This window comes from Camellia sinensis, chromosome 2, assembly GCF_055761805.1.
Source record: "Camellia sinensis isolate YWXY chromosome 2, ASM5576180v1, whole genome shotgun sequence".
Classification (NCBI taxonomy): domain Eukaryota; kingdom Viridiplantae; phylum Streptophyta; class Magnoliopsida; order Ericales; family Theaceae; genus Camellia; species Camellia sinensis.
Window position 1 is genome coordinate 141,224,656 of NC_138962.1, and position 72,089 is coordinate 141,296,744.

Below are 72,089 nucleotides of genomic sequence, written 5' to 3' on the forward strand. Positions count from 1 at the left end.
CTCTCTTGTTTTGAGCTGGCTACTATATTGTAAGTATTTTATAATGTTTTATATCTGCAAATACTTCATCTGACTTGCATGCATTATTAGATTGGCATAAAGAATGATTAGCTACTTTGTTAACTTTGCAACATATACTCACTGTACAATCTTGGATTGAAGAACTTCATAAATTAACAGCTTTAACAGCTCAATCTCTACAAGAGGAGATTATTTGTTTGGCTTTTGATCAACGACTCCTTCCATAGTAATTACACAAACATGAGATCATCTATGTATTAATTTGTAATTATTATATTGTTCGTATGAACTGTAATATTCCTGACTTTGTGTTAATTAGGGATATGAATCATATATCTATAAGTGGGACATCACCCAAGTCGAGTTTAGGGTTTTGCAATTGTTGAATTAAAATCCTGTACGGCATGTATCTCCTATAAGTCATTGACAGATGTGCTTATAAATATATGGTCGGCACACCTATTGGTATTAGAGCCAAGCTTATTACTATTTGTATTATTGAGATTATACCGAAACTTTTATGAAATTCTTTCTTTATATGAACTCTAATTGTACACGTTCATGGTTCATCAAAGTTTGCCTCCAAACTTACCAAGCTGTTATTCCCAACTAGTTTTTTGCTTTGTGGGATAAGTTTGGGCCTGATCCATCTATCTTACCCGAACCCATCCATATTTAATATAATTTATGGGTTACTACTTTTCAAGCTATGCCTGGTAATCAAAATCATTCTCTATCCAAATCCTTCGCTATATTTATGATTCAGTTCGGTCTCACTTGGATTTGGAGATGGGATCTTGCTTGTGATTTTTAGAATAAGCTTTCTCGTCTTAAAAAAATTTCTTTTTTAAATGCTGGAAACACCCTTGATGAATCTCAACTTGACCTGATTGAACAAATTAAACTTAATACTCAAGCTTGTACATATTTAATCCCCAAACCATCCATTCTGGAACATAGTGGTGGTAATCATTTTATCCGTATGCAATCTGAACTAAAGAAATAATTTCTAGGAATTTCTGATAAAGATTTGATGATCAAATGCATAGAATATTTGAAACACCAATTTCTCCAATCTACAAAATTCGAATTTCAGGATGATGTGTCTATGGTCTCAACAGCCAGTCAGGATAAAGGTAAGGATGAGCATGATAAAGCATATAACGTCATAGCAGGAGAGGCATAGGAGCTTGATGATAATGATGATGGTTGAAACCTCAGTGATTTTTGAGATTCTCTTACCAACATTATTGCAGATAAAGTCGAACGTGACAAAGCCCTCAAAGTAAAAAACAAAAGCTAAAGATGTATAGTCATTAGCTTTTTATCCCTTTTTATCCGCACTTACCAGAAAAAGAAGGATTCGTTGTTTCTTTATCCGAGCATGCCAGCACAACAGGACCTTAAGGCATTTGCATTATTAAAGTAATATCTCCATCTAGCAGAAGATAAGAACTGAAGATAAGGATGAACAACTCCAGCCATCAAGGACACGCCACCTGTCTTCAATTATTTTATAGAATAAGTCAAGAATGGTTATTTAAGGGCAAGTCTCACCATTGTTGAGACACAAGTTTTCTTTTACTCTTTCTTTCTCTTTCTCTTGTAATTTTTTTAGAAGTTTTATGATATATAAATTATGTGTGGAGCAACTCTCTTGTTTTAAGCTTGTTACTATATTGTAACTATTTTATAATGTTTTATGTCTGCAAATACTTTATCTGAATTGCATGCATTAATAGATTGGCATAAAGAAAGATTAGCTACTTTATTAACTCAGCAGCATATACTCACTATACAATCTTGGATTGAAGAACTCCATAAATTAATAGTTTTAACAGAACAATCTCTACAAGAGGAGATTATTCGTTTTGCTCTTGATCAGAGAACCCTTTCGTAGAAATTACACACACATGAGATCATAGATGTATTAATTTGTAATTATTATATTGTTCATATGAATAGTAACATTCCTGAATTTGTACTAATTAGGGATGGGAATCATATATCTGTCAATAGGACGTCACCCAAGTCGCGTTTGAGGTTTTGCCATTGTTGAATTAAATTCCTGTATGGCATGTATCTCCTATAAGTCATTAAAAGATGTGCCTATAAATATACGATTAACAAATCTATTGGTATCAGAGCCATGTTTATTACTATTTGTATTATTGGGATTAAACCGAAATTTTTATGAAATCCTTTCTTTATATGAACCTTAATCGTACTCATTCATGGTTCATCAAAGTTTGTCCCCAAACTTACCAAGCAAGTATTTCCAATTGGTTTTTTGCTTGGTGGGATAAGTTTTGGCCAGATCCATCTACTTACCTGAACCCGTCCATATTCAATTTAATCTAGGGGTTATTGCTTTTCAAGCTATGCTTGGTAATCAAAATCATTCTCTATCCAAATGCTTCGCTATATTTATGATTCATTTCAGTTTGCATGGGATTTGGACATGGGATCTTGCTTGTGATTTTCAGAATAAGCTTTCTCGTCATTAAAAAAAAAAAATCTTTTTTAAATGGTGAAAGACCCTTGATAAATCTTAACCTAACCTGATTGAACAAATTAAACGTAATAGTCAAACTTGTACGAATTTCATTCCCAAACCATCCATTCTGAAACATAATGGTGGTAATCCTTTTATACGTATCCAATCTGAATTGAAGAAACAATTTTTAAAATTTTTTGATAAAGATTTGGTGTATCAAATGCATGGAATATTTGAAACACCAATTTCTCCAATTCATTGAATTGAAATTCCAGGATGATGTTGCTATGGTCTCAACAGCTAGTCAGGATAAGGATAAGGATAAGGATGATAATGCTTATAATGTCCTTGTAGGAGAGGCACAGGAGCTTGATGATAATGATGATGGTGGAACCCTCACTGGTTTTTTAGATTCTCTTACCGACATTATTGCTGATAAAGTCGAATGCGACAAAGTTCACAAAGCAAAAGCAAAAGCTAAAGATGTATAATCATTAGCTTTTTATCCATATTTATCCGTACTCACCAGAAAAGGACTAGTTATTTTTTTATCCGAGCACGCCAGCACAACAGGACCCTAAGACACTTGCATTATTAAAATAATATCTCCACAGAGCAGAATATAAGAATCGATGATAAGGATGAATGTGTCACGATCCCAAACCGCCCCTAGTAGTTTGGTGCCGTGATGGCCAGTAATCCGAGATTACCGAAGGCCAACTGACAAGATTCACACACAATCATAGTACAATAATATGGGGCTAACAAGTACGGAAGTGATTTATACAAGCAGATTAGTCCATAAGAGCTGTGCATAAGTCAAATGGGATAGCAATCATCTGCAGATGGGTTACAACTCAATTACAAATGAAATAAAGTACAAATTACATCTCTCATACTAACAAAAGGGGTTCACGAGCCGAGATGAACAAAATACATGAAATACAACTAGAAGCAAAAATCTTTAGAATTGCCGACATCCTTACTGCCGACATAACAGGTATACAGACACGCATCTTGATCAAAAGGCTTCTCAAGCCGACGTATGCAACATGCAAGTATTACAAATCGAGAAGCATAATTTTCAAGACTGCCGACGTAATTACAGGTCAGGCCGACAAAATCAAAATCCAAAATAAGCTCCAGAATCACATTTAGGCGTCACCGCCTTCTTGCTCATCACCTACATATATATAGAGAGAGTGAGCTTGGATACTCAGTGAATGGTATAAATAATAAAGGGGTTTGCATGAATAATAGCCGAAATCCTTTCAAAATAATACAAGACAAACTCTATATATAACAAGGAATGGACCTCGTCCATCTAACAAATCTTCAAAGTTTCAAGGGATACTTACTAGCATCACATATTACAAACAATAACGTTCCGGCAAACATATCCACGCGGTAAACCGTCCGTGGCAAAGCAAGACAAAGCAAGATAAGCATCTCAAACGAGGGTGCTACAAAAGTTTAGAGTCCTCTAGCACAAGGGACTTTCAAGACAAGATGTGCCGCAAAAGTTTAGAGTCCTCCAGCACGAGGGACCTATGTTACAAAGGCCCGTAGCCCTCTAACACTGGAGTACAAATCAAGGGTGCTGCGAAAGTTTAGAGTCCTCCAGTACAAGGGACTTTCAAAACAAGATGTGCTGCGAAAGTTTAGAGTCCTCCAGCATGAGGGACTTTCAAACGAGATGTGCTGCGAAAGTTTAGAGTCCTCCAGCACAAGGGACTTTCCAAGAAGGTCATTCAAACAAATATGATATGAGATACGAAACTAAGGACAATCATTCATGCTTAACAAATATCTTTCAAGACAAGCAAAACAAAGGTCTCCAAAACATTGATAACATAACTTTATCAGAAATACCACTCACCTAGTTCTTCAAACGTCGGGGTCAAGGCAAGTCCAAGTCCTACAACACATGGGAAAGTCTATTGAATGCACTACTCAAAACAAGTCTAGCTTTCATGCAAATGACCTCGGCATTCTTCAAAACTAAGTCAATCAAATTGAAACACAGTTTCTTATCCTTGGAACAACACGCTGGGCAACTACCAGGTCTAGGCCGAGGTCCCACACCTCCTTGTTGAGGTGTAGCCTCAATGGCCATATTCAAAAGTGAAGTCGGGAAAAATCTGGGTTTCCCTCTTGATAACATGAAGAACAGGAGCACGAAAAACTTGAAGAACATGAACATGGGGAAGATGACTGCAAAGATCGAAACTTGCTATTACAACAGCTGAGACTTCATGCTATGAATTCGAAAACGTGGACCTGGGTACCCACACTCAAGGATCTTAGCAAAACAAACACAAAAACATGAGCTTTAATGCAAACTTTCGGATCAAACGAGGCTTTTCCTAAAAAATACATGAAAACTATTTTTCTCTTTCTAAAACCAACTTTAAATCGATGAATGGTGTTCGAACAGGTTTGATCGTGCAATGCAGCTAGATGATCAATAAGAACAACAAGAGTAAGTTAAGATTCTGACCTCAAAACTCAAATCCAACGGTTCAAGCTCCAACGATCAAGCTTGGAAGTCACCCTCTCTAGCTCAAACTTCTCCCCCTTCTAACTAGAGCTTCTCTCTCTAAAAAGGCAAGATTGATACCAATTGTATGCTTCACGTGACAAACACTGACTTAATCCCTCTGTCGGGACACGTGGCATCGGCTGATTCGCTCAACTCGAAAAGGTGACTGACTTGACAAGACAAGACTAAGACAAAGCGTACTCAACAAGCCAGGCGGCACAAACACACCGGCAAGTAAAGACATCGGCTAACAACAAGACTCTGGAAATCAAAAGGGCAAGGACATCGGCTTGGAAGGACAACACTTGACTAAACTGTGCCACACCTTGGCCATGATGTGCCACACCTCGGTCTAGGTCGTACCATTCCAGGAACAAAATCACTCACGCAAGGATCATGGATCTTGAACGCCTAGATATTAACATCTCGGCCCAGATGATGCACATCTCGGCCAATATGCCAAGGTGAAGATGGGGGTCGACCAAAGGGGTTCCAAGATAGTTCTAAGTGATAAAGGTTTCAAAGGTGCCAGGCTTAAGACGACCTCGGCAACACACCAGGCAAGAACAAAGTATGCAAACAATCATTCAAGCAAAACAAGACAAGATTTGCAAATGTTCATATTAAAACAAGATCATCCACAAATGTATGCAAGTATGACTAAGTCAAAATGAGGGTTGTTACAGAATGACTCCTGCCATTAAGGATATGCCATCTGTCTTCAATTATTTTTCAGGATAAGTTAAGAATGGCTATTTAAGGGCAAGCCTCACCCTTGTTGAGACACAAGTTTACTATTACCCTTTCTTTCTCTTTCTCTTGTAAAAATTTCTAAAGTTTTATGATATATCAATTATGTGTGCAGCAACTCTTTTGTTTTGACCTTGTTACTATATTGTAAGTATTTTATAATGTTTTATTTCTACAAATACTTTATCTAAATTCCTTACATTATTAGATTGGCATAGAAAAAAGATTAGCTACTTTATTGACTCTGCAGCATATACTCACTCTATAATCTTGGATTGAAGAACTCCATAAATTAATAGTTTTAATAGAGCAATCTCTGCAACATAAGATTATTCGCTTGACTTTTGATCAACGACCCCTTCCGTAGTAATTACACAAACATGCGATCATATGTGTATTAGGTTATAATTATTATATCGTTCATATAAACAATAAGATTCCTGAATTTGTGCTAATTAGGGATATGAATCATATATTTGAAAGTGAAACGTCACCCAAGTAGCATTTGGGGTTTTGCCATTGTTGAATTACATTCTTGTATGACATGTATCTCCTATAAGTCATTGACAGACGTACTTATAAATATATGGTTACCACACCTATTAGTATTAGAGCCATGTTTATTACTATTTGTATTATTGGGATTATATTGAAGTTTTTACAAAATCTTTTCTTTACATGAACCCTAATCATACTCATGGTTTATCAAAGTTTGCTCCAAAACGTACCAAGCCAGTAATCTCAACTGGTTTTTTGCTTGGTGGGATGAGTTTAGGCCTGATCCATCTATCTTACCCAAACTCTTCCATATTCAATTTAATCTATGGGTTACTGCTTTTCAACCTATGCCCGGTAATCAAAATCATTCTCTATCCAAATCCTTTGCTATATTTATGATTTATTTCAATCTCCCTTGGATTTGGAGGTGAGATCTTGCTGTGATTTTCATAATAAGCTTTCTCGACTTAAATTTTTTTTTCTTTTTTAACTGGTAAAAAGACCCTTGGTGAATCTTAACCCGACCTGATTGAACAAATTAAACTTAATACTAAAGCTTGTACATATTTAATCCCCAAACCATCCATGTCGGAACATAGTAGTGGTAATCTTTTTATCCGTATCCAATATGAATTGAAGAAATAATTTCTAGGAATTTATGATAAAGATTTGATGATCAATTGCATGGAATATTTGAAACACCAATTTCTTCAGTCCATGGAATCCGAATTTCAAGATGATGTTTTCGTGATAACCCAAAATATTTTTTTAAATAATCAGTGCATAAATTAATTGAGTAATAATTGGATTGGAGTGTTGTGAAAAGTTATGTGTGAAAATGATTCAATTTTGTAATAATTTTTTTTAAAAAAAATATAATTTTCAATCTCAAAAATTATGAAATTTTAATTATGTTTTTCTTATAAGAGTCTAGCATGTTGGATAAAAATTTTGGAATTTAATGTTGTGCATTTATTTTATGTGAATTTGTAGACTGATTGGTATTCAGTTTAATTTATAGCAGAATTTGAAATTTGAGTTTTGGGTGTTTGGACCATGATTTGAGATAAATTGTTGGGTCTATTTTGGTATATAATTGGACCATATTTGGCTTATGGGTGGGATCCATGACTTAGATTTAATTTAAATTGAGTTTGTTTAATGACTTATGTTTAACTGTTTGGTCCTTTTTAATTAGGTGATTGGTAGTAACCCCTTTGGGAGTTGTTATTATTTATTATATGGGTTATAACAAATATTTGATAGTTGATTTTATGGTATGTACCATATGGTGAAAAATTATATATTTTTGTAGTGAATAAAATGGGTGTATATTTCGTGGTGAACAAAATATTATATTTTGTGATGTACAAAAATATTATATTTTGTGGTGGGAAAAATTAAATCATTTTATAATTTATATTATAAAATTTTGAGGCATTATTACAAAAATTATTTTTTTTTGAAAAACTTATTCTTGGAAAAGCAAACCCACGTGGGGTTGCTTCCCCCTTTTTCTTCCTTGCCCATCATTTCCTCTTCTTTCATTTCATTTCTTTTTGGTTTTGGAGCAGAGAGCTCCTGCTCTCTCCCTCTCCGTCTCTCTCACTCTTTCTTTCTCTCTCTTTTTCCTCCATTGTTGGTTTAACCTTTAAGCTTAGAGTGGGAATCTTTAGAGTGAGATTTTGTGAAAGTGTTATAAATGAAAGTCAAAGAACTCGTTGTGATCTTCGCAATGGTGGTCTCGGATTCATGATCGGGTGATGTTTGCAGTTTCAGATTTGATTTTTTTTCATATTTGAGGTAGGGACTTTTTTCATATTATTACATTAAAGCTATGTTAGGGATATTTTGAGAAAACATATCATTATAGGAAGCCTTGTATATATGTATTTCTCATATTTTTTGTTTGGTTAATTTTTGGAAGAAAAATTATGTGAAATGTTAAAAATATTGGTATTTTGAACATGATTTGGGAGAAATCATCTTGTGTTGGTAATTTTGTAAAAAATTCCAAAAATAAAAATTAAAAGTTGTATGGGTTGTGTCTACATCATATTATGATTAAAAAATTAATTTTGGAAATATAAAGTTGAAATATTGTTTTTATGTTTGATTTGAATTTATTTTTGAAAAGAATAAGTTAATGTTGATGAATATTGAGTAAATGCTTAAGTTGGAATTATAGAGTTGTTTTGGGTTTAAAACTCTAAAAGTGTTATATTCATGATATTTTATGAAAGATGATATGTTGATGATTTAGTTGTTTTCATTTTTGTGAAAATAAAAAATGTGAAATATGGACTTTCGAACTCATAACCTTGAAAATGTTACTCTTGGGCATATTTCATAATTTTTGATGTAACTATCATGTTGGTTAGGTAATTTTAGAAAAAGTTGCGAAACTGTTATTGGTAGAGAATTTGGAAAAAATATTACCTCTTTAAGTTGGCATGAAAAATGGTTATGTTGAAATATGGTTATGTTTGAGGGATGAGGCATGTGAGGTTAAGTTCGTGTTATTAATTTGGAAGATGGTGAATATAATGAACTTACTAATTTGATGAATTAAATTAGTTTAGTTAATATTTTAAACCCTTTGTAAGTAAAAAGGGTTTTATTAGGTTTTAATTCATAACTTTAATATTATGAGATTAAAAGTGACGAAGTTGACCAAGTATGAGATTTGGAGAAATAAGCGAGATGGAGTTGATGTGGTATGGTGTTGGGTTCATAGTTTTACTAGTTGAGTAATGTTATAATAATAATTTCGTACTTTAAAATTTTTATGAGATATTTGAATGGTTTTGGCAGTCTTTAAAAAGAAAAGAGTGTGATTTTAGCTCGTTTGGAGCAAATGGATGAATTGGATTAAAACAAAAATGAGTTATTAAAACTTTTATTTATTTGTTTATTTTCCCTTGGTTTAATTTGATGGGGTTATTGTTGATAATTGGAAAGTGAACACTTGTGTTATATTTTATAATTATAGTCAAGCGGAGCTTTTGATATAATTGATTAAGTGTTGGAATATTCACTTATGCTTAGTGAGAATTATGATTGAACTTGAAGATCATGATATTTCACTTACATGAGAAAAATGAGAATTTGATTCTATTTAATATTTGAGATGGGAATGAGTTTTAGGAAGATTGTAATTGCATTTCATTGATAAAGTATGTGAGTTAGAAATTGATGAAAACTTGAACCCGCTTTGATGTCATATGTTATTGCTATTGATGAACCTATTATTTAGAAGTTTTGGTTTTGGTAACCGGTAAAGGATTCCCATGTTGGTATTTAAATGAGATTCTTGGAAAGATAAGAAAATGTTTGATTTTGGAAGTTTTGTTGTGTATAAAGAATGCTGTTGAATTGTCTTGAAAAGACTAAGTTAAAAGTTGTTGATTTACATGTGGTAAATACATGAACATTAACATTATTATATTATCTCTTGAGATTGTATCATGATATTACATTGATAAAGATATGGAAATTGATCACAATGGAGCATTGTGTGGTGGAATTGAATTGCAATTGAAAACTATTGTTTTGAGAAAGGAATTATTTTTTAGAAACAAGATCATTTGGATTTGTTTTGGGTAAATACGTTGGTATGTTCGGATATGGGGTGTAGTTTGATGTTGGTTTAAATTGGCTTGAATGTTCATGGCGAAAGACCGAAAACACGCGCGGAGGAGGTACCACTGCCCTTCCGGTGAGAGACAAGTAAAGTGGGGATTTGGTAGTGCTTGATATGCCTACTTGTAGACACCAGCCTAGGGATTACCTGAGTCGTATTTACCACCCTTGAAATTATATTGAAATTATTGGATTAATGTATTTTTAAATTGGCATTGTGCATAACATTTTCAAAAAGATGAGAAAAATATTTTGATTATGACATGGCATATGCATTCATCTCAAAGACTGTATAAAATGTATTTGATACTTTGTTAAATGTCATTATGAATTGTTTAATTATTTGATTCAATTGACAAATGGGTAATTAAATGAATTGAAAAGGATGCCATGTTGCATTTGAGGCATGTTTATTTATTTTAGTTACCTAGTTGTGGTTAATTAAATAAATTGGATTTAAGAGATTATGTAATAGAATTATATGGTTTTGACATGATATGATTTCACGTATATGTATGAGTACCTTTGTATTCGTATACCTTTGTATTCGCATATCTTCTAATGGTATAATATGAGATTGTTTGGTGAGCTAGTGGTTGCTCACCCCCTATCTGTACATGTGTACAGGGAATGCTTTTCGGATTTGAAGATCAAACAATGGGTTTTACCATTTCATATGTGTAATGTAGTAATGGATTGTACTACTTCATTTGTTTATTTGACTGAGTACTATCTTTTTTTGTAAAGAGTAGTGTCCTCTCTTTTATTGTAAGCCTCAGGGCATTTCTTTTATTCGTATGTAAAGGTCATTGTTGTATCACGAGAGGGAACTTATATATTTAATTATTCATCATTTCATCCAAAGATGAATTGTCTATTGTAAATGAACTTAATTAATGGATTTTGGTAATGTTATTCGAGTAATAAAATACAAGGCGTGACAGTTTTTATGGTCTTAGCAGCCAGTCAGGATAAGGATGAGGATAAGCATGATAAAACGTATAATGCCCTAGTAGGAGAGGCACAGGTACCTAATGATAATGATGAAGGTGGAACCCTCAGTGATTTTTGAGATTCTCTTACCGACATTATTGCTGATATAGTCAAATGCGAAAAAGCCCTCAAAGGAAAAAACAAAAACTAAAGATGTATAATCATTAGCTTTTTATACCTTTTTATCCGCACTCACCAGAAAAAAGAAGTGCTAGTCGTTTTTTTATCCGAGCATGCCAGCACAACAGGACCCTAAGGCATTTGCATTATTAAAGTAATATCTCCACTCAGCAAAAGATAAGAATTGAAGATAAGGACGAACGACTCCAGCCATCAAGTACACACCACCTATCTTCAATTATTTTATAGGATAAGTCAAGAATGATTATTTAAGGGCAAGTCTCACCCTTGTTGAGACACAAGTTTTCTTTTACTCTTTCTTTCTCTTTTTCTTGTAAATTTTTTGAAGTTTTATTATATATCAATTATGTGTGGACCAACTCTCTTGTTTTGAGCCTGCTACTATATTGTAACTATTTTATAATGTTTTATGTTTGCAAATACTTTATCTAAATTGCATGCATTATTAGATTGACATAAAAAAAGATTAGCTACTTTATTAACTCTGCAGCATACACTCACTGTAAAATCTTGGATTGAAGAACTCCGTAAATTAATAGTTTTAACAAAACAATCTCAGTAAAAGGAGGTTATTCATTTCACTCTTGATCAGCGAACCCTTCCATAGAAATTACACAAACATGAGATCATACATGTATTAATTTGTAATTATTATATTGTTCATATGAACAGTAATATTCCTAAATTTGTACTAATTAGGGATGTGAATCATATATCTGTAAGTGGGACGTCACCCAATTCGCGTTTGGGGTTTTGCCATTGTTGAATTAAATTCCTGTACAACATGTATCTCCTATAAGCCATTGACAAAAGTGCTTATAAATTTTCGGTTAGCACACCTATTGGTATCAGAGCCATGTTTATTACTATTTGTATTATTAGGATTATACCGAAGTTTTTACGAAATCCTTTCTTTATGTGAACCTTAATCGTACTCATTCATGATTCATCAAAGTTTTCCCCCAAACTTACCAAGCAAGTATTCCCAACTAGTTTTTGCTTGGTGGGGTAAGTTTTGGCCAGATCCATCTATCTTACCTGAACCCGTTCCTATTCAATTTAGTCAATGGGTTATTGCTTTTCAAACACTACAATAAAACTAACTTTTTACGGAATATAAATACTAAATAAAAATTATTTTGGATATAAAATAAATTATATTATATATGATAAAACAAATTATTTTTATTTTAGACATAAAAATTATAATATTTATAATATATTATATTATACAATATTTTTTTGAGTGAATATTATATAATATGAATACTATTATATATTATTATATTAATATCATTTATAAATAGAAAGCAGAGACAGAGAACAGAGAGGAAGAGAAGTCAAATTCAAAGAAGAAGAGAGAGAGAGAGAGAGAGAGAGAGAGAGAGAGAGAGAGAGAGAGAGAGAAGAGAAGATAGAAGAGACAGAGAAAGAGAGATCGAGACCAAAGAGGAATCGAAGCCCTAGGGTGGAATCGACTTTGAGATGTTGGTTTTTAGATCTCCCTCGATTCAGTCTAGTTCGCGACTAGGGTTTGCACTTCGATCTTGCTTCGCGACTCGACTTGCTTCGCAAATGTGAGTTTTAGCCCCTCTCTCTCTCTCTCTCTCAATAACCCTTCTTCTTTCTCCTCTCATGTCAGCCGTGTCCGAGAAAATCATGCTGAATCTGACGCATATCTCACACCTGCACCCGTGTCGTGTCGTGTTGTGTCGTGTCGACACAAGTACTCTGCCCTAAACTGGCGAGTCCATGTAACACAAGTTTTTGGACTTGTAATTCTTGTTTACTTCCATTGTTTAATTGCAGTTTGTAATTATATATATATATATATATATCTTGTTTTCTGAGGAAACTGAGGAGAGAAATTTGAAGAAATGTGCTCAAGTACTTAATTCAAGAGACATAGAATTCTCATGTTATCATGTAGGGTCTAAAAGCCATTGATTTGCATAGAAAAATGTTAACGAGATACTATTTATATGTTTGAATAGCTAAGGGTTGCCATTGAGAAGAGTACTGCCATTTTTGACAAAGAGAAAGCATAGAAGCGGTTGACAAAGCTATCTAGTGGAGTTACTGTTTTCAAGGTAAATATTTACTGAATTTCTGGTGTTGCATGTATTTTAATGACTTCATTGCAAGTCTTCTTCTTTCAAGTTAGAAGGGCTAGCAAGGCAGAAGTTGGAGAAAGGAAAGACTGGGATGTTTTAAATGCAACAAGAGCAGTTGTGGAAGAGGGAATTGTTCTAGGTAATGGACAAACTTGTAAATAATATAGACTCTAATTTGACTTGGACTCTTTATTTTGGAACTTACAATGGTAATGGATAAAACCTATACAAACCTAAACCTCATACATAGAGATCCTTTAATATAATTATGCAAGTCCTAAGTAGGTGCTGCATTGAAGTGGATTAATTCCACCTCTTCCTCTTTTTAAATTTAATTTTTCTCTTGAGCTTCTTATGGCCTAGATTTAGTAGCAAACTATATTTTCATGTACAAACTTAACGGTTTTTTTGAAGATTCCTACTTATTTCCCTCTAGAAACATTGCAACAAAAGAGGTAACTTCATATGAGGTATGAAAAAAAAGGTTTTGCTTTATGTGAATTTTATTTGCATATACGTTGAGACTATTGAGATCTTGAATTTTTGCTAATTTTTCATTATAACATTACTTTTATGGGGCCATTGAATTATCTTATTAATTTTGGAAATGTTTTGTTGATGTTTTAAAATTTCTTGATCATTTCTTTATACTTCAGGAAATATTTGTCCCTGAGTCGTTGGTTTTTGTACTTATGTGAAGTTTCCTTTGTCATGCAAACAAGAAATGCAACAGGGTTAGTTGCTCCAGCTATTGCCTCAGGTTTAGGTGCCTTAACACATACATTGGGTACCCTCGTCCTTGTGATAGGAGCAAGTGGATTTGCTATAGCTGCAGCTACAACTGCTATAGGAACTCTTGTCGGTAGTTTTAGATAATCTCTTGATGGTTGTTGATATGTTTAGAAAGTTAGATATGCTTAGTTTTGGATAGTTTAAACTTTTTGTATAGTTTAGAACTTAAGGATATAGTTTTCGAATGTTTGGAATGTATAGACAATTGTTGAATGTTTATAATTTATAAATATAGTTTCTTTTTGATGTTTCAAACAATATTTTGGTGGTTGATTGATGTTTTGTGATGCTTGTTTGTAATATTTGTTAGATTGTATAAAATTGGTCAAATAGAACCTGTTGAACTTAAAATAAAACAAAATAAAAAACTACATATTCTACGGCAGGCATAATTAGTCGTCATATTACATATTTTATAGCGCGCAATCAACGTCGTTATTTGTCTCACCAATTAACGATGCGCAAAAGTAGTTGTAGAAAAAGTAACAATGATGCACAAAATCTGCCGTTAAATAGTTTTTAACAGCGTACTATAGCGTGTCATAGAAAAAGTAACAATAACGCACAAAATCTGCCGTTAAATAGTTTTTAACAGCGTACAAAACATGTCGTTGAAAGTGAATGACTTTCAATGACTGGTCATAATATGACACGCACTGCACGTCATAGAAGGGTTTTTACGACATTGTGCGTCGTAAAAACCCTTTTTGTTGTAGTGAAGCTATGCCTGGTAATCAAAATCATTCTCTTTCTGAATCCTTTGCTGCATTTATGATTCATTTCAGTCTGCCTGGGATTTGGACGTTGGATCTTGCTTGTGATTTTTAGAATAAGTTTTCTCGTCATAAAAAAAAAATCAAAAATTCATTTTTAAATGATGGAAGACCCGTGATAAGTCTTTAACCCGACTTGATTGAACAAATTATACATAATACTCAAGCTTGTAGGGATTTAATCCCCAAACCATCCATTCCGGAACGTAGTGGTGGTAATCATTTATCTATATCCAATCTGAATTGAAGAAAATTTTTTTAAAATTTTTTGATAAAGATTTGATGATCAAATGCATGGAATATTTGAAACACCAATTTCTCCAATCTATGGAATCCAAATTCCAGGATGATGTTACTATGGTCTCAGCAGCTAGTCAAGATAAGGATAAGGATGAGCAAGATAATGCGTATAATGTCCTTGTAGGAGAGGCACAGAAGCTTGATGATAATGATGATGGTGGAACCCTCACTGATTTTTTAAATTCTCTTACAGACATTATTGCTGATAAAGTCAAACGCGACAAAGTTCGCAAAATAAATACATAAGCTGAAGATGTATAATCATTAGCTTTTTATCCCTTCTTATCCGTACTCACCAGAAAAAGAAGGACTAGTTGTTTTTTTATCCGAGCATGCCAGTACATCAGGACCCTAAGGCATTTGCATTATTAAAATAATATCGCCACACATTAGAAGATCAGAATTGAAGATAAGGATGAACGACTCCAACCATCAAGGACACGCCACCTGTCTTCAATTATTTTTCAGGATAACTCAAAAATGGTTATTTAAGGGAAAATCTTACTCTTGTTGAGACACAAGTTTACTTTTACCCTTTGTTTCTCTTTCTCTTGTAAAAATTTCTAAAGTTTTTTGATATATCAATTATGTATGGAGCTACCCTTTTGTTTTTGAGACTCCTACTATATTATAAGTATTTTATAATGTTTTATTTCTGCAAATACTTTATCTGAATTCCTTACATTATTAAATTGGCATAAAAAAAAATTAGCTACTTTATTAACTCTACAGCATATACTCACTATACAATCTTGGATTGAAGAACTCCATAAATTAATAGTTTTAATAGAGAAATCTCTGCAAGAGAAGATTATTCGCTTGGCTCTTGATCAACGACCCTTTCCGTAGTAATTACACAAACATGAGATCATATGTGTATTAATTTGTAATTATTATATTGTTCATATGAAAAGTAATATTCCTGAATTTGTGCTAATTAGGGATATGAATCATATATCTGACAGTGAGACGTCACCCAAGTCGCGTTTCAAGTTTTGCCATTGTTGAATTAAATTATTGTATGGCATGTATCTCCTACAAGTCATTGATAGACGTGCTTATAAATATACGGTTAGCACACCTATTGGTATCAGAGCCATATTTATTATTATTTGTATTATTGGGATTATACCGAAGTTTTTATGAAATCCTTTCTTTATATGAACCCTAATCATACTCATTCTTGGTTCATCAAAGTTTGCCCCGAAATGTAGCAAGCTAGTAATCTCAACTGGTTTTTGCTTGGTGGGATAAGTTTAGGCCTGATCCATCTATCTTACCTAAACTTCTCCATATTCAATTTAATCTATAGGTTACTACTTTTCAAGCTATGCCCGGTAATCCGAATCATTCTCTATCCAAATCCTTCGCTAAATTTATGATTCATTTCGGTCTTCCTTGGATTTGGAGGTGGGATCTTACTTGTGATTTTCAGAATAAGCTTTCCCGTCTTAAAAAAAAAATTTCTTTTTTTAAATGGTGGAAGACCCTTGATGAATCTTAACCTGACCTGATTCAAAAAATTAAACTTAATACTTAACCTTGTACGAATTTAATCTCCAAACCATCCATTCCGGAACATAGTGGCGGTAATCCTTTTATCTATATCCAATATGAATTGAAGAAACAATTTTCAATAATTTCTAATAAAGATTTGATGATCAAATGCATGGAATATATGAAACACCAATTTCTCCAATCCATGGAATCCGAATTTCAGGATGATGTTTCTATGGTCTCAGCAACCAGTCAAGATAAGGATAATGATAAGAATGAGCATGATAATGCGTATAATGTCCTTGCAGGAGAGACAAAAGAACCAAATGATAATGATGATGGTGGAACACTTAGTGATTTTTGAAATTCTCTTACCAACATTATTGCCGATAAAGTCGAACACGACAAAGTTCGCATCGCAAAGCAAAAGCAAAAGCAAAAGCTAAAGATGTATAATCATTAGCTTTTTATCCTCTTTTATGCACTCTCACCAGGAAAAAAAAAAAAAGGACTAGTTGTTTTTTTATCCGAGCATGCTAGCACATCAGGACCCTAAGGCATTTGCATTATTAAAATAATATCTCCACACAGCAGAAGAGAAGAATTGAAGATAAGAACGAACAACTCCAGCCATCAAGGACAGGTCACTTGGCTTCAATTATTTTTCAGAATAAGTCAAGAATGGCTATTTAAGGCCAAGTCTCACCCTTGTTGAGACACAAGTTTTCTTTTACTCTTTCTTTCTCTTGTAATTTTTTTTGAAATTTTATGATATATCAATTATGTGTGAAGCAACTCTCTTGTTTTGAGCTTGCTACTATATTGTAAGTATTTTATAATGTTTTATTTCTGCAAATACTTTATCTGAATTCCTTGCATTATTAGATTGGCATAAAGAAAGATTAGCTACTTTATTGACTCTGCAGGATATACTCACTGTACAATCTTGGATTGAAGAACTCCAAAAATTAATAGTTTTAACAGAACAATCTCTGCAAGAGAAGATTATTCGTTTGGCTCTTGATCAACGACCCCTTCCATAGTAATTACACAAACATGAGATCATATGTGTATTAATTTGTAATTATTATATCGTTCATATGAAAAGTAATATTCCTGAATTTGTGCTAATTTGGGATATAAATCATATATTTGAAAGTGAGATGTCACCCAAGTCGCGTTTTGGGTTTTGCCACTATTGAATTAAATTCCTGTACAGCATGTATCCCCTGTAAGTCATTGACAGACGTGCTTATAAATATACGGTTAGCACACCTATTGGTATTAGAGTCATGCTTATTACTATTTATATTATTAGGATTACACCAAAACTTTTACTAAATCCTTTTTTTTATATAAACCCTAATCGTACTCATTCATGGTTCATCAAAGTTTGCCCCCAAACTTACCAAGCTGGTATTCCCAACTTGTTTTTTGTTTGGTGGGATAAGTTCGGGCCTGATCCATCTATCTTACCCGAACCCATCCATATTCAATTTCATCTATGGGTTACTGCTTTTCAAGCTATGCCCGGTAATCAGAATCATTCTCTGTCCAAATCCTTTGCAATATTTATGATTTATGTCGGTCTCCCTTGGATTTGGAGATGAGATCTTACTTGTGATTTTCAGAATACGCTTTCCCGCCAAAAAAACAATTTCTTTTTTAAATGGTGAAAGACCCTTGATGAATCTCAACCCGACCTGATTGAACAAATTAAACTTAATACTCAAGCTTGTACATATTTAATCCCCAAACCATCCATTCTAGAACATAGTGGTGGTAATCCTTTTATCCGTATCCAATCTAAATTGGAGAAATAATTTTCAAGAATTTCTAATAAAGATTTAGGCATGATTTTCAAGATGGTGGCTTTTATGTAATTAATGGGACTAGCTGTCCAGTTGGGATCATCCAAAGTATGTTTGAACTCAACCGAAGCTGTCTCAACAAGAATTTGTTCAAAGATATATCTGTATAGATCAAAATACGGTGGAGAATGTTGAGTTGTAAGATACCGCCTTTTGATTTCCCATGGATCTGTCATCCATTGTTCATCTTCTGTATTAATATAGAGGACTGTTTCCTCAATTACTATATTCTATAAATATGGTTCTGGAGGTGTAAGGAGGACATCTTTAGCACTTTGGCTAGATTCCCATTTTTTACTGAAAAGGGCAGCTGAAAGCCCTGGAAATTCTGTATGAAATGGATTTTGTATATGGTAGGGATTAGATCCGCTTCCTCGACCCCTTCGACCAAGGCCGCGACATGTACTGGACATTGGGACCCTGCAAATATTCACAAGTTAGAAAATCCGGTAAAGAATTATGTTCACCTTTGATATATTCAATATCAAAGTCAAATGCTGAAAGTAAACTTTGTCAAGTTGCAAAAATTTGTTTTGAGCTAAATTCTGGACATCTTTTTTAAAGATTTGTTTTGCTGCAAAACAATCAACATGAATTAAAAAATGTTGATTTAATAAATTGCCCTGGAATTTTGAAACACATTTTACAATGGCTAAACATTCCTGTTTGATTGTCGGGTAATTTAAAGCTGCTTGCTTCCAAGTTCCTCAAGCAAACGTAAGAGTTCTTCTTTTTTACTGTTAGGATTGAATTGTTTGAGGATGCCACCATAACCTTGGTTAGAGGCATCTGTTTCAACAATCTTTTTCCATTCTAGATTTGGTAAGGCAAGACAAGGGAGTGTTTTGACTCTTGTCTTAATTTTCCAAACAGTTTCTGTATGTTCTGGACCCCAAGGTGGAGGGTTTTTGTGAAGTCTGGTATACAGAATTGCAGCATCTGTGGCTAAATTAGGGTAGTAATCATGAATATAATTTAAACTATCAAGAAATCTCTGTAATTGAGTTTTATCTTTAATTTCATCAATAAATTTTGATGTAAACTCCACACTTCTATTGATTGGAATTATAGTGCCATTATGAATGTTATGGCCTAAAAATCTGACTGTAGTTTGAAAAAGTTTCATTTTTGGTGCAGAAATCACCAAACCATTTCTGATAATAACATGCTTAAAAATATTAAGATGTTTGATACGCTGGTCTATTGATGATGAAAAAATGAGAACGTCATCAATATAACAAATTGCAAATTCTGTATAAGGATTGAAAATATCATTCATAATATGCTGGAATTCAGATGGAGCATTTTTTAATCCAAATGGCATAACATTCCATTCATAATGCCCAAAAGGTACTGTAAAAGCAGTTTTATACCTATCTTTTTTAGCAATTTGAACCTGCCAATATCCTGATTTCATATCAAATTTTGAAAAGATGATAGCATCCTGTAAATGATCTAAAAGATCTTTCTTGTTTGGAATAGGATACCTTATCCATTTCCAGGCATCATTTAGAGGTTTGTAATTAATGACCAATCTTGGTACACCTCTTTCAATTTTTACATTTTTATTAACATAAAAGGCTGTACAACTCCAGGGAGAGTAACTTGGTCGGATAAGCTTTTTCTGGAGAAGAATATTAATTTCTGTTTTGCAGAGTTCTAAATACTCTTTTTTCATTTGGCTTGGGCGTGATCTTGTAGGAATAGTGCGCTCATCAAATCCCGTATCATAGGGAAGAGAAACTATATGTTTCTTGCGTTCCCAAAAAGCATTAGGAACATCACTACAAATTTCTGTATGGAATTCTTGTTCAAGGGATTTAATTTTATTCTGTAAAGAAGATTGATGTAATCTTTGTTCTGTAGTTAGAAAATGCATTTCTTTTTGCAAGAAATTAATTTGTTTTTCTTTGAAATTGACTAGATCTTTAATTTAATCTAATTCTTTTGTATAAGGTTCTGTAATAAATTCAAAAATAATATGTTGAATATTTAAAGTTGTATGAATGCCAATAGAATCAATTTTGGTAATTGGCATTAATAAACACAGGAATGGTGTTCCAAAGATAATTGCTTGAGACATATTTTTAATCAAAGCAAATGAAGTTGGAAGACATAACCCTTGGTTACATATTAAAACTTCTGGAAGTTTGTACCTAATGCACAAAGAATTATCACTCGCACTGGTGAGTGATTGGGTAGTTTTCTGGAAATATTTAGTAGGAATTAATCCTTCCTGAATACAATTCATGTCAGCACCGCTGTCTACAAGAGTAACAACATCTTTTATTATAAAATCAGGCTTTATAATAAAAGTAATCCTGATATACCATTTTTGGAAAGTTACCTTGTTCATAAGGAGAAGACATTCAGGTTCATCTTTTTTAGTGTTGGATTCTGGTATTGTTATACCTTTATCTTTATTTTGCTGGTTAAGCTGAGTTCCGGCCTATATCCAAAGGCGCTTTAGATGTTCTGATCTTAAGTTCAGGAAGTGTTGCAGCCTTGCTTTTATCAAGGTTTATAATAGCAGATATGTCTTTCCTCTCAAGTTCATTTGAAAGCTTTGGCTTTGATTCTAATTCAGCAGGTCGTGACTTCACTGGAGCAACATAAGGGCTGCTAACTATTTTACGCTCAGATAGTCTTTAGATTCATGGGAACCTTTGGATCTGGAGTGACATCACTGTTCTCTTTCCTTGGCTCTGGTAATGATGAAACTGATCTAGTCGACTTATTCCCTGGAAAGTGGCTTCCATTACTTGATTTGTTGCTTTTAGAGGCTTTATGAGATTCATTGGATCCAGTTGAAGCAATTCTTATCTTAGATCTCTGTAGAGGAGATGATGATCCCGGCTCTGAATCACTGAACTTTATTCCTTTGACAGAGCTTAGTGCAAGTTTTGTTGGCAATTGTTTTCGGGGTTTTCTGTGAGGATGCCAACTGAGCAGTCGAACTGCCTTTTACTGGAATTCTCTTTTCCCTCTCCATCTTCAAAGCTTCTAGTCGCTTGCGATCTTTCTCTTCTGGTAAAAAAAACAATTTGAAGATATAAGAAGTCCATTGGAATGCCAAACATGCTAAGCTGCCAAAAGAAAAATTGCACTGTAACTATAAGAACATGAAGCTAAAGCTAAAGGGCAGCCCAGTGAATGGGGCTCCTGCCACTTTGGGGTTTGCAAAGGGTTAATGGGGAGGCTGTTTCTCTTTTTCAAACCCATGATGTGATATCGCAAGTATCATAAGGAGTTTTGCTATTAATCTTCTCACTGTGTTGTAGAGTGTTGAAGTATAATAAGCAATGTACCTTCTCTTTCTTCATTTTCTGGAGATCAGCTTTGAAAACTCTTAGTTTTTCAGCACGAGCTCGTGCATCATCCAAAGGACTCTTTTTTGAAGTTTTTCCCTTTTCTTATTGGTCCCACAGTCTTCTTATCTAAAGCATCTGGAGCGGCTTTTGACTTCTGATCCTTGTCTGACTTCTTGGACCCATGCTTGATATCTACTACAACTTCCTTATTTCTGTTATCCAATGAAGCAGCATCTTCAACATGAGCCTCCATTTCATAGTCCAAAGTAGGGTTGTATCCATGACCTCGTTTTCTTTTTGAGGACAACGAGTTCTTGTGCATCCTATCTAGAGCACTGACCTGAAAATCTCCAGCTTCCTTGTCAGTTTCAGAGTCAGAAACTGATTGGGATTCATTGCCTGAAGAATTCGTCCCTCTTGAAGTGATGTAATTGATGTTCTGAATAACAACCATGCCTGATTTCTTTTTACCTGATCTTCCGGCCTTCTTTTGTGGTCCCCAGCTTTGTGAAACTTCGCTCTCCAACTCCGAATCACCATGTGACCTTGTTTTGGTGGCATCCATCTCCCATGCTTCTGATTCAACATTGTTGTCTTTACTATCCATGGTGTGTTTTTTCTGTCCTGCTCCATAACCAACATTGAATCGAGAATCCTCCACTGGTGGATAAGGTGGTAGATAAAATGGGCCATTTCCTAGATAACTCTGATAGTAGGGCATTCCTTGCACAGGATATGGTTAGAAGACTGGTAGCGCACCAGATGGGGATTGTACAGGCCAGGGAGGAAACATAGGACACGAAAACGGACCTTGAAAATATACTTGTTGGCCTACTGGAACTTGGTGATCCATGGGACACGTTTCTTCTGCGCACAAGTGTATACAGTTAACTAGAAAAAAACAAGTGAAAATTATTTTAAAATTTCAAAATGCAAAAAGTGAAAGAAGAAAATAAAGACCTCATAGAAAAGAAGAAGAAGAAGAAGAAGAAAGAACGAAAAAGTATTGGAGTTATCTTTAGCCCTTGATATTTATCATTCTAGGAGATAAATCAATTAAAAAGGTTTTGTGCCCTTTTAACACGTCCAAGTATTAATTTTTTTAATATCAGCATTGATAGTTATATTTGGTGTTTGTAAATGCTTTTTTTTTTTTTTGGTGAATTTTTTTGTAAATGCTTAATTTTACTTTTAAAGCATTTCCTTCCATCTTAAGATCCTGGATAGTTATTGGTTTTTCTTCAGTTGTATTCTGAATTCTTTTATAAACTTCTTTCATACTGTAATGTTTAGGAGGAAGACCGATTTCTTCCTTCTTCTGTTGTTGATAATAGAGTTCTAGATATTTTAATTTCATTTCTGGATTAGTTATCTGGTCAGCAATGTTTGACATATTTTGCTCACTTTTTGTAAGGATATTGATACTAGGGCTACTAAAATCAAGTCCATTCATTTCAACTATTGTTTTCCTATAGTTAGCTTCTTCTGAAATTTGATTAATATTATGTTTGCAGAAACAAATTTCTCGAGAGGAGTCAGATTCTGAGTCAGAGTTGGAAGAATATAATGTAGCAAGTTCATAATCTGAACTTCAGCTTATGCTAGAATCTTCAGAAAGCATTTGAAGGATTTGTAGCTGAATTTCATCGTCCAAAGCTAGTTCATTTAATTTTTGTTGAATTTTAGCTTTGCAACAATCAGCATAATGTCCTGTTTGGCCACATTTAAAACATTTAACTGTGGACTTATCTTTCTTTTTGTAAGAAGTTTTATGTTTGCCTTTAGATTTAGGAGGCTGTGGTTGCTGGACAATTTGTTTAGATGGTTTGTATTTTCCGGATTTTTTGGAACAAAACTTTGAAGATTTTCCATATTTATGTTTTTTAATTTTATGTTTGGATAGATACTAGATTTTAGTGTCATAGGCAAATTGTCCACAACATTCACCTAATTCATTATGACTTTGTTTTTTCACTTGATTCTGTAATTTAAGATCATTACATAAAGCAAGACCTTTTTCTATGACCAATCTTATGAGTTGGCCATAGGTATATTCTGAATAGGGAATAGACATTTTGCTATGTTTATCCCGTAATTTTTTTTCTAATTCTCTCAGCAAAGAGAGTTGGAAGGCCATCGATAAATTTGGCTTTCCAATGATCCCAATTAGCGTCTGAACGTCTAACAACCCTCATCATGAAGACATCTTTATAGCATCGAAAATGGAATAAAGAAGGGTATCTAAGATTCTGTAACAGTTCTCTACTTCTATCTTCAATACCATCAGTAGAGGCACCAACAAAGTGATGTAAAATGGTATTGATAAGAGTGTAAACTGCATCTTGTTCTGTTTGAACATTTCTTGTAATGGGTTCTGTAACCCTTTTATATGCACTTAAAATTTCAATCTGTTGGGTTTCAGTGATGATATTATCCCACCATCCATTAAGGATTCTTGTAAAACCGTTGCCCAAAATTCTGGCAATTTCATGGCCATCGTTATCATTCTGTTTGCAAATTGTTGAATACATAATCATTTGATGCAACAATTCAAATATCTAGCATTCAGAAAGACTATCTATATTCCATTCATAAATGGTTTTTCCATGATAAGATTTTTGTGTCTGGAGGAAATCTTCTTCGTAAAGAATATCCATTAGAGTAGGTTTGGGATAATAATACCTACTGGGTGTTGTTTTACTGGAGTTCCCATAATGCATTTTATTGATGGAAACTGGATGATTATCTTGAAAATTGTTTCAATTTCAGGTTCATCTTTTTTAGTGTTTGATTCTGGTATTGTTATACCTTTATCTTTATATTGCTGGTTAAGCTGAGTTCCGGCCTACATCCAAAGGCGCTTTAGATGTTCTGATCTTAAGTTCAGGAAGTGTTGCAGCCTTGCTTTTATCAAGGTTTATAATAGCAGATATGTCTTTCCTCTCAGGTTCATTTGAAAGCTTTGGCTTTGATACTAATTCAACACGTCGTGACTTCACTGGAACAACATAAGGGCTGCTAACTATTTTAGGCTCAGATAGTCTTTGGATTCATGGGAACCTTTGGATCTGGAGTGACATCACTGTTCTCTTTCCTTGGCTCTGGTAATGATGAAACTGATCTAGTCAACCTATTCCCTGGAAAGTGGCTTCCATTACTTGATTTGTTGCTTTTAGAGGCTTTATGAGATTCACTGGATCCAGTTGAAGCAATTCTTATCTTAGATCTCTGTAGAGGAGATGATGATCCCGGCTCCGAATCACCGAACTTTATTCCTTTGACAGAGCTTAGCGCAAGTTTCGTTGGCAATTGTTTTCGGGGTTTTCTGTGAGGATGCCAACTGAGCAGTCGAACTGCCTTTTACTGCAATTCTCTATTCCCTCTCCATCTTCAAAGCTTCCAGTCGCTTGCGATCTTTCTCTTCCGGTAAAAAAAACAACTTGAAGATATAAGAAGTCCATTGGAATGCCAAACATGCTAAGCCGCCAAAAGAAAAATTGCACTGTAACTATAAGAACATGAAGCTAAAGCTAAAGGGCAGCCCAGTGAATGGGGCTCCTGCCACTGTGGGGTTTGCAAAGGGTTAATGGGGAGGCTGTTTCTCTTTTTCAAACCCATGATGTGATATCGCAAGTATCGTAAGGAGTTTTGCTATTAATCTTCTCACTGTGTTGTAGAGTGTTGAAGTATAATAAGCAATGTACCTTCTCTTTCTTCATTTTCTGGAGATCAGCTTTGAAAGCTCTTAGTTTTTCAGCACGAGCTCGTGCATCATCCAAAGGACTCTTTTTTGAAGTTTTTCCCTTTTCTTATTGGTCCCACAGTCTTCTTATCTAAAGCATCTGGAGCGACTTTTGACTTTTGATCCTTGTCTGACTTCTTGGACCCTTGCTTGATATCTACTACAACTTCCTTATTTCTGTTATCCAATGAAGCAGCATCTTCAACGTGAGCCTGCATTTCATAGTCCAAAGTAGGGTTATATCCATGACCTCGTTTTCTTTTTGAGGACAACGAGTTCTTGTGCATCCTATCTGGAGCACTGACCTGAAAATCTCCAGCTTCCTTGTCAGTTTCAGAGTCAGAAACTGATTGGGATTCATTGCCTGAAGAATTCTTCCCTCTTGAAGTGATGTAATTGATGTTCTGAATAACAACCATGCCTGATTTCTTTTTACCTGATCTTCCGGCCTTCTTTTGTGGTCCTCAGCTTTGTGAAGCTTCGCTCTCCAACTCCGAATCACCATGTGACCTTGTTTTGGTGGCATCCATCTCCCATGCTTCTGATTCAACATTGTTGTCTTTACTATCCGTGGTGTGTTTTTTCTGTCCTGCTCCATAGCCAACATTCAATCGAGAATCCTCCACTGGTGGATAAGGTGGCTGATAAAATGGCCCATTTCCTAGATAACTCTGATAGTAGGGCATTCCTTGCACAGGATATGGTTAGAAGACTGGCAACGCACCAGATGGGGATAATACGGGCCAGGGAGGAAACATAGGACACGAAAACGGACCTTGAAAATATACTTATTGGCCTACTGGAACTTGGTGATCCATGGGACACGTTTCTTCTACGTACAAGTGTATACAGTTAACCAGAAAAAAGCAAGTGAAAATTATTTTAAAATTTCAAAATGCAAAAAGTGAAAGAAGAAAATAAAGACCTCATAGAAAAGAAGAAGAAGAAGAAGAAAGAACGAAAAAGTATTGGAGTAATCTTTGGCCCTTGATATTTATCATTCTAGGAGATAAATCAATTAAAAAGGTTTTGTGCCCTTTTAACACGTCCAAGTATTAATTTTTTTAATATCAGCATTGATAGTTATATTTGGTGTTTGTAAATGCTTTTTTTTTTTTTTGGTGAATTTTTTTGTAAATGCTTAATTTTACTTTTAAAGCATTTCCTTCCATCTTAGGATCCTGGATAGTTATTGGTTTTTCTTCAGTTGTATTCTGAATTCTTTTACAAACTTCTTTCATACTGTAATGTTTAGGAGGAAGACCGATTTCTTCCTTCTTCTGTTGTTGATAATAGAGTTGTAGATATTTTAATTTCATTTCTGGATTAGTTATCTGGTCAGCAATGTTTGACATATTTTGCTCACTTTTTCTAAGGACATTGATACTAGGGCTACTAATATCAAGTCCATTCATTTCAACTATTGTTTTCCTATAGTTAGCTTCTTTTGAAATTTGATTAATATTATGTTTGCAGAAACAAATTTCTGGAGAGGAGTCAGAGTCTGAGTCAGAGTTGGAAGAATATAATGCAGCAAGTTCATTATCTGAACTTGAGCTTATGCTGGAATCTTCAGAAAGCATTTGAAGGATTTGTAGCTGAATTTCATCGTCCAAAGCTAGTTCATTTAATTTTTGTTGAATTTTAGCTTTGCAACAATTAGCATAATGTCCTGTTTGGCCACATTTAAAACATTTAACTGTGGACTTATCTTTCTTTTTGTAAGAAGTTTTATGTTTGCCTTTAGATTTAGGAGGCTGTGGTTGATGGACAATTTGTTTAGATGGTTTGTATTTTCTGGATTTTTTGGAATAAAACTTTGAAGATTTTCCATATTTATGTTTTTTATTTTTATGTTTGGATAGATACTAGATTTTAGTGTCGTAGGCAAATTGTTCACAAAATTCACCTAATTCATTATGACTTTGTTTTTTCACTTGATTCTGTAATTTAAGATCATTACATAAAGCAAGACCTTTTTCTGTGACCAATCTTATGAGTTGGCCATAGGTATATTCTGAATAGGGAATAGACATTTTGCTATGTTTATCCCATAATTTTTTTCCTAATTCTCTCAGCATAGAGAGTTGGAAGGCCATCAATAAAAGTTCTCTACTTCTATCTTCAATACCATCAGTAGAGGCACCAACAAAGTGATGTAAAATGGTATTGATAAGAGTGTAAACTGCATCTTGTTCTGTTTGAACATTTCTTGTAATGGGTTCTGTAACTCTTTTATATGCACTTAAAATTTCAATCTGTTGGGTTTCAGTGATGATATTATCCCACCATCCTTTAAGGATTCTTGTAAAACCGTTGACCAAAAATCTAGCGATTTCATGGCCATCGTTATCATTCTGTTTGCAAATTGTTGAATACATAATCATTTGATGCAACAATTCAAATATCTGGCATTCAGAAAGACAATCTATATTCCATTCATAAATGGTTTTTCCATGATAAGATTTTTGTGTCTGGAGGAAATCTTCTTCGTAAAGAATATCCATTAGAGTAGGTTTGGGATAATAATACCTACTGGGTGTTGTTTTACTGGAGTTCCCATAATGCATTTTATTGATGGAAACTGGATGATTATCTTGAAAATTGCTTTCAATTTCATGTTCATCTTTTTTAGTGTTTGATTCTGGTATTGTTATACCTTTATCGTTATTTTGCTGGTTAAGCTGAGTTCCGGCCTACATCCAAAGGCGCTTTAGATGTTCTGATCTTAAGTTCAGGAAGTGTTGCAGCCTTGCTTTTATCAAGGTTTATAATAGCAGATATGTCTTTCCTCTAAAGTTCATTTGAAAGCTTTGGCTTTGATACCAATTCAGCACGTCGTGACTTCACTGGAGCAACATAAGGGCTGCTAACTATTTTAGGCTCAGATAGTCTTTGGATTCATGGGAACCTTTGGATCTGGAGTGACATCACTGTTCTCTTTCCTTGGCTCTGGTAATGATGAAACTGATCTAGTCAACCTATTCCCTGGAAAGTGGCTTCCATTACTTGATTTGTTGCTTTTAGAGGCTTTATGAGATTCACTGGATCCAGTTGAAGCAATTCTTATCTTAGATCTCTGTAGAGGAGATGATGATCCCAGCTTTGAATTATGAACTTTATTCCTTTGACAGAGCTTAGCGCAAGTTTTGTTGGCAATTGTTTTCGGGGTTTTTTGTGAGGATGCCAACTGAGCAGTCGAACTGCCTTTTGCTGCAATTCTCTTTTCCCTCTCCATCTTCAAAGCTTCCAGTCGCTTGCGATCTTTCTCTTCCGGTAAAAAAAACAACTTGAAGATATAAGAAGTCCATTCGAATGCCAAACATGCTAAGCTGCTAAAAGAAAAATTGCACTGTAACTATAAGAACATGAAGCTAAAGCTAAAGGGCAGCCCAGTGAATGGGGCTCCTGCCACTGTGGGGTTTGCAAAGGGTTAATGGGGAGGCTGTTTCTCTTTTTCAAACCCATGATGTGATATCGCAAGTATCGTAAGGAGTTTTGCTATTAATCTTCTCACTGTGTTGTAGAGTGTTGAAGTGTAATAAGCAATGTACCTTCTCTTTCTTCATTTACTGGAGAGCGGCTTTGAAAGCTCTTAGTTTTTCAGCACGAGCTCGTGCATCATCCAAAGGACTCTTTTTTGAAGTTTTTCCCTTTTCTTATTGGTGCCACAGTCTTCTTATCTAAAGCATCTGGAGCGACTTTTGACTTCTGATCCTTGTCTGACTTCTTGGACCCTTGCTTGATATCTACTACAACTTCCTTATTTCTGTTATCCAATGAAGCAGCATCTTCAACATGAGCCTGCATTTCATAGTCCAAAGCCGGGTTGTATCCATGACCTCGTTTTCTTTTTGAGGACAACGAGTTCTTGTGCATCCTATCTGGAGCACTGACCTGAAAATCTCCAGCTTCCTTGTCAGTTTCAGAGTCAGAAACTGATTGGGATTCATTGCCTGAAGAATTCTTCCCTCTTGAAGTGATGTAATTGATGTTCTGAATAACAACCATGCCTGATTTCTTTTTACTGATCTTCCAGCCATCTTTTGTGGTCCCCCACTTTGTGAAGCTTTGTTCTCCAACTCCGAATCACCATGTGACCTTGTTTTGGTGGCATCCATCTCCCATGCTTCTGATTCAACATTGTTGTCTTTACTATCCATGGTGTGTTTTTTCTGTCCTGCTCCATAACCAACATTGAATCGAGAATCCTCCACTGGTGGATAAGGTGGCTTATAAAATGGGCCATTTCCTAGATAACTCTGATAGTAGGGCATTCCTTGCACAGGATATGGTTAGAAGACTGTCAGCGCACCAGATAGGGATTGTACAGGCCAAGGAGGAAACATAGGACGCGGAAACGGACCTTGAAAATATACTTGTTGGCCTACTGGAACTTGGTGATCCATGGGACACGTTTCTTCTGCGCACAAGTGTATACAGTTAACCAGAAAAAAGCAAGTGAAAATTATTTTAAAATTTCAAAATGCAAAAAGTGAAAGAAGAAAATAAAGACCTCATAGAAAAGAAAAAGAAGAAGAAGAAAGAACGAAAAAGTATTGGAGTTATCTTTGGCCCTTGATATTTGTCATTCTAGGAGATAAATCAATTAAAAAGGTTTTGTGCCCTTTTAACACGTCCAAGTATTAATTTTTTTAATATCAGCATTGATAGTTATATTTGCTGTTTGTAAATGCTTTTTTTTTTTTTTGGTGAAATTTTTTGTAAATGCTTAATTTTACTTTTAAAGCATTTCCTTCCATCTTAAGATCTTGGACAGTTATTGGTTTTTCTTCAGTTGTATTCTGAATTCTTTTATTAACTTCTTTCATACTGTAATGTTTAGGAGGAAGACCGATTTCTTCTTTCTTCTGTTGTTGATAATAGAGTTCTAGATATTTTAATTTCATTTCTGGATTAGTTATCTGGTCAGCAATGTTTGACATATTTTGCTCACTTTTTGTAAGGACATTGATACTAGGGCTACTAGTATCAAGTCCTTTCATTTCGACTGTTGTTTTCCTATAGTTAGCTTCTTCTGAAATTTGATTAATATTATGTTTGCAGAAACAAATTTCTGGAGAGGAGTCAGATTCTGAGTCAGAGTTGGAAGAATATAATGCAGCAAGTTCATTATCTGAACTTGAGCTTATGCTGGAATCTTCAGAAAGCATTTGAAGGATTTGTAGCTGAATTTCATCGTCCAAAGCTAGTTCATTTAATTTTTGTTGAATTTTAGCTTTGCAACAATTAGCATAATGTCCTGTTTGGCCACATTTAAAACATTTAACTGCGGACTTATCTTTCTTTTTGTAAGAAGTTTTATGTTTGCCTTTAGATTTAGGAGGCTGTGGTTGCTGGACAATTTGTTTAGATGGTTTGTATTTTCTGGATTTTTTGGAATAAAACTTTGAAGATTTTCCATATTTATGTTTTTTATTTTTATGTTTAGATAGATACTAGATTTTAGTGTGATAGGCAAATTGTTCACAAAATTCACCTAATTCATTATGACTTTGTTTTTTCACTTGATTCTGTAATTTAAGATCATTACATAAAGCAAGACCTTTTTCTGTGACCAATCTTATGAGTTGGCCATAGGTATATTCCGAATAGGGAATAGACATTTTGCTATGTTTATCCCATAATTTTTTTTCTAATTCTCTCAGCAAAGAGAGTTGGAAGGCCATCGATAAATTTGGCTTTCCAATGATCACAATTAGCGTCTGAACATCTAACAACCCTCATCATGAAGACATCTTTATACCATCGAAAACGGGATAAAGAAGGGCATCTAAGATTCGGTAAAAGTTCTCTACTTCTATCTTCAATGCCATCAGTAGAGGCGCCAACAAAGTGATGTAAAATGGTATTGATAAGAGTATAAACTGCATCTTGTTCTGTTTGAACATTTCTTGTAATGGGTTCTGTAACCCTTTTATAGGCACTTAAAATTTCAATCTGTTGGGTTTTAGTGATGATATTATCCCACCATCCTTTAAGGATTCTTGTAAAACAGTTGACCAAAAATCTGGCAATTTCATGGCCATCGTTATCATTCTTTTTGCAAATTGTTGAATACATAATCATTTGATGCAACAATTCAAATATTTGGCATTCAGAAAGACTATCTATATTCTATTCATAAATGGTTTTTCCATGATAAGATTTTTGTCTCTGGAGGAAATCTTCTTCGTAAAGAATATCCATTAGAGTAGGTTTGGGATAATAATACCTACTGGGTGTTGTTTTACTGGAGTTCCCATAATGCATTTTATTGATGGAAACTGGATGATTATCTTGAAAATTGCTTTCAATTTCAGGTTCATCTTTTTTAGTGTTTGATTCTGGTATTGTTATACCTTTATCTTTATTTTGCTGGTTAAGCTGAGTTCCGGCCTACATCCAAAGGCGCTTTAGATGTTCTGATCTTAAGTTCAGGAAGTGTTGCAACCTTGCTTTTATCAAGGTTTATAATAGCAGATATGTCTTTCCTCTCAAATACAATTGAAAGCTTTGGTTTTGATACTAATTCAGCACGTCGTGACTTCACTGGAGCAACATAAGGGCTGCTAACTATTTTATGCTCAGATAGTCTTTGGATTCATGGGAACCTTTGGATCTGGAGTGACATCACTGTTCTCTTTCCTTGGCTCTGGTAAAGATGAAACTGATCTAGTCAACCTATTCCCTGGAAAGTGGCTTCCATTACTTGATTTGTTGCTTTTAGAGATTTTATGAGATTCACTGGATCCAGTTGAAGCAATTCTTATCCTAGATCTCTGTAGAGGAGATGATGATCCCAGCTCTGAACCACTGAACTTTATTCCTTTGACAGAGCTTAGCGCAAGTTTTGTTGGCAATTGTTTTCGGGGTTTTTTGTGAGGATGCCAACTGAGCAGTCGAACTGCCTTTTGCTGCAATTCTCTTTTCCCTCTCCATCTTCAAAGCTTCCAGTCGCTTGCGATCTTTCTCTTCCGGTAAAAAAAACAACTTGAAGATATAAGAAGTCCATTGGAATGCCAAACATGCTAAGCTGCCAAAAGAAAAATTGCACTGTAACTATAAGAACATGAAGCTAAAGCTAAAGGGCAGCCCAGTGAATAGGGCTCCTGCCACTGTGGGGTTTGCAAAGGGTTAACGGGGAGGCTGTTTCTCTTTTTCAAACCCATGATGTGATATCGCAAGTATCATAAGGAGTTTTTCTATTAACCTTCTCACCGTGTTGTAGAGTGTTGAAGTGTAATAAGCAATGTACCTTCTCTTTCTTCATTTTCTGGAGATCAGCTTTGAAAGCTCTTAGTTTTTCAGCACGAGCTCGTGCATCATCCAAAGGACTCTTTTTTGAAGTTTTTCCCTTTTCTTATTGGTCCCACAGTCTTCTTATCTAAAGCATCTGGAGCGACTTTTGACTTCTGATCCTTGTCTGACTTCTTGGACCCTTGCTTGATATCTACTACAACTTCCTTATTTCTGTTATCCAATGAAGCAGCATCTTCAACATGAGCCTGCATTTCATAGTCCAAAGCAGGGTTGTATCCATGACCTCGTTTTCTTTTCGAGGACAACGAGTTCTTGTGCATCCTATCTGGAGCACTGACCTGAAAATCTCCAGCTTCCTTGTCAGTTTCAGAGTCAGAAACTGATTGGGATTCATTGCTTGAAGAATTCTTCCCTCTTGAAGTGATGTAATTGATGTTCTGAATAACAACCATGCCTGATTTCTTTTTACCTGATCTTCCGGCCTTCTTTTGTGGTCCCTAGCTTTGTGAAGCTTCGCTCTCCAACTCCGAATCACCATGTGACCTTGTTTTGGTGGCATCTATCTCCCATGCTTCTGATTCAACATTGTTGTCTTTACTATCCATGGTGTGTTTTTTCTGTCCTGCTCCATAGCCAACATTCAATCGAGAATCCTCCACTGGTGGAAAAGGTAGCTGATAAAATGGCCCATTTCCTAGATAACTCTGATAGTAGGGCATTCCTTGCACAGGATATGGTTAGAAGACTGGCAACGCACCAGATGGGGATAATACGGGCCAGGGAGGAAACATAGGACACGAAAACGGACCTTGAAAATATACTTATTAGCCTACTGGAACTTGGTGATCCATGGGACACGTTTCTTCTGCGTACAAGTGTATACAGTTAACCAGAAAAAAGCAAGTGAAAATTATTTTAAAATTTCAAAATGCAAAAAGTGAAAGAAGAAAATAAAGACCTCATAGAAAAGAAGAAGAAGTAGAAGAAAGAACGAAAAAGTATTGGAGTAATCTTTGGCCCTTGATATTTATCATTCTAGGAGATAAATCAATTAAAAAGGTTTTGTGCACTTTTAACACGTCCAAGTATTAATTTTTTTAATATCAGCATTGATAGTTATATTTGGTGTTTGTAAATGCTTTTTTTTTTTTTGGTGAATTTTTTTGTAAATGCTTAATTTTACTTTTAAAGCATTTCCTTCCATCTTAGGATCCTGGATAGTTATTGGTTTTTCTTCAGTTGTATTCTGAATTCTTTTATAAACTTCTTTCATACTGTAATGTTTAGGAGGAAGACCGATTTCTTCCTTCTTCTGTTGTTGATAATAGAGTTGTAGATATTTTAATTTCATTTCTGGATTAGTTATCTGGTCAGCAATGTTTGACATATTTTGCTCACTTTTTCTAAGGACATTGATACTAGGGCCACTAATATCAAGTCCATTCATTTCAACTATTGTTTTCCTATAGTTAGCTTCTTTTGAAATTTGATTAATATTATGTTTGCAGAAACAAATTTCTGGAGAGGAGTCAGATTCTGAGTCAGAGTTGGAAGAATATAATGCAGCAAGTTCATTATCTGAACTTGAGCTTATGCTGGAATCTTCAGAAAGCATTTGAAGGATTTGTAGCTGAATTTCATCGTCCAAAGCTAGTTCATTTAATTTTTGTTGAATTTTAGCTTTGCAACAATTAGCATAATGTCCTGTTTGGCCACATTTAAAACATTTAACTGTGGACTTATCTTTCTTTTTGTAAGAAGTTTTATGTTTGCCTTTAGATTTAGGAGGCTGTGGTTGATGGACAATTTGTTTAGATGGTTTGTATTTTCTGGATTTTTTGGAATAAAACATTGAAGATTTTCCATATTTATGTTTTTTATTTTTATGTTTGGATAGATACTAGATTTTAGTGTCATAGGCAAATTGTTCACAAAATTCACCTAATTCATTATGACTTTGTTTTTTCACTTGATTCTGTAATTTAAGATCATTACATAAAGCAAGACCTTTTTCTGTGACCAATCTTATGAGTTGGCCATAGGTATATTCTGAATAGGGAATAGACATTTTGCTATGTTTATCCCGTAATTTTTTTCCTAATTCTCTCAGCATAGAGAGTTGGAAGGCCATCAATAAATTTGGCTTTCCAATGATCACAATTCGCGTTTGAACGTCTAACAACCCTCATCATGAAGACATCTTTATACCATCGAAAATGGAATAAAGAAGGGCATCTAAGATTCTGTAAAAGTTCTCTACTTCTATCTTCAATACCATCAGTAGAGGCACCAACAAAGTGATGTAAAATGGTATTGATAAGAGTGTAAACTGCATCTTGTTCTGTTTGAACATTTCTTGTAATGGGTTCTGTAACTCTTTTATATGCACTTAAAATTTCAATCTGTTGGGTTTCAGTGATGATATTATCCCACCATCCTTTAAGGATTCTTGTAAAACCGTTGACCAAAAATCTAGCGATTTCATGGCCATCGTTATCATTCTGTTTGCAAATTGTTGAATACATAATCATTTGATGCAACAATTCAAATATCTGGCATTCAGAAAGACAATCTATATTCCATTCATAAATGGTTTTTCCATGATAAGATTTTTGTGTCTGGAGGAAATCTTCTTCGTAAAGAATATCCATTAGAGTAGGTTTGGGATAATAATACCTACTGGGTGTTGTTTTACTGGAGTTCCCATAATGCATTTTATTGATGGAAACTGGATGATTATCTTGAAAATTGCTTTCAATTTCATGTTCGTCTTTTTTAGTGTTTGATTCTGGTATTGTTATACCTTTATCTTTATTTTGCTGGTTAAGCTGAGTTCCGGCCTACATCCAAAGGCGCTTTAGATGTTCTGATCTTAAGTTCAGGAAGTGTTGCAACCTTGCTTTTATCAAGGTTTATCATAGCAGATATGTCTTTCCTCTCAAATACAATTGAAAGCTTTGGCTTTGATACTAATTCAGCACGTCGTGACTTCACTGGAGCAACATAAGGGCTGCTAACTATTTTAGGCTCAGATAGTCTTTGGATTCATGGGAACCTTTGGATCTGGAGTGACATCACTGTTCTCTTTCCTTGGCTCTGGTAAAGATGAAACTGATCTAGTCAACCTATTCCCTGGAAAGTGGCTTCCATTACTTGATTTGTTGCTTTTAGAGATTTTATGAGATTCACTGGATCCAGTTGAAGCAATTCTTATCCTAGATCTCTGTAGAGGAGATGATGATCCCAGCTCTGAATCACTGAACTTTATTCCTTTGACAGAGCTTAGCGCAAGTTTTGTTGGCAATTGTTTTCGGGGTTTTTTGTGAGGATGCCAACTGAGCAGTCGAACTGCCTTTTGCTGCAATTCTCTTTTCCCTCTCCATCTTCAAAGCTTCCAGTCGCTTGCGATCTTTCTCTTCCGGTAAAAAAAAACAACTTGAAGATATAAGAAGTCCATTGGAATGCCAAACATGCTAAGCTGCCAAAAGAAAAATTGCACTGTAACTATAAGAACATGAAGCTAAAGCTAAAGGGCAGCCCAGTGAATAGGGCTCCTGCCACTGTGGGGTTTGCAAAGGGTTAACGGGGAGGCTGTTTCTCTTTTTCAAACCCATGATGTGATATCGCAAGTATCATAAGGAGTTTTGCTATTAATCATCTCACTGTGTTGTAGAGTGTTGAAGTGTAATAAGCAATGTACCTTCTCTTTCTTCATTTTCTGGAGATCAGCTTTGAAAGCTCTTAGTTTTTCAGCACGAGCTCGTGCATCATCCAAAGGACTCTTTTTTGAAGTTTTTCCCTTTTCTTATTGGTCCCACAGTCTTCTTATCTAAAGCATCTGGAGCGACTTTTGACTTCTGATCCTTGTCTGACTTCTTGGACCCTTGCTTGATATCTACTACAACTTCCTTATTTCTGTTATCCAATGAAGCAGCATCTTCAACATGAGCCTGCATTTCATAGTCCAAAGCAGGGTTGTATCCATGACCTCGTTTTCTTTTCGAGGACAACGAGTTCTTGTGCATCCTATCTGGAGCACTGACCTGAAAATCTCCAGCTTCCTTGTCAGTTTCAGAGTCAGAAACTGATTGGGATTCATTGCCTGAAGAATTCTTCCCTCTTGAAGTGATGTAATTGATGTTCTGAATAACAACCATGCCTGATTTCTTTTTACCTGATCTTCCGGCCTTCTTTTGTGGTCCCCAGCTTTGTGAAGCTTCGCTCTCCAACTCCGAATCACCATGTGACCTTGTTTTGGTGGCATCCATCTCCCATGATTCTGATTCAAGATTGTTGTCTTTACTATCCATGGTGTGTTTTTTCTGTCCTGCTCCATAACCAACATTGAATCGAGAATCCTCCACTGGTGGATAAGGTAGCTGATAAAATGGGCCATTTCCTAGATAACTCTGATAGTAGGGCATTCCTTGCACAGGATATGGTTGGAAGACTGCCAGCGCACCAGATGGGGATTGTACAGGCCAGGGAGGAAACATAAGATGCGGAAACGGATTTTGAAAATATACTTGTTGGCCTACTGGAACTTGGTGATCCATGGGACACGTTTCTTCTGCGCACAAGTGTATACAGTTAACCAGAAAAAAGCAAGTGAAAATTATTTTAAAATTTCAAAATGCAAAAAGTGAAAGAAGAAAATAAAGACCTCATAGAAAAGAAGAAGAAGAAGAAGAAAGAACGAAAAAGTATTGGAGTTATCTTTGGCCCTAGATATTTTTCATTCTAGGAGATAAATCAATTAAAAAGGTTTTGTGCCCTTTTAACACGTCCAAGTATTAATTTTTTTAATATCAGCATTGATAGTTATATTTGCTGTTTGTAAATGCTTTTTTTTTTTTGGTGAATTTTTTTGTAAATGCTTAATTTTACTTTTAAAGCATTTCTTTCCATCTTAAGATCCTGGATAGTTATTGGTTTTTCTTCAGTTGTATTCTGAATTCTTTTATAAACTTCTTTCATACTGTAATGTTTAGGAGGAAGACCGATTTCTTCCTTCTTCTGTTGTTGATAATAGAGTTCTAGATATTTTAATTTCATTTCTGGATTAGTTATCTGGTAAGCAATGTTTGACATATTTTGCTCACTTTTTGTAAGGACATTGATACTAGGGCTACTAGTATCAAGTCCTTTCATTTCAACTATTGTTTTCCTATAGCTAGCTTCTTCTGAAATTTGATTAATATTATGTTTGGAGAAACAAATTTCTGGAGACGAGTCTGATTTTGAGTCAGAGTTGGAAGAATATAATGCAGCAAGTTCATTATCTGAACTTCAGCTTATGCTGGAATCTTCAGAAAGCTTTTGAAGGATTTGTAGCTGAATTTCATCGTCCAAAGCTAGTTCATTTAATTTTTGTTGAATTTTAGCTTTGTAACAATTAGCATAATGTACTGTTTGGCCACATTTAAAACATTTAACTGCGGACTTATCTTTCTTTTTGTAAGAAGTTTTATGTTTGCCTTTAGATTTAGGAGGCTGTGGTTGCTGGACAATTTGTTTAGATGGTTTGTATTTTCTGGATTTTTTGGAATAAAACTTTGAAGATTTTCCATATTTATGTTTTTTATTTTTATGTTTGGATAGATACTAGATTTTAGTGTCATAGGCAAATTGTTCACAAAATTCACCTAATTCGTTATGACTTTCTTTTTTCACTTGATTCAGTAATTTAGGATCATTACATAAAGCAAGACCTTTTTCTGTGACCAATCTTATGAGTTGGCCATAGGTATATTCTGAATAGGGAATAGACATTTTGCTATGTTTATCTCGTAATTTTTTTTTCTAATTCTCTCAGCAAAGAGTGTTGGAAGGCCATCGATAAATTTGGCTTTCCAGTGATCACAATTAGCGTCTGAACGTCTAACAACCCTCATCATGATGACATCTTTATACCATTGAAAATGGGATAAAGAAGGGCATCTAAGATTCTGTAAAAGTTCTCTACTTCTATCTTCAATACCATCAGTAGAGGCACCAACAAAGTGATGTAAAATGGTGTTGATAAGAGTGTAAGCTGCATCTTGTTCTGTTTGAACATTTCTTGTAATGGGTTCTGTAACCCTTTTATATGCACTTAAAATTTCAATCTGTTGGGTTTCAGTGATGATATTATCCCACCATCCTTTAAGGATTCTTGTAAAACCGTTGACCAAAATTCTGGCGATTTCATGGCCATCGTTATCATTCTGTTTGTAAATTGTTGAATACATAATTATTTGATGCAACAATTCAAATATCCGGCACTCAGAAAGACTATCTATATTCCATTCATAAATGGTTTTTCCATGATAAGATTTTTGTCTCTGGAGGAAATCTTCTTCGTAAAGAATATCCATTAGAGTAGGTTTGGGATAATAATACCTACTACGTGTTGTTTTACTGGAGTTCCCATAATGCATTTTATTGATGGAAACTGGATGATTATCTTGAAAATTGCTTTCAATTTCAGGTTCATCTTTTTTAGTGTTTGATTCTGGTATTGTTATACCTTTATCTTTATTTTGCTGGTTAAGCTGAGTTCCGGCCTACATCCAAAGGCGCTTTAGATGTTTTGATCTTAAGTTCAGGAAGTGTTGCAGCCTTGCTTTTATCAAGGTTTATAATAGCAGATATGTCTTTCTTCTCAAGTTCACTTGAAAGCTTTGGCTTTGATTCTAATTCAGCACGTCGTGACTTCACTGGAGCAACATAAGGGCTGCTAACTATTTTAGGCTCAGATAGTCTTTGGATTCATGGGAACCTTTGGATCTGAAGTGACATCACTGTTCTCTTTCCTTGGCTCTGGTAATGATGAAACTGATCTAGTCGACCTATTCCCTGGAAAGTGGCTTCCATTACTTGATTTGTTGCTTTTAGAGATTTTATGAGATTCACTGGATCCAGTTGAAGCAATTCTTATCCTAGATCTCTGTAGAGGAGATGATGATCCCGGCTCTGAATCACTGAACTTTATTCCTTTGACAGAGCTTAGCGCAAGTTTTGTTGGCAATTGTTTTCGGGGTTTTTTGTGAGGATGCCAAATGAGCAGTCGAACTGCCTTTTGCTACAATTCTCTTTTCCCTCTCCATCTTCAAAGCTTCCAGTCGCTTGCGATCTTTCTCTTCCGGTAAAAAAAACAACTTGTAGATATAAGAAGTCCATTGGAATGCCAAACATGCTAAGCTGCCAAAAGAAAAATTGCACTGTAACTATAAGAACATGAAGCTAAAGCTAAAGGGCAGCCTAGTGAATAGGGCTCCTGCCACTGTGGGGTTTGCAAAGGGTTAATGGGGAGGCTGTTTCTCTTTTTCAAACCCATGATGTGATATCGCAAGTATCATAAGGAGTTTTGCTATTAATCTTCTCACTGTGCTGTAGAGTGTTGAAGTGTAATAAGCAATGTACCTTCTCTTTCTTCATTTTCTGGAGATCAGCTTTGAAAGCTCTTAGTTTTTCAGCACGAGCTCGTGCATCATCCAAAGGACTCTTTTTTGAAGTTTTTCCCTTTTCTTATTGGTCCCACAGTCTTCTTATCTAAAGCATCTGGAGCGACTTTTGACTTCTGATCCTTGTCTGACTTCCTGGAACCTTGCTTGATATCTACTACAACTTCCTTATTTCTATTATCCAATGAAGCAGCATCTTCAACATGAGCCTGCATTTCATAGTCCAAAGCAGGGTTGTATCCATGACCTCGTTTTCTTTTCGAGGACAACGAGTTCTTGTGCATCCTATCCGGAGCACTGATCTGAAAATCTCCAGCTTCCTTGTCAGTTTCAGAGTCAGAAACTGATTGGGATTCATTGCCTGAAGAATTCTTCCCTCTTGAAGTGATGTAATTGATGTTCTGAATAACAACCATGCCTGATTTCTTTTTACCTGATCTTCCGTCCTTCTTTTGTGGTCCCCAGCTTTGTGAAGCTTCGCTCTCCAACTCCGAATCACCATGTGACCTTGTTTTGGTGGCATCCATCTCCCATGCTTCTGATTCAACATTGTTGTCTTTACTATCCGTGGTGTGTTTTTTCTGTCCTGCTCCATAACCAACATTGAATCGAGAATCCTCCACTGGTGGAAAAGGTAGCTGATAAAATGGGCCATTTCCTAGATAACTCTGATAGTAGGGCATTCCTTGCACAGGATATGGTTAGAAGACTGTCAGCGCACCAGATGGGGATTGTACAGGCCAGGGAGGAAACATAATATGCGGAAACGGACCTTGAAAATATACTTGTTGGCCTACTGGAACTTGGTGATCCATGGGACACGTTTCTTCTGCGCACAAGTGTATACAGTTAACCAGAAAAAAGCAAGTGAAAATTATTTTAAAATTTCAAAATGCAAATAGTGAAAGAAGAAAATAAAGACCTCATAGAAAAGAAGAAGAAGAATAAGAAAGAACGAAAAAGTATTGGAGTTATCTTTGGCCCTTGATATTTTTCATTCTAGGAGATAAATCAGTTGAAAAGGTTTTGTGCCCTTTTAACACGTCCAAGTATTAATTTTTTTAATATCCGCATTGATAGTTATATTTGCTGTTTGTAAATGCTTTTTTTTTTTTTGGTGAATTTTTTTGTAAATGCTTAATTTTACTTTTAAAGCATTTCCTTCCATCTTAAGATCCTGGATAGTTATTGGTTTTTCTTCAGTTGTATTCTGAATTCTTTTATAAACTTCTTTCATACTGTAATGTTTAGGAGGAAGACCGATTTCTTCCTTCTTCTGTTGTTGATAATAGAGTTCTAGATATTTTAATTTCATTTCTGGATTAGTTATCTGGTCAGCAATGTTTGACATATTTTGCTCACTTTTTCTAAGGACATTGATACTAGGGCTACTAGTATCAAGTCCTTTCATTTCAACTATTGTTTTCCTATAGTTAGCTTCTTCTGAAATTTGATTAATGTTATGTTTGGAGAAATAAATTTCTGGAGACGAGTCAGATTTTGAGTAAGAGTTGGAAGAATATAATGCAGCAAGTTCATTATCTGAACTTGAGCTTATGCTGGAATCTTCAGAAAGCATTTGAAGGATTTGTAGCTGAATTTCATCGTCCAAAGCTAGTTCATTTAATTTTTGTTGAATTTTAGCTTTGCAACAATTAGCATAATGTCCTGTTTGGCCACATTTAAAACATTTAACTGTGGACTTATCTTTCTTTTCGTAAGAAGTTTTATGTTTGCCCTTAGATTTAGGAGGCTGTGGTTGCTGGACAATTTGTTTAGATGGTTTGTATTTTCTGGATTTTTTGGAATAAAACTTTGAAGATTTTCCATATTTATGTTTTTTATTTTTATGTTTGGATAGATACTAGATTTTAGTGTCACATGCAAATTGTTCACAAAATTCACCTAATTCATTATGACTTTGTTTTTTCACATGATTCTGTAATTTAAGATCATTACATAAAGCAAGACCTTTTTCTATGACCAATCTTATGAGTTGGCCATAGGTATATTCTGAATAGGGAATAGACATTTTGCTATGTTTATCCTGTAATTTTTATTCTAATTCTTTTAGCAAAGAGTGTTGGAAGGCCATCGATGAATTTGGCTTTCCAATGATCACAATTAGCGTCTGACCGTCTAAAAACGCTCATCATGATGACATCTTTATACCATCGAAAATGGGATAAAGAAGGGCATCTAAGATTCTGTAAAAGTTCTCTACTTCTATCTTCAATACCATTAGTAGAGGCACCAACAAAGTGATGTAAAATGGTATTGATAAGAGTGTAAACTGCATCTTGTTCTGTTTGAACATTTCTTGTAATGGGTTCTATAACCCTTTTATATGCACTTAATATTTCAATCTGTTGGGTTTCAGTGATGAGATTATCCCACCATCCTTTAAGGATTCTTGTAAAATCGTTGTCCAAAATTCTGGCGATTTCATGGCCATCGTTATCATTCTGTTTGCAAATTGTTGAATACATAATCATTTGATGCAATAATTCAAATATCCGGCATTCAGAAAGACTATCTATTTTCCATTCATAAATGGTTTTTCCATGATAAGATTTTTGTCTCTGGAGGAAATCTTCTTCGTAAAGAATATCCATTAGAGTAGGTTTGGGATAATAATACCTACTAGGTGTTGTTTTACTGGAGTTCCCATAATGCATTTTATTGATGGAAACTGGATGATTATCTTGAAAATTGCTTTCAATTTCAGGTTCATCTTTTTTAGTGTTTGATTCTTGTATTGTTATACCTTTATCTTTATTTTGCTGGTTAAGCTGAGTTCCGGCCTACATCCCAAGGCGCTTTAGATGTTCTGATCTTAAGTTCAGGAAGTGTTGCAGCCATGCTTTTATCAAGGGTTATAATAGCAGATATGTCTTTCCTCTCAAGTTCATTTGAAAGCTTTGGCTTTGATACTAATTCAGCACGTCGTGACTTCACTGGAGCAACATAAGGGCCGCTAATTATTTTAGGCTCAGATAGTCTTTGGATTCATGGGAACCTTTGGATCTGGAGTGACATCACTGTTCTCTTTCCTTGGCTCTGGTAATGATGAAACTGATCTAGTTGACCTATTCCCTGGAAAGTGGCTTCCATTACTTGATTTGTTGCTTTTAGAGGCTTTATGAGATTCACTGGATCCAGTTGAAGAAATTCTAATGTTAGATCTCTGTAGAGGAGATGATGATCCCGGCTCTGAATCACTGAACTTTATTCCTTTGACAGAGCTTAGCGCAAGTTTTGTTGGCAATTGTTTTCGGGGTTTTCTGTGAGGATGCCAACTGAGCAGTCGAACAACCTTTTGCTGCAATTCTCTTTTCCCTCTCCATCTTCAAATCTTCCAGTCGCTTGCGATCTTTCTCTTCCGGTAAAAAAAAACAACTTGAAGATATAAGAAGTCCATTGGAATGCTAAACATGCTAAGCTGCCAAAAGAAAAATTGCACTGTAACTATAAGAACATGAAGCTAAAGCTAAAGGGCAGCCCAGTGAATGGGACTCCTGCCACTGTGGGGTTTGCAAAGGGTTAATGGGGAGGCTGTTTCTCTTTTTCAAACCCATGATGTGATATCGCAAGTATCATAAGGAGTTTTGCTACTAATCTTCTTACTGTGTTGTAGTGTGTTGAAGTGTAATAAGCAATGTACCTTCTCTTTCTTCATTTTCTGGAGATCAGCTTTGAAAGCTCTTAGTTTTTCAGCACGAGCTCATGCATCATCCAAAGGACTCTTTTTTGAAGTTTTTCCCTTTTCTTATTGGTCCCACAGTCTTCTTATCTAAAGTATCAGGAGCGACTTTTGACTGCAGATCCTTGTCTAATTTCTTGGACCCTTGCTTGATATCTACTACGACTTCCTTATTTCTATTATCCAATGAAGCAGCATCTTCAACATGAGCCTGCATTTCATAGTCCAAAGTAGGGTTGTATCCATGACCTCGTTTTCTTTTTGAGGACAACGAGTTCTTGTGCATCCTATCTGGAGCACTGTCCCTAAAATCTCCAGCTTCCTTGTCAGTTTCAGAGTTAGAAACTGGTTGGGATTCATTGCCTGAAGAATTCTTCCCTCTTGAAGTGATGTAATTGATGTTCTGAATAACAACCATGCCTGATTTCTTTTTACCTGATCTTCCGGCTTTCTTTTGTGGTCCACAGCTTTGTGAAGCTTCGCTCTCCAACTCCGAATCACCATGTGACCTTGTTTTGGTGGCATCCATCTCCCATGCTTCTGATTCAACATTGTTGCCTTTACTATCCATGGTGTGTTTTTTCTGTCCTGCTCCATAACCAACATTGAATCGAGAATCCTCCACTGGTGGATAAGGTGGCTGATAAAATGGTCCATTTCCTAGATAACTCTGGTAGTAGGGCATTCCTTGCATAGGATATGGTTAGAAGACTGGCAGCACTCCAGATAGGGATTGTACTGGCCAGGAAGGAAACATAGGACACGGAAACGGACCTTGAAAATATACTTGTTGGCCTACTGGAAATTGGTGATCCATGGGACACATTTCTTCTACGCACAAGTGTATACAGTTAACCAAGAAAAAGCAAGTGAAAATTATTTTGAAATTTCAAAACGTAAAAAGTGAAAGAAGAAAATAAAGACCTCATAGAAAAGAAGAAGAAGAAGAAGAAGAAGAAGAAAGAATGAAAGAAAGAAAAAGTATTGGAGTTATCTTTGGCCCTTGATATTTATCATTCTAGGAGATAAATCAATTAAAAAGGTTTTGTGCCCTTTTAACACATCCAACTATTAATTTTTTTAATATCAGCATTGATAGTTATATTTGCTGTTTGTAAATGCTTTTTTTTTTTTTTGGTGAATTTTTTTGTAAATGCTTAATTTTACTTTAAATGCATTTCCTTCCATCTTAAGATCCTGGATAGTTATTGGTTTTTCTTCAGTTGTATTCTGAATTCTTTTATAAACTTCTTTCATACTGTAATGTTTAGGAGGAAGACCGATTTCTTCCTTCTTTTGTTGTTGATAATAGAGTTCTAGATATTTTAATTTCATTTTTGGATTACTTATCTGGTCAGCAATGTTTAACATATTTGGCTCACTTTTTCTAAGGACATTGATACTAGGGCTACTAATATCAAGTCCATTCATTTCAACTATTGTTTTCCTATAGTTAGCTTATTTTGAAATTTGATTAATATTATGTTTGCAAAAACAAATTTCTGGAGAGGAGTCAGATTCTGAGTCAGAGTTGGAAGAATATAATGCAGCAAGTTAATTATCTGAACTTGAGCTTATGCTGGAATCTTCAGAAAGCATTTGAAGGATTTGTAGCTGAATTTCATCGTCCAAAGCTAGTTCATTTAATTTTTGTTGAATTTTAGCTTTGCAACAATTAGCATAATGTCCTGTTTGGCCACATTTAAAACATTTAACTGTGGACTTATCTTTCTTTTTGTAAGAAGTTTAATGTTTGCCTTTAGATTTAGGAGGCTGTGGTTGCTGGACAATTTGTTTAGATGATTTGTATTTTCTGGATTTTTTGGAATAAAACTTTGAAGATTTTCCATATTTATGTTTTTTATTTTTATGTTTGGATAGATACTAGATTTTAGTGTCATAGGCAAATTGTTCACAAAATTCACCTAATTCATTATGACTTTGTTTTTTCACTTGATTCTGTAATTTAAGATCATTACATAAACCAAGACCATTTTCTGCGACCAATCTTATGAGTTGGCCATAAGTATATTCTGAATAGGGAATAGACATTTTGCTATGTTTATCCCGTCATTTTTTTTCTAATTCTCTCAGCAAAGAGAGTTGGAAGGCCATCGATAAATTTGGCTTTCGAATGATCACAATTAGCGTCTGAACGTCTAACAACCCTCATCATGAAGACATCTTTATACCATTGAAAATGGGATAAAGAAGGGCATCTAAGATTCTGTAAAAGTTCTCTACTTCTATCTTCCACACCATCAGTAGAGGCACCAACAAAGTAATGTAAAATGGTATTGATAAGAGTGTAAACTGCATCTTGTTCTGTTTGAACATTTCTTGTAATGGGTTATGTAACCCTTTTATATGCACTTAAAATTTCAATCTGTTGGGTTTTAGTGATGATATTATCCCACCATCCTTTATGGATTCTTGTAAAATCGTTGACCAAAAATCTGGCGATTTCATGGCCATCGTTATCATTTTGTTTGCAAATTGTTGAATACATAATCATTTGATGCAACAATTCAAATATCTGGTATTCAGAAAGATTATCAATATTCCATTCATAAATGGTTTTTCCATGATAAGATTTTTGTCTCTGGAGGAAATCTTCTTCGTAAAGAATATCCATTAGAGTAGGTTTGGGATAATAATACCTACTGTGTGTTGTTTTCCTGGAGTTCCCATAATGCATTTTATTGATGGAAACTGGATGATTATCTTGAAAATTTCTTTCAATTTCAGGTTCATCTTTTTTAGTGTTTGATTCTGGTATTGTTATACATTTATCTTTATTTTGCTGGTTAAGATGAGTTCCGGCCTACATCCAAAGGCACTTTAGATGTTCTGATCTTAAGTTCAGGAAGTGTTGCAGCCTTGCTTTTATCAAGGTTTATAATAGCAGATATGTCTTTCCTCTCAAGTTCATTTGAAAGCTTTGGCTTTGATACTAATTCAGCACGTCGTGACTTCACTGGAGCAACATAAGGACTGCTAACTATTTTAGGCTCAGATAGTCTTTGGATTCATGGGAACCTTTGGATTTGGAGTGACATCACTGTTCTCTTTCCTTGGCTCTAGTAATGATGAAACTGATCTAGTCGACCTATTCCCTGGAAAGTGGCTTCCATTACTTGATTTGTTTCTTTTAGAGGCTTTATGAGATTCACTGGATCCAGTTGAAGCAATTCTTATCTTAGATCTCTGTAGAGGAGATGATGATCCCGGCTCTGAATCACTGAACTTTATTCCTTTGACAGAGCTTAGCGCAAGTTTTGTTGGTAATTGTTTTCGGGGGTTTCTGTGAGGATGCCAACTGAGCATTCGAACTGCCTTTTGCTGCAATTCTCTATTCCCTCTCCATCTTCAAAGCTACCAGTCGCTTGCGATCTTTCTCTTCCGGTAAAAAAAACAACTTGAAGATATAAGAAGTCCATTGGAATGCCAAACATGCTAAGCTGCCAAATGAAAAATTGCACAGTAACTATAAGAACATGAAGCTAAAGCTAAAGGGCAGCCCAGTGAAAGGGGCTCCTGCCACTATGGGGTTTGCAAAGGGTTAATGGGGAGGCTGTTTCTCTTTTTCAAACCCATGATGTGATATCGCAAGTATCATAAGGAGTTTTAGTACTAATCTTCTCACTGTGTTGTAGAGTGTTGGAGTGTGATAAGCAATGTACCTTCTCTTTCTTCATTTTCTGGAGATCAGCTTTGAAAGCTCTTAGTTTTTCAGCACAAGCTCGTGCATCATCCAAAGGACTCTTTTTTGAAGTTTTTCCCTTTTCTTATTGGTCCCACAGTCTTCTTATCTAAAGCATCTGGAGCGACTTTTGACTTCTGATCCTTGTCTAACTTCTTGGACCCTTGCTTGATATCTACTACAACTTTCTTATTTCTATTATCCAATGAAGCAGCATCTTCAACATGAGCCTGCATTTCATAGTCCAAAGTAGGGTTGTATCCATGACCTCGTTTTCTTTTTGAGGACAACGAGTTCTTGTGCATCCTATCTGGAGCACTGACCTGAAAATCTCCAGCTTCCTTGTCAGTTTCAGAGTCAGAAACTGATTGGGATTCATTGCCTGAAGAATTCTTCCCTCTTGAAGTGATGTAATTGATGTTCTAAATAACAACCATGCCTGATTTCTTTTTACCTGATCTTCCGTCCTTCTTTTGTGGTCCCCAGCTTTGTGAAGCTTCGCTCTCCAACTCCGAATCACCATGTGACCTTGTTTTGGTGGCATTCATCTCCCATGCTTCTGATTCAATATTGTTGTCTTTACTATCCATGGTGTGTTTTTTCTGTCCTGCTCCATAACCAACATTGAATCGAGAATCCTCCACTGGTGGATAAGGTGGCTGATAAAATGGGCCATTTCCTAGATAACTCTGATAGTAGGGCATTCCTTGCACAGGATATGGTTTGAAGACTACCAGCGCACCCATCGCCTAATGGAACTTGGTGATACATGGGACACATTTCTTTTGCTCACAAGTGTATACAATTAACCAAAAAAAAGCAAGTGAAAATTATTTTAAAATTTCAAAATGCAAAAAGTGAAAGAAGAAAATAAAGACCTCATAGAAAAGAAGAAGAAGTAGAAGAAAGAAAGAAAGAAAAAGTATTGGAGTTATCTTTGGCCCTTGATATTTATCATTCTAGGAGAAAAATCAATTAAAAAGGTTTTGTGCCCTTTTAACACGTCCAAGTATTAATTTTTTTAATTTCAGCATTGATAGCTATATTTGCTGTTTGTAAATGCTTTTTTTTTTTTTTGGTGAATTTTTTTGTAAATGCTTAATTTTACTTTTAAAGCATTTCCTTCCATCTTAAGATCCTGGATAGTTATTGGTTTTTCTTCAGTTGTATTCTGAATTCTTTTATAAACTTCTTTCATACTGTAATGTTTAGGAGGAAGACCGATTTCTTCCTTCTTCTGTTGTTGATAATAGAGTTCTAGATATTTTAATTTCATTTTTGGATTACTTATCTGGTCAGCAATGTTTAACATATTTTGCTCACTTTTTGTAAGGACATTGATACTAGGGCTACTAATATCAAGTCCATTCATTTCAACTATTGTTTTCCTATAGTTAGCTTCTTCTGAAATTTGATTAATATTATGTTTGCAGAAACAAATTTCTGGAGAGGAGTCAGATTCTGAGTCAGAGTTGGAAGTATATAATGTAGCAAGTTCATTATCTGAACTTGAGCTTATGCTGGAATCTTCAGAAAGCATTTGAAGGATTTGTAGCTGAATTTCATCGTCCAAAGCTAGTTCATTTAATTTTTGTTGAATTTTAGCTTTGCAACAATTAGCATAATGTCCTGTTTGGCCACATTTAAAACATTTAACTGTGGACTTATCTTTCTTTTTGTAAGAAGTTTTATGTTTGCCTTTAGATTTAGGAGGCTGTGGTTGCTGGACAATTTGTTTAGATAGTTTGTATTTTCTGGATTTTTTGGAATAAAACTTTGAAGATTTTCCATATTTATGTTTTTTATTTTTATGTTTGGATAGATACTAGATTTTAGTGTCATAGGCAAATTGTTCACAAAATTCACCTAATTCATTATGACTTTGTTTTTTCACTTGATTCTGTAATTTAAGATCATTACATAAAGCAAGACCTTTTTCTGCGACCAATCTTATGAGTTGGCCATAGGTATATTCTAAATAGGGAATAGACATTTTGCTATATTTATCCCGTAATTTTTTTTCTAATTCTCTCAGCAAAGAGAGTTGGAAGGCCATCGATAAATTTGGCTTTCCAATGATCACAATTAGCGTCTGAACGTCTAACAACCCTCATCATGAAGACATCTTTATCCATCGAAAATGGAATAAAGAAGGGCATCTAAGATTCTGTAAAAGTTCTCTAGTTCTATCTTCAATACCATCAGTAGATGCACCAACAAAGTGATGTAAAATGGTATTGATAAGAGTGTAAACTGCATCTTGTTCTGTTTGAACATTTCTTGTAATGGGTTCTGTAACCCTTTTATATGCACTTAAAATTTCAATCTATTGGGTTTCAGTGATGATATTATCCCACCATCCTTTAAGGATTCTTGTAAAACCGTTGACCAAAAATCTGGCGATTTCATGGCCATCGTTATCATTCTGTTTGCAAATTGTTGAATACATAATCATTTGATGCAACAATTCAAATATCTGGTATTCAGAAAGACTATCTATATTCCATTCATAAATGGTTTTTCCAAGATAAGATTTTTGTGTCTGGAGGAAATCTTCTTCATAAAGAATATCCATTAGAGTAGGTTTGGGATAATAATACCTACTGGGTGTTGTTTTACTGGAGTTCCCATAATGCATTTTATTGATGGAAACTGGATGATTATCTTGAAAATTGCTTTCAATTTCTTTAATTTGAGAAAGAGTAAGATTTTGGTCTTCTCTACTATTCTGGAGATTTTGTCTGGATAACATATTTATTTGAGACGTTAAGGATTCTCCTATTTTAAGATTTTGTATACTATTGATAAGAGTATCCATAAATTCTATATCTTGTTTGGATGATTTAAGTTTGAATTTTGTCACATCCAAAGGTGGTTTTATAGTTACTGGAATTAAGTTCTCTGATTTTTGCTGGATAATATAATTATCTTTGATTTGCATAACAGCTTCATCTAATTTAATTAATTGTTTTCCTGCTATTTGGCAAAAAAGATTCGTATAATTGTGTTGTTTGATTAAGGGTATAATATCTTTAACCTGTAATTGTTCCCTTAATCCTAGACATTTAGGAGTTTCAACAAAGGTTGTAATAACTAGTGGTTTATTTGAACTTATAATTCCACTAGGCTTGAGTTCCAATGATTGGGGAGGTGGATGGACAAAAGTAATACTTTGGCCATCTGTTGTTACCCAAGTTTTATGTATATTTTCAAGAACATTAATTTGTGATTCTGGAACCATTATGTTTTCCTTATACCATAAAGGAAAAGATTGAAGTTTCTGGTGTTGCTCTAGATGAGCATAATACTGTATTTTAAGCTGTTGTAACTGTAATTCTCTATAGTTTTCAAAATACCATTTTCTAAATTCTTTGCATTTTTCTTGTAAAAAATTCTAGTTTAGGATTTTATGATTTTCACTTCCCGGTGTAAAATCCATTAAATTTCAAAATTCATATCGCTCGCTGTAGGACTATAAGGCCTTCTGGATTCATAAACACCATGTGGTATTTGATTTTCTGAAAATTGGATTCCCTGAACTACTGGATCTGTAGTATTGTCAGGGTTGGTATCACTATGTGGTTTGGAAGGCATTCCTTGTAAAACCGACTCTACGGGTTTAGGGGGTAGACTGTCTGGAAGATTGAGGTTGATCTACTCTATAAGATGGAGCAGTTCTATAACTAGTACTCGATATGCTTCTGGACAATAGCCGATGTGGCCTATTGAAGGTGAGGTATATGTTACCGCCTTGAGTCTGTATGACATCATCCAATGATTGTCTGATGATAGGTCTGGCTGGAACAGCATTGGGAATATGCCATCTTTTTGGAAAAGTAATATTCTGCCAAGGTATCATTTTTGGCACAGCAACTTGACTACTGAAAAGATTAGTATCTATTAAGACTGTGTGTCCTAATTCACTCTGTTTCCATATGTAAGGGTTTAAAGTTGTTAAAACCTTTAAATAAATTTTGGAGATAACTGTAAATGGTGGTGATCCTGGAAGATACGTATATCCATGGGATAACACTCTAAGTTCTAAAACTTTTGATAGATTAGCATCAGTGAGTGCTATGCTTAAGTTTGGATATATATTAAAATATACTGGACCGTGGGAAAGACTAGTTTCAATGGCTCCCATAAGAGATGCTCTCCAATCTAAGCATCTACCATCCCGAAGGGTACACTGGATACTAATATTTTGCCCAAGAAGGGTCAAAGGTTTAAAAGCTATCTGAACAAGTTCTATATGGACATACTTGTATTTTTGTAAAAATAGGTATAAATCCTGTATGTGTAAGAGATACATTATCTCATCGTCATTCTGTATAGAAGCTGCATGTTCAAATGTTTTAATTATTTTTTTGCTGGAAAAGTCAAATATTCCTATCTTATAGATAGTATTAGGTTTGACTCTAGGGATAGTCCATTTATCTAGGGCTTCCTTTACATCCTGGTAGGCTACTACCTCTTTGGCTTCTGATGTAGAAGCTACTGTATTGAATACTGTATTTGCTACTTCTGAAGGTACAGTACTCATCTGGTTGTACTGGGACCATATATGTTTAATTTAAAAGAAATATAATATAATATCGACAACAATAAACATGGCTCTGATACCAATTGAGGTACTTGACACAGGGTTAAAGCTAAGCACGTCTGTCAATGACATACGAGGACACAACTTGACCGCAATCACTGCTAACAGTTTACCTCTACACGACTTGGGTGATGTCCCACTCAACCTAACACTAATCTACCCTCGACTAAGCAAAAATCTAGGAATATTACTATTCGTATTATTGTTATATCAAAATCTAAATTATGCCATATATGGTCTCATGAATTTACTGTAAAGAGGGCGGTGACCGATTGGCCACAGCCAACAACTAGATTTGCTCCTGTATTTGTTTTTCTGTACATTCTACCAAAATGATAAAATTCCGTAAATGGATTAACCGTACAGTCTGTAATCGGCGATTATCAACAGCCAACCAATAATTATAACGAGATTTATAAAATTCTAATAAAGCATTTAATTCTACAAGTCTATCAATAGGCATACATTAATGTAAGTAAGGAGTAAGAAATACTTACAATCAGAGCTTAATATTACATTGCATATGAGGAGAGAGAGAGAGAGAGAGTACACACTGGAGGAGAAGAGAGTTCACACATATAAAACTGAAAACTAAAATTGTTCATTCATGCTTTCAACAAGAGTGAGACATCCCTTATATACAAAAATTAAAAAGATAAGATAAGGCTGAGGAGCACAGGTGGCGTGTCCTAAATGGGTGGAGTTGATCGTCCTAATCCTCTTCTGATAGTGCCCCTTATCTTCTTTGTCCTGTAATGGACAGCTAAATGGATAGCTGTGTGATTGATACTGGATGGCCGACAAAGCTTTTTCCTTTTGCCGAAAGTAAATATTCTGTATTTGTCACCTTCTGTCGACACTGCTGTAAAGTAGATTAGAGTGGATGAAGTGGAGGACAAAGAATCATTTTTCTTTTCCTTTTCCTTTCCTGTCTTTATCCTAGCTGATTTTTTCTGAAATGAGACTGGTCAATGAGTCCCAAAAATCTCCAAAGTTAGGAGCATTGTCAGTTTGATCTTGGGATTGAATGATGAATTTGTAATTGACATTGATGACGATAATGGCAAGAACCTGCAGGTAATCTACAGAGGACATGCCTAAACTTTGCTCAAAGCTCTTGTGTGGATACGTTTGTCACCATATATTTTTTCCTTCTAGTATTGGTTATGAGTTCTCTTGTTGGGTGGTGGTTAGTTTTTTTTACTCCTCTTTTGGTAACCTAGAATACGTGTCTCAGAAATTCTAATTGGCTGGGTAGAATTTATGATTTTATATTAAATAATTGAAAAATTAACAAAAGACATGAGAGCACCGCTATATAGTGCATCAAGAACACCAAATATCAATTGTCAATGGTATATTTGTTTTGCTCTATAAATGGAAGATTGTTTGGTAAAGTGCATCTGAGTTATTTATATTTTTATATTTGTTCTGTTCTGTAAATGGAAGATTGTTTGTCAAAGTGTATCTGAGTTATTTATTTATTTTTAAAAGTTTGTAGTAGATTATTTGGTATAATTTTTAGTTATAATTTATTAAGTAAAAGTAATTTAAATTAATTAAAAATAATAATTTACAAAAATCAGTTAAAGAGAGCTGTTAATTTCTACTTTTAAATTATTAATTTTAAGGAGGAAGATTCCCAAATTTTGGATTTTATGTCACTATTTGGGCTCGTGGGACTCACACAAACCCCTGTTTCAATGATCTAACTATAACTTGCTCAAAAATTATCAGATATTTTGTGTATTTCATTCATACAAAAGTAAATCGATTCGATAATTATAACTTGTTCAATTTATCTCATTTTTAACTAAAAAAATTATGATTTATTTTTAAAAACATAAAAAAAAAAATTGTCAAAAATACGATAAATTGAACAAGTTATAGTCATCGGATTGACCTAATTATTTGTGTGATTCAACAAAATGAACAATTTAGATTATCAAAACGAGATACGTGATGAGTTTCACAGGCCCAAATAACACTCTCTAATTCAAAATCTAAGCAAGAGGAGATTCCTCCTAATTTTAAATATAAAATAAAATGCACCAAATCTAAAAAAGCTTTCAAACAAGCCTTCTATTTTTTTTTCCTTTTTTTTTCAAATGTATATTAATCGCAACCCATGTCAACTTTATGCAAAAAAAAAAATCGACAGTCTTTACATTCTATTCTAAAACTAGGAGACACAGAAATGGCCGATGATTTCCAGCAACATCACATCAAATGTTACCTATTCATAAAAATATTGCACAAATAAATTTATTAATTTACATTAATAATATTTTAATATTTAATAAAATTAACAGAAATTAACTAATAATAATTAAACATCAACTTGTAAAAGATAAATAAATATTCCATGTGTATAACATTACTCAACAATAATTAATAATATTCCTTTCATTCCAAAATTTTAGTCTCTTTTGAGAATTTAATTTTTTTAATAGTACAATTATTACATTTAAAATATATTAACTTTTCAAAATTATCTTTTAATAGTACCATTATTATATTTCCAAAATATTAAAATTAATGAATTTAAAGAAAATGACAAAATAAGAAATTCAAGTTATTTTAGTCTTTAATTTTTTTAAAATAAACTAATATTTTGAGATGATAAAAAATAAAATAAAAGACTACAAATAAAATTTTCTAAAAAGAAAATTCTAAAAACTGAAACCAAATAAAATGATTTTTTCATAAAATTCTTCATGAATTACACGTGAACGTATTACTTTAAGCCCCACCCTCTCACTCTCTCTATATGCAAGCTTTCAAATAAATCTTCTTTTTTTTTAAATATATATTAATCGCTACCCATGTTGACTTTATGCAAAAAAATCGACGGCTTTAAATTCTATTCTAAAACTAGGAGACACAGAAATTGAGAGAAATGACCGATGATTTCCAGCGGGATCACATCAAATGTTACCTATTCATAAAAATATTGCACAAATAAATTTAGTAATTTAAATTAATAATATTTTAATATATAATAAAATTAACGGAAATTAACAAATAATAATTACACATCAACTTGTAAAAGATAAATCAATATTCCATGTGTATGACATTACTCAACAATAATTAATAATATTCCTTTCATTCCAAAATTTTAGTATCTTTTGAGAATTTAATTTTTTTTATTAGTACAATTATTACATTTTAAAAATATTACCTTTTCAAAACTATCTTTTAATAATACCATTTTTATATTTCCAAAATATTAATATAAATGAATTTAAAGAAAATGACAAAATAAGAGATTCAAGTTATTTTAGTCTTTAATTTTTTAAAACATACTAATATTTTGCGATGATAAAAAATAAAATAAAAGACTACTAATAAAATTTTCTTAAAAGAAAATTTAAAATCTGTAACCAAATAAGAAGATTTTTTCTTAAAATTCTTCGTGAATTACACGTGAATGTATTACTTTACGCCCCATCCTCTCTCTCTCTCTCTCTCTCTCTCTCTATGCAAGCTTTCAAACAAATCTTCTCTTTTTTTTCTATTTTTATTTCTAAATAGATATTAATCGCAACCCATGTCAACTTTATGCAACAAAATCGGAAGGCTTTACATTCTATTCTAAAACTAGGAGACACCGAAATGGAGTGAAATGGCCAATGATTTCCCACTGGATCACAACAAATGTTACCTATTTACAAAAATATTGCAAAAATAAATTTAGTAATTTACATTAACAATATTTTAATATTTAATAAAATTAAAGAAAATTAACTAATAATAATTACACATCAACTTGTAAAAGACAAATAAATATTCCATGTGTATAACATTACTCAACAATAATTTATAATATTCCTTTCATTCCAAAATTTTATTCTCTTCTGAGAATTTAATTTTTTTTTATTCGTACAATTATTACATTTAAAAAATATTAACTATTCAAAATTATCTTTTAATAGTACCATTATTATATTTCCAAAATATTAATATTAATGAATTTAAAGAAAATGGAAAAATAAGAAATTCAAGTTTTTTAGTCTTTAATTTTTTAAAACATACTAATATTTTGAGATGGCCAATTGAGGTGCTTGACACAGGGTTAAAGCAAAGCATGTCTGTCAACGACTTACGAAGACACAACCTAACCGCAATCACTGCTAACGGTTTACCTCTACGCGACTTGGGTGACGTCCCACTCAACCTAACACTGTTCTACCCTCGACTAAGCACAAATCCAGGAATATTACTATTCGTATTATTGTTATATCAAAATCTAAATTATGCCATATATGGTCTCATGAATTTACTGTAAAGAGGGCGGTGGCCGATTGGCCGCAGCCAGCAGGTAGATTTGCTCCTGTATTTCTTTTTCTGTACATTCTATCAAAATGATAAAATTCTATAAATGGATTGACCTTACAGTCTATAATCAGTGATTATCAACTGCCAACCAATAATTATAATGAGATTTATAAAATTCTAATAAAGAATTTAATTCTACAAGTCTATCAATAGGCATACATTAATGTAAGTAAGAAGTAAGAAATACTTACAATCAGAGCTTAATATTATATTGCATGTGACGACTGGGTCTTTATTTCCTTCTTTTCCTTTCCTCCTCACTTCGACCTCTTTGACTCTCGTTGAGTTTGAAACGTTCGGGAATAATTCTTGAAATTAGAGTCCTTATTCTTGTTGTCTTTGATGTTGAGTAACGTGTTTTTCGGAGGGGTGCGTGGTCCGGTCTAGAGTGCCTAGGAGCAAAACGGAGAATTCTGGGCTGCTGGGGCTAGGGCCGCACGTGCGGGGCCCTAGGCTGCACGTGCGTGATGGGTGCCGCACGTGCGGGGGGTGAGGCCGCACGTGCGGTAGGGGAGGAGTTAGGAGAGTTGTACACTGCCTAAAAGGCAAGTGCAGGCTGAGGTACGGCAAGGCCATCGCACGTGTGAGGGTGAGGGCCGCACGTGTGGGAAGGGCGCTCCGCACGTGCGAGGTTGGGCGTCGCACGTGCGGCAATCTGGGCAGTTCGGGGCTCTGTTTTTCTTTCTCTCTTAGGGCTGAATGTATCTCATTTCTTTCATACTCCTCTCTCTCTAAAAACACTTTTACTCCCCTTTCTCTCGAGAAACTCTCACCAAAGCCCTAGAACACCTTGATCCTTGTAAATTTTGGGTCTAGATCATCAACATTTCTCACCAATATTGAAGACACTAGTTGGGGTTCCTCTTGGGGCTATGAAACGTTGAAGAATCCTCCATCTAAAAGCTAGGGTTTCCATCTCTTTCATCATCAAACTTTAAGGCAGGGAAATTTCCTTGAGTTATATATATATTTATGTTTGATTTGGTTGATTTTAAGGGTTTCATTAATGCTATTGGAAGTTTGGTCTTGTCTCATAAATACTAGGATTTTAAGGGTGGGTTTGATCTCTCTCTCTCTTTCTAAAACCATTATCTTGAGAATTTTAACTCACATAATAAAAGAGGTGATGCCATGCAAGAAAATATTTTCAAAAGATGGAGATGTTTGTTTTGCTTTTGACATAAAAACTCTAGAAACTTTGGGGATTTTGAAAAATGTGAACATGCTTAGAAGTATCTTGTTGTTTTGTATTAAGAATGTAAACTTTCATTACATGTTTAGCAAAATGGTAATTTACATGATGTATGAGAAATGAAATGTGATTTTAAGATGATTGTTAAACATCTGAAAGTGTGTTGTTGTGAAATAGCTAATGGTTGTGTATCTTGGTTAGTGGGAATTGTAAACATTGGAGTTGATGGGTGAAAGACATCACATGTAGTCTTGAAGAGACTAACTTTTTGTGAATTAAGCATGATGAGAGATGGTTAGTGCCATAGATTGATGGCATGGTTATATTGTGAGGTAATATGGAGAAGAAGAAATGAAAATGTGGCTAATTAATATTGTTGTAGAGATAGCTGAAAATGGAGTAATGCTATGAAGTATGGAAAAACCCTTGCATTGCATATTCATTCAATTATCATTATTTTTGCATTATGAATTTCAATTGAAGATATTTATTTCATGAAAGAAGATAACATTGTGGCAAGAACTATGGAAATGTGTATGGGGTAAATACGGTGGTAAATTGGGCTAGGGGGTGTAGATGAATTTGATAAGTTGGCCTCAGTGTCCATGGTGAAAGACCAGAAAACCGCGCGGATAGGTGTCGAGCCTTCCCGTTAATACCGGTAAAAATGACAGTTTTGGTAGTACTCGTAGAGTCTACTTGGAGACACCAGCCTAGGGATTACCAGTGTCGTATTTACCGCCCCTTGTTGTTTTAAAATTTGAAGTTTTGAGAATTGATAAGATTGAAAAAATGTTAATGAAAGCATGGTGATTTTCAAGGAAGGCATGATATGAGATTATTTTGAAGAAGCATTTCATCGCATTCACATTTTCATTTGATGATGGGCTTTATGCTCACCCCTATGAGATTTTGGTGCAGGTAAACATGTGGTGATCCCGCCGAACTGAGGGCGTGGATATTTTTGTGAAGAGTAAATAACTCTCCTATTTTGTTGTAATTTTTTTGTAAACCAAAGGGCTAGCGTGTATGGGTCCGAGAAACCACTTTTGTGTTGCCAGCCCAATGCCTTGGAAGATGTAAGCCCTTAAAGGCATTTTATTATTTTTGAGACTAGATGCTTCACATACTATAGATTCATGTATTCCTTTGTTTCGTTGAATGTATATCGCATGTGGAACTTTTGTATTAAACACATTTATTAAATATGTGAAGATGGAAGCATTATTGTTATTGTTTAGCGAATGCTCATTAGTGCGGGTAGTTCATGTTGAATAAATTTTGGGGCATTACATTGCATATGAGGAGAGGGAGAGAGGGTACACACTAGAGGAGGAGAGAGTTCACATATATAAAACTAAAAACTAAAATTGTTCGTTCGTGTCTTCAACAAGAGTAAGCCATCCCTTTTATAGAAAAATTAAAAAGATAAGATAAGGCTGAGGAGGACAAGTGGCGTGTCCTAAATGGATGGAGTCGATCGTCCTAATCCTCTTCTGATAGTGCACCTCATCTTCTTTGTCCTGTAATGGACAGCTGTATGGACAGCTGTGTGATTGATACTGGATGGCCGACAAAGCTTTTTCCTTTTGCCGAAAGTAAATATTCTATATTTGTCGCCTTCTGCCGACACTGCTGTAAAGTAGATTAAAGTGGATGAAGTGGAGGACAAAGAATCATTCTTCTTTTCCTTTTCCTTTCCTGTCTTTATCCTGGCTGATTTTTTCTGAAATGAGAATGGTCAATGAGTCCCAAAAATCTCCAAAGTTAGGATCATTGTCGGTTGGATCTTGGGATTCGCCTGCAAGCACTGCGAATTCATTTTCATCTAGCTCAGGGTCTAGAAGCTATTCTGGACCTTCGCTACTAGTGCCTGACTGCATGCTGACATCATCTCTGGATAAGGATTGCAGGAATTGCTCCTTCATAAAATCCATGCTTTTTACAATTAATTCCTACTCAGATAATCCTGGATATTTTTGTCTTAATTCATTTTGAATTTGGACTAAATGATTGATTGCTGGAGTGGCTGGGAGCAATTTTGGAGCAGACTCCCAGCAGGCTTATGTATGAGCCTTGATCTTCTGTAATATTTCCTGTTGCTGTTTAGGGGTATCAAGCCCCTTTGTCCACCATTTTGCAAAGAAAACTCTTTTTAAACGGGGAATTTTATTCTGGAAATCGCATTGGAAATCCCATTTCCATATCCATGGAATTTCAAAACGAATAACAAAATGGACTGTAGACTTGGACATAGAAATATCCTTGTATACTGGAAGATGGCTCTAAGCAACCTGCCATTCATTAAAGGCCTGTCGAATGGGTTCTGGAAAAGCATATAGTTGGATACCAAACTTATCCCACCAAACGAGAAACCAGTTTGGGAGATCATTTTTAAGAACATCTAGAAGAACACGAAGAAACCAAGAATGGTTTCGTGGGGGATTCTGTAACGCCCTCAAAATAAACCCATAATTCATACATTCATGATACAAGAAAAGGACAATATATCCCATAAATCAGAGTGTCTAGTACAAAAGTATTACATGTTGACAACAAAAGTAAATGCCCCACGAGCTTACAACTTTCCAAGTCAACACATGGGTTCAACAAAAGAAGAGTCTAACTCTTTATACAAAATAAGCCCTTGGTTTGATTTACATGTAACACAAAAGATAACATCAAAAAGATCTTCCAGCCACCAAGCCTCTCAAGCTACGTCCTTGGAGGTGGCATGTCACCTACACCTGAAAATGATGTCCCATATAGGGTGAGCTAAAGCCCAGTAGGAATATACTAAACCAGATATGAGCAATAACTAAAACATTAGCATATGATAAATGGCCAACACTTATAAAACAACTTGTAACACAATTCAGCTCCATGACAAATATTCCATGTTTCATTTCACTTTCCTTTACTTATCCAATTTTCAAGTTATATAAACATGGCTCAGAACCTAGCCGAACAATTAAATGAGATAATGACTCATATAACAACACTTCCAACAACCACAATTCAATGAGACTACGACTCATATAAAACACTTCCATACTTCAATTAATGCACATATTTTATAACGATCCCGGTTGTCCCTTTACTGTTCTGTTGTATTCCGGACTCGGTTCCGTGGAGTTGGTAGTTGTATCTATCTTGTTGTCGTCCTTTAATTCCATTTGTTTGAGTTTTAGGATGTGTTGGGCATGTTTCGAATAGGTGGGTTGAACCTTGGTCTAAAATCTTGTTGCCAGGTTTTTGATCGTTCCGCTCGAGTGGGCCTTGTTGCGCTCGAGCGGAGATTGCACACTCCCAGTATTTCGTGTCCCTGCAAAACATCTGCAGGTGTGATTTTTAAGCTCGAGCGGGTTTCTTTATGCTCAAGCGGTAGTGCTCGAGCGGGTACTCTGGCGCTCGAGCGGGTAGTACTTTCTGGTGTAAGTTTTGGGAGGGGGAAATCTACGCTCGAGCGGACTGGTTTTCGCGCTCGAGCGGATGTACTTTATTCTTGTGTCTTGGCGCTCGAGCGGGCCTTCTTGCGCTCGAGCGTACCTAGTTTTTTTTGTTCTTGACGCTCGAGCGTTGTGTTCTCCGCTCGAACGGGAATGTCGTATATCAATTAGCAGATGGGCATTTTAAAATCACTTTTTACATTCTCTCTCTCTCTCTCTTACTTTCTAAAAAGATATTCTGAGAGCTCCTCTCTCTAGAAACTCCATTCTCTCTAGGGTTTGATCTAGTTAGAGTGTCTCCCTATCCTCCGGCCTTTGTAAAAAGTGTGTCGATCGTCGAGGGCTCCATTTTGATCCGTAGATCTTTGAGTTTGGAGCATTTTGATTTTCTTCAACTTCCCCGTTTGAGCTCTAACTTCGAGGTAGGGATATCCTACTCCTCTTTATGAGCTTTGTCTTTGAATTTTAGCATTTTGATATGTTGGGGGTTGTTGGGTAATTTTGAGAAAGTTTGGGTCTTTGTGTAATTTTACAAAAGATGGGGTTTTATTTATAATTAAACCTATATGCATGTTTGGCATAGAGAAATGGTATAGATGATGAACTATGGATGAAAGCGGAACCTTGGGGTTGTTATGTTAACTATGGGAAAATGCCCTAATTAGTTGGATAAATTAATTTGTATAATTAATTTTGAGAAATGAGGTATTGAATTGAGAGTATTCAAATTGAAAAGATTATGGGATAAACGGGTGTAGTTGGATTCATTTAATCGCTCACCCAGATTGAATGTTGATAATATATCCATTTGGTGCATTTATTTCCTGTTTAGAAATAACTGCTTTGGGCTATCCGTGGAGGATAGTCTTGATTGTTGTAGACAATGCATGATGATTAGGCAAACAAAAACTAATCAATTGAGTATGCTATTGAATATAGCGGTTGGAATAATACATCGACTTATGTATTGATTGTTTGTGTATATGATATATGTTTATATACATTGTGTGTGTGTGGGAGGAGATAGGGGATGTACTCCACGGTTTAGGGGAAGATAGGGGATGGACCTCTAAGCCGGATTGTGTGTGACATTGATACAGCACTACCATGTGTATCAAGTGTTGATTATGGAAGTGTTTAAATTGATTTGATATAGCACTAAAATGTATATCGTTATCAATTGTGAGATATAGAAGTGTTTCTATGTTATGTTGATACAACACCAAAATGTGTATCGTTCGTATAGTATGGAAGTGGCTTATGTGTTATTGATACAGCATCAAAATGTGTATCCACCATGAATTTCGAAAGTGTTTGTAAGATGAGTCTTATTCTTATCAAGTTATTTGGCTAAGTTTGAGCCTTGTTTTCAAACTCAAAGTTGAAAAGAAATGAGAAATGAAATGTAACATGGACTTAAATGTCATGAAACCGTAATGTGATATAAGCGAGTGTATCGGTGTTGACCATCTATCAACTGCTAATCTTTTAGTCATTGTTCATAGCTGGGTTAGTGTATTTCTGTTGGGCTGTGGCTCACCCTTTATGGGACATCATTTTCAGGTACAGGTAGCATGCCACCTCCAAGGACATAGCTTGGGGGGCTAGAGGCAGGCAGATTGCTTTTTGTTATTTGCTTTCTTTTGATGTATTACATGTAAATTCAAGCCAAGGGCTTAATATGTATTGAGTTAGCACTCTTTTTTTTTTTTGTAACCAAATGTTAACTTGGAAAGCTGTAAGCCCGTAGGGCACTTGCTTTTGTTGTTAACATGTAATACTTTTGTAAGAACTACTCTAATTAATGGAAAAATGGTTGATTTCTTTTATGTCAATGCATGTCTAAAGTGATGGGTTTTACGAATTATTTTGAGGGCGTTACAACTTGGTATCAGAGCGTACCGGGTTCGAATACTTTGGGTACGTGGGAAGTGATTAGTATCACAATGGGTTTGTCTCGCTTGTTAGAGACTTATGTGTGACATTATGTGTTTAATTGATAACATGTTTATGTGACTACTTGGGTATGGGATTTGGTTTCTAGGATGTTGATTGGATCCTTGGGTTTCTGTGAGTCTTGTTGGAAAAGCACTTGATCAATGCTGTTTCTAACCGAAACTCTAGTAACGCCTCGGGACTATCATTATCTGGAAATGAAATTCATAAGTGCTTATGTGTTTATGTGCTTACGTGGAGTGAATTACAGTTGTCCATGTATTAGGACGCGAGTGTTTAGTTTTGGCACATTTATGAATGTGCTAACGTTCTTTGTTACCTTTATTAGGATGTCAGGACGAGGATGTGGTAGACGTGGCAGACGTAGTAGGCAGGAGATGCCTTTACCGGATGATATTTCGGCACAACAGGAGGGGGTTGGCCAGGCCAATGTGGCTGAGGCAGCAGGTCAGGAGGTTATGGGCGCTTTAGCCTGAGGGATAGCCAATGCTTTGAGGGAGTCTGTGGATATTTTCTAAGCTGAGAATCCGGTTCAGGCTCCAGTTCAAGCCCAGGTTGTTAAGGCAGGGCCTTCCTTCTTAAAAAATGAGTTCTTCCGGTCTAACCCGGACGAGTTTGTTGGGGATCCGAAGGAGCCACTGAAGGCTGACGAGTGGTTAGAGCAAATGAGTAAGACGTTCGAGATGCTTGGCATCGAGGACGGAGAGTTGAAAGTGACCTTGGCATCCTTCTAGCTTAAAGGGGGTGCGGGTCTGTGGTGGAAATACATGAGGGGCCGTATTGCTGGCACGTGGGAGGCTTTTGTGGAGGCTTTTCAGGAGAAGTATTTATCTCTAGCAATCAGGGAGAAGCTGAGAGACCAATTTTGTCAGCTTTTGCAGTTGAGTTCTTCAGTAGTCGAGTATGAGGCTGCTTTCACTAGCTTGTCCAGGTTCGCACCTGAACTTGTGGCATCCGAGGAACGCCGCTATATTGAGTTCGAGAAGAGGTTGAGGCGCGGCCTTAAGATGAGAGTTGGAGGTTCGATGATCCAAGATTATGGGCGCTTGGTTGATGTTGCAGCCCATATGGAGATCATGATGCAGAAAGAGGAGGGACAGAGAGGCTCCAAGAGGAGCCAAGACGGTCAGGGTGATGGCAGGAGACAAAGGGGTGCTAACCCTCAACAATCTCAGGGTGCTGTTGCTAGGTCGACCTTTCCAGTGCCGAGTGTAGGCTCGGGAAAAGGTAATCAGGGGGAGTTCACCTGTTACAAGTGTGGTCAGTTGGGCCACAAGGCTTCAGTTTGCCCACAGAGGAGAGGAGGTCAGAGAGCTGCTTCATCTTCAGCTAGACCACAGAGCCAGAGTCAGGGCAAGGGTCAGTCCTTGTCTTGTTATCAGTGTGGTCAGCCTGGGCACTTGAAGAGGTTTTGCCCACAGTTGAGTGCCACTTCGGGCATGTCTGGTTCTAGGCAGACGCAGGGTTTTCAGCCAGCTCAGTCTGTGCAAGCCTCGAGGGCCAATCTGGGAGCTTCGTTGTCCCAGTCAGTGCAGCAGTCGTTTGCTCCGAGGGGTAAGCAGTTGGATCAGGGGCCTACAGAGCGCGTGTATGCTGTTATCACGCAGGACCTAGTACCAGCTCCATCAGTAGTGAAAGGTACATTTCTGTTTTGTAACTCGATTACTAGTGTATTGATTGATACGGGTGCATCTCATTCTTTTGTATCTGCTGCATTTGCATCTATTTTGGAATTGGAGTTGGCACAGTTAGCATCTCCTATATGTGTAGTATCGCCTGTTGGTGGTGAGTTGATCTTGAAACAAGGTGTTAGGGGTTGTGATATAGAGGTCGCCGACCATAGGCTTTCTTTTCCTTTTGTTGTCATGCCCATGAAGGGTTTTGATGTTATTTTGGGTATGGACTGGCTATCGTCATACCGGGCTATTATTGATTGCTACCGCCAGAGGGTCACAGTTTGTACCTTGAGCGGGGAGTGTTTCCATTTCTTGGGGGATCGAGTTGGTAGTGTGCTGCCACCGATGTATGATCCGCGAGGGCGGAATAAGCTTAGTGGTCTACTTGCTAGCTTTATGAGTGGTGAGTGTGATGAGACCCAGATTGTATTGCCGAGGGTGGTTTGTGAGTATTCGGATGTTTTTCCCGAGGATCTCGTTAGTTTGCCACCTCACCGAGAGATAGAGTTCTCTATTGATTTAGTGCCCGGCACAACGCCGATTTCTATGGCACCTTATCGTTTTGCCCCAGCCGAGTTGAGTGAGTTGAAGATTCAGCTTCAGGAATTGCTCGATAAGGGTTTTGTTCGCCCTAGTGTTTTACCGTGGCGAGCACCGGCCCTCTTTGCTAAAAAGAAAGATGGTGTCTTGAGATTGTGTATCGACTACCGAAAGTTGAATCGAGCTACGGTTAAGAATAAGTACCCTATGCCCCGTATAGATGATTTGTTCGACCAGTTGAAGGGTTCCCGTTGTTTCTCTAAGATAGACTTGAGATCGGGTTACCACCAGTTGAGAGTCAGGGAGGAGGATATTCCTAAGTCGGCATTCCGTACGCAGTATGGCCATTATAAGTTTCTGGTGATGCCATTCGGGCTTACCAATGCACCAGCAATCTTTATGGACTTGATGAACCAGATCTTCCGGGAATTCTTAGATTGATTTGTGGTCGTTTTCGTGGACGACATCCTTATCTATTCGCCTTCTAAGGAGGAGCACGATGAACACTTGAGAGTGGTGCTTGAGTTGCTTAGAGCCCATAGGCTGTATGCCAAGTTTGGAAAGTGTGAGTTCTGGCTAGGAGAGGTCAAATTCTTAGGCCATGTGGTATCCGGGGAAGGGGTGTCTGTTGATACATCCAAGGTAGAGGCAGTGCAAGATTGGGGATAGCCTAAGAGTGTGTTTGAGATCCGCAGTTTTCTGGGATTAGCTGGGTATTACCGTCGGTTTGTGAAAGATTTCTCCAAGCTAGCTTCGCCGTTGACTAGATTGACGCGAAAAGGGGTCAAGTTTGTCTGGAGTGAGACTTGCAAAAAGTCGTTCCAAGAGTTGAAGGTTAGATTGACCACCGCTCCGGTCTTGATTATTCCGGAGAGAGGGTTGGGTTATGCGGTTTATTGTGATGCCTCGCGAGAGGGTTTGGGTTGTGTGTTGATGCAAGAGAGGAAGGTGGTAGCTTATGGCTCACGTCAGTTGAAAATTCACGAGAAGAATTACCCCACACACGACCTAGAGTTAGCAGCAGTGATCTTCGCCTTGAAGATTTGGAGGCACTACCTTTATGGTGAGAGATTCGAGGTGTTCTCGGACCACAAGAGTTTGAGGTATCTATTTACACAGAGGGATTTGAATTTGAGGCAGAGGAGATGGATAGAGTTCATTAAGGACTATGATTTTGAGTTGCACTATCACCCGGGAAAGGCCAATGTTGTGGCCGATGCCCTTAGTAGGAAATCCATTAGTGATGTAGCTTGTATAGCCATCCGGAAATGGGAGATGTTGGGTGCACTTGGCGAGTTCGATTTGCTCCTAGGCGAATCTGTTGAGGCTACGGCCTTGTTTTCTGTTGTTGCGTAGCCTACACTTGTGACCCGAGTATTAGAGGCACAAAGAGGTGACCTTGAGGTAGAATCCTTCCGAGAGAAGATCTCCAATGGAAAGGTTGAGAAGGGTTTGACGGTGTATCCCGACCAGAGTGTGAGATACCGAGACCGCTTGTTTGTACCGGTGTCTTGCCGAGAGGAAGTACTCCGAGAGTTCCATCATTCATGCCTTGCGGTGCATCCGAGAGGCACTAAGATGTATCGGGATTTGGGTCGCCAATTTTGGTGGCGGGGTATGAAGAGAGATGTGGCTATTTTCGTATCGAAGTGCCTTACTTGCCAGCAAGTGAAGGCCGAGCATCAGAGGCCAGCGGGTTTGTTGCAACCCTTGCCTATTGCCGAGTGGAAGTGGGAGCATGTCACTATGGATTTCGTTGTAGGTTTTCCGAAGACTCAGCGGGGTAGTGATGCCATTTGGGTGGTTGTAGACCGGTTGACTAAGTCGGCTCACTTCATTCCTATGCGCGTGAGAGATTCGGTAGATCATCTCGCCGACTTGTATATTCAGGACATAGTGAGATTACACGGGGTCCCAGTGACGATCGTCTCAAATAGAGATCCTCGTTTTATTGCTAGGTTGTGGCAGAGTTTGCAGAGTGCCTTGGGCACTAAGTTGACCTTTAGTACGGCTTATCATCCTCAGACTGACGGGCAGTCCGAGCGTACTATTTAGATCCTTGAGAATATGCTTCGGGGTTGTGTCCTTGACTTTAGTGGGATGTGGGAGAGGCACTTGCCCTTGGTGGAGTTTGCCTACAACAATAGTTTTTAGTCTAGCATCGGTATGGCACCGTTTGAGGCCTTATATGGCCGACCGTGTAGGTCTCCAGTGTGTTGGGCCGAGGTGGGTGATGCACCTTTGTTGGGTCCGGAGTTGGTTAGGGAGACGACGGAGAAAGTTGAGCTTATCCGTAGGAGGCTTGTTACAGCCCAAAGTCGTCAGAAATCTTATGCCGACCGTAGGAGGCGACCTTTGGTATTCGAGGTGGGTGATCATGTCTTTCTGAAGATATCACCTAGGCGGGGATTGATGAGGTTTGGGAAGAGTGGGAAGTTGTCCCCTCGGTTTATTGGCCCTTTTGAGATCCTTGAGAGGATTGGCGAGGTTGCCTATCGTTTAGCTTTGCCGCCGCAGTTGTCCGGAGTTCATGACATGTTTCATGTGAGTATGCTTCGGAAATATGAGCCAGATCCATCCCATGTGTTGGATTGGACTGACTTAGAGGTTGATGAGGATGCCTCGTATGAGGAGAGACTGGTTCGGGTCTTGGATAGGAGGGATCAAGTCTTGCGAGGCAAGACCATTCCCTTGGTAAAGGTTATGTGGAAACATCACGGAGTGGAGGAAGCCACTTGGGACCGTGAGGCGGATGTCCGTGAGAATTATCCAGACTTGTTTGTTGACGTATAATTATGTATTGAGATTTTGTAATATTGTTGAGCCTTAAGGGCATTGTATATGTCTTAAGTTGTAAAACATAGCAATGTTTTGGTTTATGGAAATGTTGTAAAACTTGCCTTAAAACTGGAAGTTTGTTTTAACATCTTGTATGTGTTAAATGTATTGTGGAAATGCAAGCATGATGTTAATGTTGCATGTATTATGGAATCATGGAAAATGAATTGAAATTGGTAAATTTCAAAGGAATGCAGGTTGATAATGCAGGCTGTTATGTGTAATGTGAAATGCCTCTTGAAAGAGATGGGATTGACCGGTAATGGGTCGGATTGTTTAATATTATGTTGTAATATTATTAAGAATGGAGAAAACCTGTTTTTGAAAAACTTGTGTTTAATTTCAAGGACGAAATTCTTTAAGGGGGGGAGGTTATAGCGATCCCGGTTGTCCCTTTACTGTTCTGTTGTATTCCGGACTCGGTTCCGTGGAGTTGGTAGTTATATCTATCTTGTTGTCGTCCTTTAATTCCATTTGTTTGAGTTTTAGGCTGCGTTGGGCATGTTTCGAATAGGTGGGTTGAACCTTGGTCTAAAATCTTGTTGCCAGGTTTTTGATCGTTCCGCTCGAGCGGACCTTGTTGCGCTCGAGCGGAGATTACACACTCCCAGTATTTCGTGTCCCTGCAAAACATCTGCAAGTGTGATTTTTACGCTCGAGCGGGTTTCTTTAGGCTCGAGCGGTAGCGCTCGAGCGGGTACTCTGGCGCTCAAGCGGGTAGTACTTTATGGTGTAAGTTCTGGGAGGGGGAAATCTACGCTCGAGCGGACTGGTTTTCGCGCTCGAGCGGATGTACTTTCTTCTTGTGTCTTGGCGCTCGAGCGTACCTAGTTTTTTTTGTTCTTGACGCTCAGCGTTGTGTTCTCAGCTCGAGCGGGAATGTCGTATATCAGTTAGCAGATGGGCATTTTAAAATCACTTTTTACATTCTCTCTCTCTCTCTTACTTTCTAAAAAGATATTCTGAGAGCTCCTCTCTCTAGAAACTCCATTCTCTCTAGGGTTTGATCTAGTTAGAGTGTCTCCCTATCCTCCGGCCTTTGTAAAAAGTGTGTCGATCGTCGAGGGCTCCATTTTGATCCGTAGATCTTTGAGTTTGGAGCATTTTGGTTTTCTTTAACTTCCCCGTTTGAGCTCTAACTTCGAGGTAGGGATATCCTACTCCTCTTTATGAGCTTTGTCTTTGAATTTTAACATTTTGATATGTTGGGGGTTGTTGGGTAATTTTGAGAAAGTTTGCGTCTTTGTGTAATTTTACAAAAGATGTGGCTTTATTTATAATTAAACCTATATGCATGTTTGGCATAGAGAAATGGTATAGATGATGAACTATGGATGAAAGCGGAACCTTGGGGTTGTTATGTTAACTATGGGAAAATGCCCTAATTAGTTGGATAAATTAATTTGTATAATTAATTTTGAGAAATGAGGAATTGAATTGAGAGTATTCAAATTGAAAAGATTATGGGATAAACGGGTGTAGTTGGATTCATTTAATCGCTCACCCAGTTTGAATGTTGATAATATATCCATTTGGTGCATTTATTTCCTGTTTAGAAATAACTACTTTGGGCTATTCGTGGAGGATAGTCTTGATTGTTGTAGACAATGCATGATGATTAGGCAAACAAAAACTAATCAATTGAGTATGCTATTGAATATAGCGGTTGGAATAATACATCGACTTATGTATTGATTGTTTGTGTATATGATATATGTTTATATACATTGTGTGTGTGTGGGAGGAGATAGGGGATGTACTCCACGGTTTAGGGGAAGATAGGGGATGGACCTCTAAGCCGGATTGTGTGTGACATTGATACAGCACTACCATGTGTATCAAGTGTTGATTATGGAAGTGTTTAAATTGATTTGATATAGTACTAAAATGTATATCGTTATCAATTGTGAGATATAGAAGTGTTTCTATGTTATGTTGATACAACACCAAAATGTGTATCATTCGTATAGTATGGAAGTGGCTTATGTGTTATTGATACAGCATCAAAATGTGTATCCACCATGAATTTCGAAAGTGTTTGTAAGATGAGTCTTATTCTTATCAAGTTATTTGGCTAAGTTTGAGCCTTGTTTTCAAACTCAAAGTTGAAAAGAAATAAGAAATGAAATGTAACATGGACTTAAATGTCATGAAACCGTAATGTGATATAAGCGAGTGTATCGGTGTTGACCATCTATCAACTGCTAATCTTTTAGTCATTGTTCATAGCTGGGTTAGTGTATTTCTGTTGGGCTGTGGCTCACCCTTTATGGGACATCATTTTCAGGTACAGGTAGCATGCCACCTCCAAGGACATAGCTTGGGAGGCTAGAGGCAGGCAGATTGCTTTTTGTTATTTGCTTTCTTTTGATGTATTACATGTAAATTCAAGCCAAGGGCTTAATATGTATTGAGTTAGCACTCTTTTTTTTTTTTTTGTAACCAAGTGTTAACTTGGAAAGCTGTAAGCCCGTAGGGCACTTGCTTTTGTTGTTAACATGTAATACTTTTGTAAGAACTACTCTGATTAATGGAAAAATGGTTGATTTCTTTTATGTCAATGCATGTCTAAAGTGATGGGTTTTACGTATTATTTTGAGGGCGTTACATATTTGCTGTATTAATGGAATACATTCTGTATCTCCTCCTAAACAAGTTTGAGTGTCCATCCCCTATCTCCTCTCAAACCATGGAGTTCATCCCCTATCTCCTCCCAAACAATATACATATACAATGTAATTAAACACTTATCATATACAATGATCAATCATTACACATATTCGTTGTATTGTTCCAACCATCATATTCGATGACAAATTCAATGTGATTAGTTTCAGTTTTCCCTAATCAACATACAGTGTCTACTACAATCAATATTATCCTCCACCGATAGCCCAAAGCAGTTATCTCTAGACAGATAATAAATGCATCAAACAGATATAATATCAACATTTTCATAGGTGAGTGATTAATTAATCCAACTACACCATTCAATCTCATAATTCTCCAATTTCATGAATTTCAACTCAATTTCATATTTCCACAAATTAATTATTCAAATTAATTTATTCAACACAATTAGGGCATTTTTCCCTTTTCCGCTAATATTGATCCTAAGACTAAATTTCACCAATTTGACTCACAAACTCAAATTCCCAAAGCCTTATATGCACATGGAGCTTTAAAACACAAAACCCCTCTTTTATAAATTACAACTCAAACCCTAACTTTTCCAAAATTACCAAACAACACCATTTAATCAAAATGACTAAAATTTAAGTTAAAACTCATAAGATTGAGTAGGGTATCCCTACCTCGAAATGAAGAGACCAAAAGGAGTAGAGGAAGAAAACCCAAAGCGCCCCAAATCCACTATTTTTCATATTAAAATGAAGCATACGCCACCCTCTATCTTTCTTACAAAGAGGTTAGGGTAGAAACACACTAGAAGTAGATGAAACCTTAGAGAGAAGGTATATATATAGAGAGAGAGAGAGAAGTCGGATCTAGGGTTTGAGGGATAAAAAGGAAATCAAAAAGTGAGGAAGGAGACTGCTGCTATGTACTGATATAATAGAGGCTCGCTCGAGCGACCAGACACAAAGATATCTCGCTCGAGCGTAGAAAGCCTCGCTCGAGCCAACAATTCGAACCTTCAGGTCTGCAACCCAAAAGCACGCTCGAGCGAAGAAACTCAAAACATACAGCTCGCTCGCTCAAGCAAAGGAAAGCTCGCTCGAGCCAAGAATCACAACCTTCAGGTCAAAAAGAGACGCAGACACAAGCTTGAGCGCAAGACTTCTCGCTCAAGCCACCAGACATAAAACTCAACTCTCGCTCGAGCGAAGGAACAAGAACAAAGAGCTCGCTCGAGCAACAAAAGTCTCGCTTGAGCG

At 36.0% G+C, this 72,089-nt stretch overlaps 7 pseudogenes; all 7 read right to left on the reverse strand.

The window, feature by feature from the left end:
* Positions 1 to 20,863: 20,863 nt before the first annotated feature.
* Positions 20,864 to 22,463, reverse strand: LOC145819090 (uncharacterized; annotated as a pseudogene).
* Positions 22,464 to 23,826: 1,363 nt separating this feature from the next.
* Positions 23,827 to 25,903, reverse strand: LOC145819091 (uncharacterized; annotated as a pseudogene).
* Positions 25,904 to 28,163: 2,260 nt separating this feature from the next.
* LOC145819092 (uncharacterized) lies at positions 28,164 to 31,568 on the reverse strand (annotated as a pseudogene).
* Positions 31,569 to 31,866: 298 nt separating this feature from the next.
* LOC145819093 (uncharacterized) lies at positions 31,867 to 35,398 on the reverse strand (annotated as a pseudogene).
* A 172-nt stretch (positions 35,399 to 35,570) lies between these two features.
* LOC145819094 (uncharacterized) lies at positions 35,571 to 37,303 on the reverse strand (annotated as a pseudogene).
* Positions 37,304 to 39,275: 1,972 nt separating this feature from the next.
* Positions 39,276 to 42,807, reverse strand: LOC145819095 (uncharacterized; annotated as a pseudogene).
* Positions 42,808 to 42,979: 172 nt separating this feature from the next.
* On the reverse strand, positions 42,980 to 44,712 carry LOC145819096 (uncharacterized; annotated as a pseudogene).
* Positions 44,713 to 72,089: the final 27,377 nt, after the last annotated feature.